The sequence below is a fragment of the Cryptomeria japonica genome, chromosome 4 (assembly GCF_030272615.1).
Source record: "Cryptomeria japonica chromosome 4, Sugi_1.0, whole genome shotgun sequence".
In the NCBI taxonomy this organism is placed as follows: domain Eukaryota; kingdom Viridiplantae; phylum Streptophyta; class Pinopsida; order Cupressales; family Cupressaceae; genus Cryptomeria; species Cryptomeria japonica.
Window position 1 is genome coordinate 25701827 of NC_081408.1, and position 72089 is coordinate 25773915.

Below are 72089 nucleotides of genomic sequence, written 5' to 3' on the forward strand. Positions count from 1 at the left end.
TTGTTCCAAAGCTCCTATATTGGCACACGTAGGGAGGATGCTGGCAAATGTTGCATTGAGATAAACATGATTGTATTTCATGAGGATTTGAACTCAAAGCATTGGCACTATCACTTATGGTTATATTAGCTTTTTAAGACACTTTCATAGTGCACTTCACCTGTCCTAACGACTACATGCTTTTCAAAGACCAAGTAGTGTTCTTTTTTCATTGTTCTACTGTGCTTCTCAAGCTGCACCAACATAGTTTTATTTAATGGCTTTGTTTTGATAGTGATTTCTCCATGGCTTCCACTATCTTTTTCTTGGCACATTCAATGCATTGTCATCTATCACTACTATTTATTTTCCTTTTTACCTTTATTGAGGTTGTTCTCATACATGTCATTCACTTTGTCTATGAGTATATCTCAACCAATTCACTATTGCAAGTAGAAATAAAAGATTAGTCTCATCTCTTTTACTATTTTAGACCTTCATAGTAATCTTTGCAATATATCATTTCCTTCCAATTATATGGAATAATGATTTTATTTTTATGGAATGTGATGAAGTCTTGAGTGTGTCTTCTTGAACTCACTTATTATTAGCTCCTCTGCAATTACCTTAGATCTTTGTGGCTAAGAATTGTTCTTGATGAACTTATGCTCTTTATTGATTTCTTTTACTACCATTATATTATCCTGAAAAATGCTTGTTCAATTCTCCCTTAGCATGCATGTGTTCTCTTTGTATTGATCTAGGGCTACTCATTAATGTATCTATGAATTTCCCTTATTCACTATGTTGTGATAGTCATTTGCAGATTTGGGACTATCATCTTTCATAATTTGATGTCTTTAAGATGTGGGTACATTGCTTGACAAGAAAAGCTCAAGCATTTGTGAAGTTCAAAGAGTTTAAACCCCTTGTTGAATGGTCATCCAATTATTCTCTAAATGCAAAATGCTCAAGTAAATGAGAAATTCACTCAAAATGGTTTATCCACAACTAAAAGAAAACAACTAACCACTACATATATGCATCAACAAAATAGTGTTGTATAGAGACCTAATCATGCCTTCATGGATATGTAGATCAAGTTCCTACATTTTGGACAAAAGAAATTCAAACAATAATATATTTGTTGAACACACCCACCACAAAGATTTGGTTATGCAATAATATATTTGTTGTTAACTTTATCATGGAGGATTTGGTTATGCTTGTTACATCACATCAAGTCTAGAATCTGCATGATGTATTGATAAGCACGACCTCATCAACACGTCACATGTACCTAAAACCCATCAATGATTTAAAATTGTTCGATGATCATAGATCAATGGTTGAAGTTTTATTTCGGCCCAAATTTTTGAAGAGAACGTATTTCTCCAGTATGTCCCCAAAATGGAATTGGAAACAATAGACACGTATCAAATCTCATCCTAATTGAGTATCGATATTTATTAATGTCTTTTCACTAACATTCTCTAACTGTGATCCACTCAGCACACATGACTTACAATCTGGTAATTGGTAGTGGTTTATGGTTGTTTCCAATTTCGCACACTCGTGTATTTATGAGAAATATTTACTGAGAGATACAAAAGATTTATAAAAATTTAAAGGAAAAAGGAATTAATATGGTTGGTGAAGGAATTTCTAGTATCAAGAGCTATTTATAGATGATCTCCACTTCTTTCTTCTTTGCTAGATAAATTGTTAAAGCTGACAATAGTTGAGATTTTGCCTCTGGTTTAGGTCTTTAGGTTGTATAATTTGGTATTTAAATTTCTAAAGATGGACACTCCTATCTAGTTGAGAAGCACATCTGAGGAGGATCAGAAGGCCTTTTTGGGATATGTTAAAGACCCAACCTTCCAATTAGTTTGTAAGGAGGTTGGGATTTTCACTAATGAGGTTGTGAGGATTGTGCTAACCTGAGATTTTTTGAGAAATGATAATAGATGGTGTGTTAACATGAACATTACGTCCCGGTTCTTGGCGTCTCTTCTGGACCTTGGAGGAAAAAAGGTGAATATGTTGATGTTGTTAAGGAGAGTGTTCAAAGAAGAATTCCTTGGGGATTATGTTACTATTATAATATTTGCAAAAGTAAGGGTGGGGATCCCTTGGGCAAGTGATTTACCCAAGCTTCTCCTCCCTAACTAAAATGTGTCTAGGCAACCTTTTCTTTTGGACCTGAATGCTGAGCAGTTGACATGACATAAGAAATGGGTACCGATTGGTAAGGATTTCCTTCGGAAATGGTTTCTCTTGGATGAATTTCAAGACTATAGATGACTCAAAGAATTCTCTGAGCTTCTTATCTGTGAATAATTCTACCTAGCCGGAGGGCAAGACCCTTAGGGTTGCCCATGAAGGGTTTCAATTTTTTGTCTTGTTTTATGGATACCATTGGTCCACCATCCACTGCCAATGCCCTAGCCCCTAGTAGTTTTTTTCTTTTAGCTATTTCCACGTAACCTCCCTCATTTTGTCTTTAAATTTTTGGAGGGACAGGGACTATGATAGTTAAAAATCTTAAATTTTCGCAACATATTAATGAAAATTTTGCAAATTCTAGTTCGTTTCAATTTTCCTTTTATGGATTTATAAATGCTTTCTATTTCACTGTATTATTAGTTCCTGCCATAGCAAGATACTTAACATAATCATTATGTTCTCAAATAGCTTAAATAGTTATTAATTTGTATGGATATTAAATTTAATTTTCACCATTAAAAAATATAAAATTTTAAACAAATGTCAAATCTCATTAAATGGAATCTTGAGTAGAGAGAAAGAGAAATTCCATTTTGAACACAAGTTGGAATTAGAAGATTCCATCTATGGGATAGTAATTAAAGGAGGGAAGATAGTGTCAAACATAATAGATCTATTCTAATTTCTTGTCTAAAGTTAAAGAACAAACTCAGTGTCAATGATACTGATTTTTTTTTAACTATAAAGAGTTGGCTGCTACAATTTTGTCATAAATATCATGCTAGATTTGTGTTTATTTTCTTTGCTTCTATTTTGGTAGGCTATTTACCTCTACTATGTAGATAGCAAGCTTATATGTTGAAGTTTGGGGACAAATATTTTTAGTCTTTGAATTGAGGAATTAAAATAAAATTAAAAAGTTAAAGATTATAGAAATTTAATTTACATATTTTAATATAATTTTTATAAATTTTAATATAATTTTTATTAATTTTAATATAAATGTTATACATTAATAAATATCTAGAATTAAATAATACGCTTAAATAAAATAGAATATTTTGTTAAATAAAAGTTAAAATTTTATTAAATGTAAGATTTTAAAGATGAAAATATATTTAATATCTTATACATAAATGAGTTTAAAATATTTATATCATATGATACTTGTAATTTATAATTAAAATTATAATTAATTTAATTACTGATAAATAAATATATATTAATTTATTTTATATTTGTTTTGAAGTATATTGCTTTATTCTAAATCCTTTTAGTCTCTTTTTCTTAATAGATTAATTTCTAGTCACTACTTTGAATATGATTATTATAAATATTGGGAATACTTTTAACTATTTATTGCCATTATAATTTTCAACATATTAACAAATAAAATATAATCAATATAATTTAAAAAATATTTATTAATATTTTAAATACTATTATTCTTCATATATAATTTTAGGCACAGATACCATCATCCATTGGATGAGTATAGATCAATGGCGTAAGGTCTATTTCGGGCCGAATGTGGGAACGATTTTTTTTGCAAACTTCTACCGAAAACACATGTCATTGAACATCGACATGAAGAAAGGCTATGGCCCATGGGACGATGAAGTGTTAAGTGACGTGGAATTTGGGTGGCAAAAATTTTATGTGTAATGGGACCCATGACAACTAGCCATTTATATGCAGTGATATTGTCTTATCATATGCATACCATTGAATGGTTAACATGTATGCGGCTTTAATATCGGCTTGTACGAACAAATTATATAGCTGAACTAGTACATGCAGAGGAATGGCAAAGTTTGTCATTAATGGAAAATGCCAACTGCCACTGATGTTGGATGTTAAAATTGAGTGTGAGGTGTTTAAAGCTTGGGTAGATTAGATGGGTCACGGAGTGTAGTTAGATTGCCATTTTCTCGGTATCATACTATTTGCATTTGCAACATTGTCTTGGGTTTCTTAAGAAGTGTGGAAACCATTTTCTCCTTCCATACTAATAAGAAATTAGTCTCATTTCTCGGACGATTTACGGATAAGAAATAAGAAATGAGTGAATGTATGAGAGTGTGGAAATGTTGTTGGGAGAGGAAATTGTCCATGTAGGTCATCACTAGATAGGACAAACATGGAGTATTCATTGATTACTGTTTGGGGTTTCTAGATTGAGGACAAGATGGACAAGGTAAAAAATATCTTGAGAGTTGTAATTGATTCAAACTACCTATTAAATATGGATAGTGTGTGTGCTCATGTGGTAATGAAGGTGGACATTGTTCCTAAGGTAGGGGTGGTTGGTCTGGTGGTGCCACTACCACTCATTCGATGGGGTGGTGATGATTTGAAGCCAAGATTCAGAGATCTTGCTTGGTGTGGGTTGTAGGCCTTCAAAATGTATGCAAGATTGATGCAGTCTGGTGAGGTTTTAAGGGTCCTTCATGAAGTGGCATGAGAAGAGGTGAGTCGAGAGTTACAACTGAGACCCAAGACCACCCAAGCAATGAAGCACCTCTCATAATTCTATAATGACTATGAGTACAGGCTACTTCTAGGTTAATCTTTCTATGACCAATGATGTTTGGTGTTGTATATTTGTATCTTTTTGTTCCATGTCTATTTTATCCCCAACTTTGTATGTATGAGGAGATGTTTGCTAACAATTTTGGTAGGCTGAATTGGAATTGTGGGGTTTCTATATGTAGTAGGGTTTTTTTTTGTTGGGAATGGTGGTTTTGGGGGGTTTTTTTGTGGTGGCAGAACTCTAGTAGTTTTACTATACCACTTATACTTTTATATTTGTAATATTTTATTTCCAAGTAATAGAATACAAAAATTATCAATAAAAAAAATGAAATATCATGCAAGTTTGAAATTACATATTTAAATTATATATTTAATACATATTTGAATCCTATTGATAATGGGACTGACAACAAGTGACAATAGATACCACCATCTGTTGGATGAGCAGAGATCAACAACTTAAGGTGTATTTTGGGTTGATTGTGAGATGTCTATTATTTTTTGTAAACTTCCATCGGAAACACGTGTCATTGAACAGCAACATGAAAGAAAGGTTATGGCCCATGGGACGATGAAGTGTCAGATGATGTGGCATTTGGGTGGAAAAAATCCTATGTACAATGGGATCCACAAAAACTAACAAAGGATATTGTCATCTATTGGATGATCACAGATCAACGACGTAAGGTGTATTTCAGGCGGAATGTGGGAATGATAATTTTTTTTGCAAACTTCTACTGGAAGACTATAGGAGTTGAGAAATACAACCCCACAGTAGCCTGAAGATCTTCTGCAAGCCGAATAACCTATTACAAGGAGAAGCAATGAAGCAAAATCTGAAGAACAAGAAAAACACAGGAAAAATATTCTCCAAAAAAGAGAGCTCCAATTCATCAGAAAAAATGTATATTGAAAAGATGATACAATGAAAAGAAAAATAACCTCTAATAGGTCAAGAAACCCTAAAAAGGGAAAACCCTAGGTTTGCACATAATAATTAATTAAAATAATTAATTATATGCACCTAATGTTAGCTTAAGTGTAAAAAGATAATTGGAAACTTAAAGAATTAAACAAATAATGTTTAATTAATCAAGTAAAGACCCAATTACTCTAACACCCCCCCTTAAGCTAGACTTAGGGAGAAGCTAAAACCTAGATCAACTACTAAAAGCATGAAAGATGGGTCCTGGCAACAAGGCCTGATCAGGTACCCAAATACAATGAAATCTCTATGAAATGGAGACAAAGGAGAAAACCCAGTGGGAAAAAAACTCCTCTCCAAAAAGAGATAAAAGAACATGCTGAAAGAAGAAGAAGGAAGGAAGGCCTCATAAAGACCCCCCAAGGACAACTTCCTTCACCCTGAGCATAGAGCGCAACTGAAGATAGCATGGCGATGCAAAAGGTTTCGTGAAGATGTCTGCAACCTGCTCAGAAGTGGGAATGTACTCCAAAATGAGAACACCATCCTGAATCAACTGACAGATGAAACGCATGTGAAGCTCAATGTGCTTTGTCCACTGATGCTCTATCAGGTTGCGGGATATATGAATAGCACTCTGATTGTCACACCAAAGAACAGTGGGACTATCAGGAGGAAAACCAAACTCAGTCATCAACTGTCAAAGCCATAGGATCTCCTGACTAGCGAGCACAGTAGAGCGGCACTCAGCCTCTGTAGATGATAATGCATGAGCAGTCTACTTTTTGCAAGACCATGTGATAGGACCAGAGCCAAGACAGAAAACAAAGCCGGAAGTAGACTTCCGATCAATGACATCACCAGCCCAATCTGAGTCAGTGTAGCCAACAATGTGTGGTTCCCCTGATGTATAATGAATGCCATGAGAACTAGTGCCCTGAATGTACCTCAAAATATGTTTGGCAGCTTGCCAATGACTCTCATGAGAATCATGGGAGAAGCGAGAGACAAGACCAACCGCAAAGGAAATATTAGGATGGGTGTGAGTTAGGTACAACAAACTGCCAACCAACTACCTATAAAGTGTAGAATCGACTGAAGGAGTGGGACAAGTTGTGGTCAAAACAACCCCTAACTGAAATGGTGTGGGAGAAAGCTTGCAATCAAGCATGCCGAAGTGCTAAAGCATGTCAAGAGCATACTTCTGCTGGTAGAGAGAGATCCCATCAGAAGACTGAATCACCTGAAGACCAAGGAAATAGTGCAAGAGACCAAGATCTGTCATCTCAAACTGATCCATCAAGGCATGCTGAATATGCTGAATCATAGAGGATGAGCTACCCGTGATGAGAAGATCATCAACATATAGCACAAGAATCAAAATGTCACCCTCAAGAAGCTGAATGTAGATGTTGTGATCAGAATGACTGCGAGGGAACCCAATGGAGAGCAAGAAAGAGTCCATCTTCTCATACCAAGCCCGAGGGGCCTGTTTGAGACCATACAATGAATGTCGAAGTCTGCAAACCAAAGAACTATCCTACACAAATCCCTGAGGTTGTTCCATGTAGATTGCCTCCTGTAGATCCCCATGCAAGAAGGCACTCTTCACATCCATCTGAAAAATAGGCCAACACTGAGAAGCTGCAAGAGAGAGTACAAAGCGAATGGAATTCATCTTGGCTACAGGGGAAAATGTCTCAGAGTAATCAATAACCTCAACCTCTGAAAAACCCTTCGCAACAAGACGTGCCTTGTACTTATCAATGGAAGCATCAGCAACATATTTAGTGCGATACAACCAACGACACCTAACCATCTTTCTGCCCTTAGGAAGACGACAGAGATCCCATGTATGATTCCTCATCAAAGAAGAATACTCCTCCTCCATAGCACAATCCCACTCAGGGTGACCTGTCGCCTCTAAAAACTTCTGAGGATCATCTGAAATAGCATGACTCAAAAGACTAGAACCCACTATGTGAGAATGAGTGCAACGAGTATGTGAAGGATCACCAGCCAGAGGACCTACGACTGCAACAGTAAGGTGAGCCCACTTGGGCATCTGAGGTGGAGCAGGTGGAGGTGGGGATGGTGGGGGTGGGGATGGTGGATCATCAGCACCATCATAAAAATCATCCTCAAAAAGATCCTAAAGTGGTGCAATGGCTAGAGTAGGTAGAGGAGTAGACATCAGAGTCGGGGTAACCACTGTGGGAAGATGCTCATCAAACTGAACATCCCGTCAAAACAGGACCTCTTTGGAATCAGGATCAAACAATGTGTATGCCTTAACATCCTCACAGTAGCCAACAAAAATGAGTAGTCGGCTCTTCCGCTCCATGGCTTTCCTCTGAGCATCAGGAATAAAGGCCCATGCCTCACTACCAAATACCCAAAAAAAGGAAACATCAGGCTTGTCATGAGACCAAGCCTCCTCAGGAGTCATATGTCGAATAGCCTTGTGAGGCATCCGATTCTGAATATAGTTGGCATAATTGATTGCCTCAGCCCAAAAGGACGAATCCATGGACCTAGACTGAATCATACAATTCGCCATCTCCTGTAAAGTTTTGTTCTTGTGTTCAGTGACACCATTCTGCTGAGGGGTGTAGGGAACAGTAAACTGATGTTGCAAACCATGCTCAGTGCAAAAATCTCTGAAAGCCTGATTCACATACTCCCCCCAATTATTTGTATGTATCCGTCGAATAGAACAACCAGACTACTTCTCGACAAATGTTTTGAAGATTCGAAATGAATCAAAGACATCAGACTTGTACTTAAGAAGGTACACCCATGTGCGTCTGGAGAAGTCATCAATAAATGTGAGTACATACTTGGCCCTTGAAAAAGAAGGAGTGGGAAATGACATGGGATCACTATGAATCAACTCCAAGGGTGCCAAAGCATGAGAGGCTCTCCCTTTCAAAAAGGGATCTCTGTGATGCTTGCCAAGAACACAACCATGACAAACACCATCAGTGCAGGAAATCTGTGGGAGCCCAAGAACAAGTGCCTGTGTACTCATCTGCTGAAGATATTTGTAATTGACATGGCCTAATCACTCATGCCAAAGCTTACTCACTGAATCTGCATGTGCTATGAGAGATGAACCTGTACTCGAAGAGGGCTCAAATTCATCAAATCTATAGAGACGAGATGTAGAATCCACACTACCAGAAGCCACAACCAAATCAGGGTCATGGAGGTCCCGAATAACCACATCATGTGGTGAGAACTCAACTGTCTTACCAGAGCCAGAGTGGAAAATCTGATAAATGGATAGGAGGTTCATCAAGATGTCAAGGACAACCAGAACATCCTATAGAGTACCCCCATCCAAAGAGACAGAACCTGAACCCAAGACGGAAAGCTAAACTGAGTCACCCACTGCAATCTGTGAAATACCACAAGAGGCAAGAGAAGTAACCAACTACTGAGTGTGTGTCATATGGTGAGAAGCACCAGAATCTAGAATCCAAGTGGACCCAGAGGTCGAAGCTCTAGCAGTGAGAGCATGACCTTTCCCTATGGAAGGAGAAGACGCTTGAGGTGAGGAAATGTGATGCTGCTGCATGGCTTTCTCTAAAGCCCCTAATCATTTCCAACACCTGGAAACTGGATGTCCATCCTTTGCACAAAAACTGTAAGTGTCTAATGATTTCTTCTTAGTCTTGGAGGAAGACTCACCGAACTATGAAGGTTTCCCTTGTTTGGGAGGAACTGGTTTTGAATCAGACTTAGGAGCAGGCTTGGAGGAATTCTCACTACCTGTAGAAGGCTTTTTCTTCTTTGATTTCTGCTTCTGTTTGTCCTTCTCCCTAGAGGACTGAGCAACCAATGCTTTGTTCTTGGAGCCTGAGAGCATATCCAACTGAGAAAGATGAGATTGCTCATGAGACAAGCACTCACAAAAGACATCAAAGCTAGGCATGGTGAAATTAGTACCCAAACCATCCATGGTAGAGTAGAAAGCAGAGGCAAAAAACTGAAAGGGGCCCCGAATCTTTGAAAGAATCAAATGAATGCACTCTGTATCGGTCTTGTTCTTTCCACATCCCTGAAGAACAGATCTGGTAGTCTTGAATTTGTTCAAAAAATCCTCAATAGTGGGAAAGGTATCAGGTAACAATGAAGTCAACTCTACCTCAATCTGTAATGCCCGAATCTCATTGACCCTCCCGAAGAGAGAATCAAACTTCAACCACATATCTCGAGGAGTAAGCAACTCATCAAGGTGAAACAGAAGACTATCAGAGACATGCAAAGCGATCAAACCCATGGCCTCATCTAGCTTGTTCCGGTACATAAGAACCTCATAAGGACAGTGAAGGTCTGGCTGAACCTCATCCAATGTAGCCCACAACCCTCATGACCTGAGAAGCCTTTTGATGCGGGGCTTCCAGGTGTGATAGTTGTGTGAAGTCAACAACTCAACTGAAGGATCTTCCATGAGAACAAAGAAAAGAACTCTGCACCTGCACCTACTTGTTGGTTGTTTTTTATTATGTGATCTTTCAGAATAGACAGAAGATGCAGAAGGGTTTGTTTGTTTTGAGAGTTTAGGTGTTCCTGATTTTTGATATAAATGACAGAAAGTGAGAAAAAAACACCCCCCCAAAATGGAGAAACCCAAACCCTAGTACATAGTACTGAGAAGGAAGTAGTGCATAAGAAAAAAAAACTTCAAACTGATATCTCATGTACCTGGTGAACATTTTGAGAAAAAGGATCACAAATATGAATAGAGCATGCTGAGATCTTTCCAACGCCTATTCGTTTTCAAAAAATGGAGTCCGTTTCCCCATTCTATGGCCCCAGAAGTGCAAAAAAGAAGCCCGACTTTGACTGGTAAAAAACATAGTCAAACAATAGATCCAAGAAAAAATTCTACCACCATGAGGTCTGGTTTGGAATCACCTTTCCAATGCCTATTCGTTTGCCAAAATCTGACTCCAGATGCATGATCTAGGCCCAAAAAACCAACCCCCTCTCAAAAGGACTAGAGAGGAGGAGCAGGTGGTGCTCCGGGTGGAGGTGGAGCTCGGGGCGGGCAGAGGTGTTGCTGGGGCGGAGCGGCGCAATGGCCGGGTGAAGGTGGGGCGGCCCGGTGGAGTGGCGCAACATGAAAGAAAGGTTATGGCCCATGGGACGATGAAGTGTCAGATGACGTGGCATTTGGGTGGAAAAAATCCTATGTACAATGGGATCCACAGAAACTGACAAAGGATATTGTCATCTATTGGATGATCACAGATCAACGACGTTAGGTGTATTTCGGGCGAAATGTGGGAATGATAATTTTTTTTGCAAACTTCTACTGGAAGACTATATGAGTTGAGAAATACAACCCCACAGTAGCCTGAAGATCTTCTACAAGCCAAATAACCTGTTACAAGGAGAAGCAATGAAGCAAAATTTGAAGAACAAGAAAAACACAGGAAAAATATTCTCCAAAAAAGAGAGCTCCAATTCACCAAAAAAAATGTATATTGAAAAGATGATACAATGAAAAGAAAAATAACCTCTAATAGGTCAAGAAACCCTAAAAAGGGAAAACCCTAGGTTTGCACATAATAATTAATTAAAATAATTAATTATATGCACCTAATGTTAGCTTAAGTGTAAAAAGATAATTGGAAACTTAAAGAATTAAACAAATAATGTTTAATTAATCAAGTAAAGACCCAATTACTCTAACAAAGACTTCCATAAATGATAAACATTTAATTAAGTATAGTTAAATTCTAAATTTGTAAATGTATACTTAATTAAGTGTAATAAGCTCTATTTTGGGCAGAAGTTGTGAAGGATTAAAAAGTCTTCAAAAATGTCCAAGGGGTTGAGCTTAATTGGTTAAAACACTGGGTTCTCACTGTGGAGACCCAAGTTCAATTCCCAATAGGGACATCTGAAGTGGAATTCTAAGTTGTGACTCTTGGCCTTCCATAGGATGGGAAAGGTATTGGGGTTGATCTAATCAAACATAATAATAATAATAATAATTCAAAGATATGTAATAGGGATGGGACTCCCTACTGTGTCCCCACTGGTTCACAGCTCCATTCAAAGGCTATTCAAGCTTTGGCCAATTACCAATAAAAAAAAAAGTATTCAAAAACATTTCGAAAAAGTGACTCATGTGATGTGTCAGACTGTCAGTCCTCAGAATTTAGAAAGAAGCAATGAATTTTTTGCCCTACGACAGTGAATAGTTATTAATAATAATTTATAAAATTACAACACGATTCTAGAAATTTTGCCCTTTAGGTTTGACTTTTGAACTTTTGAGGGTTTTAAAACTAAGGGACTCATAATGGTATTTCGATTCTTAGACAAACCAATAAATCCAGGGAGATTCAAAAATAACTACTAGATTAAGGAATGAAATAGAGTCTTTCTATGCCAGTCTACTCAAATAGAAATTCTGGGTAAAATCTAGAGCACCTACATCCTACGTTTTTAATTTTTGAATCATGGTTTACCATTTAGATTGTAGACCTAGAATTAGGGGTTCAACTTGAGGGTTAGCATTATTTTGAACCATTAATAGTACCAGTGATGGGGAAACCGGATAGTACAACTAAAACCTAGGTGAATAAAAAAATAAACTTAACCGAACTGGTTAAAATAGCAGGTTTCACTGATGAATACCATGATATTTATGACCCTATTATCCATGGTAAAAAGAAAATCATATAAATTAGATATGCATTGTCTAATAAAGTGAGAGATCTAGACAGGAAAAAATATATTGTCTTTAACACAATGTTAAATGCAAGTACAAATAAAATTGCATCATAGTATGCTGGACTTCCCAGCATGGTGTTACCTGAAGTATTCCCTTGCCCATAAATTGTCACGGTCTTTGCCCAAAATTATGATGAAGATACACAAGAAATTGTCAATAAAAATACTCAAGAGTAAATTTTGTCCATCACCAAGGGAGAATTTCCTCATTTGTTGAACCTAGGGTTTTAAGCACAAAACTCAAACATCTGCATTGACCTAGGAAAGTTGGTATAGCAATATGACAGAATCAATGCAAATTATAAAGATTCATTTATCAAAGGTCTAACAATGTGTGGTACTAGATTGGATCATAATCATAAGCCTCCTTATGATTATAATATTTTTGTGCCATGGGTTCAGGATACTATTTCCTTGCTAACATTTTCCTAGGATTGGAAACTGATAGAGAAGTGGGTTCCAACCTTCTTGAAATGATTTTTAATATCCATGGCGTAATAAAACCAGTAAGATTTAATTTGTTTGAGCATGTTGTTAAATCCATGCAAACACTATTACTAATGATTAAAATAGGTTCCTATAAGACATGTAGGTTCACATGCTACTTGTGCTATCTTCTTCTATCAAAGTATCGTGTAATATTCGAGACCAATAAGCTTCACATTGAGGTCAATAATATTGATGAGAAGACTCAGAATAGAAAAAAGTTTCCAATATATGAAAGGACACCTAAGATAAGGATGGATGATAACAGAAATAACTACAACCATTTTGTAGACTTCATTTTGGCACTGATGTATAATGAAATTACAAGCGCTCCAATGCCTAGATTGTCAATGTCTTGTAGAGATTGCATTCAAATCGGAAGTCAAATACAATTGGCTGACTGGTTCTTCATGGAAGATTACACTGCGTTAAGGTTTTACAGATCAGCAATAGACCCCTACAAATTTCCAATACATGTGACAAAGAGGGTTTTTGCATTGGAATATGTATGACAGTTGGAGAGAATAGATGTACTCTTTCATGGTCAGCAAAAGAAGAGCATATTTCCTTCGTTTCCTTTCTCATGTGGAGGGTTCACATTTGACAGAAAAGCATTCGAAGTGGCACATGATTTTTTGACAATTTTAGCTTTGGTGTTGAGGGACATTGGCAATATGATTCACTTAGCATCATTCAAATAAGGATTAAGAAAATTGGGAAATTTGAAAGGTTATGTCAAAATGAAAGTAAATCATTGCTAGAAAAGCTTAGAAACATGGAATCTTGGGATCGGGTCAAAAAGAGATTGAGGAAATTACCGCTGACAATAAAATTTCAACAAAAGAATTGTCATCACAAATTATGGCATTGCACACATAGAAAACAATAAAGCAGGGCATCCAAAATAAAAATAAAAATAGGAGGTCCTGTATTTTCTACCCAAAAATTGCCAATCCATCTAACAACGCTATTCCCAAAAAAATATTACATGAATGTAAAGACAAAAATTGGACTCAAACCAAAGTAGATTTTTGGACTATGAGGAAGAATCTCAGTGAATAAAAGACTATGCTGAAATCGACGAGGATATTGAGTTTAGCGAATTGTGGAATATGGAGCATCTCATAGAAGGATATGATAGAAGTGATGATGAAAATGAGTATGAGGTTGAGGTAAAGGTTACTCCAACAGCTACTATACTCTCTGCAAAATTTAGTGGAGTCGATGCTCCCATGAAAGAAAAATATAGAAAAGGGGCAAACATTGTGGAAAAGATGGGTTTTGAATGTGGTGGTCTAGGTCTGAGAGGAGAAGGCCCTTGGTTACCACTTGAGGTACCACTTCCATCACTTTTAAAATCAAAACATCCTGAGAAACTAGTCATTGGACTTGATTCATCACAAAAAGGTACTACTCATTGCCTTGCGTCTCTATTTCAATTTGTTAGAGCTTCGAAACCACCTTTTGTAGACACATAGATTCAATCACAACCACTACCACAACATGATATTCCTATTGGTGGTGAATCAAGTGCCACTGCCACTAGTGGGGAACCTTGGGATAGTATTTCTATTAGTGTTCAATCAAGTGCCACTGCCACTAGTGGGAATGGAATGGGTACTAATACTAGTTGTCCTGATCAAGTGCAACAACAAGATATCTCTCACAAGAGGACAATAGTAGTAGATACTATACAGAATCCTAGTGATCAAGGCAATGTGAAGAAGCAAAAGTTTATGGCAACAATAGTGAGTACAAAAATATCTTCAGAACGAACCCCTCAAAAGAGTATAAAAACTACAATTGCAAGTGAAGGAGGGACATGATTAGGAATGGCTTTTGGTACTCCTCAAAATGCATTAGTTATAACCACAGGCATGGGTGGAGCCTCATATATCCCTGCAAGTGTTATTTCACCTTTCAAACATTCAATTGCTTCAGAAAAATAGGATTTTCATTACAATAATTTTTTTAATAAATTTGCACAAACAACAAATATGAATAAAGAAAAAAAGAATACATTGAAGAGGGGTTCCCTTATTGCAGCTTTAGAGGAACATCTTGCATCGAACAAGGTATTTCCCACATATGACCCAAAAAAAGATATGACAAAGTTCATGGTTGTTATGCACCCAAATAAAGATAAAAATCCACCACAGAGTCAGATAGATGCCTCTAAATTTCACGTGAGCGCCCTCCAAATGGATTTTTCCAAAGTTCAAAATGTGTACAAAATTAGTGTGTCAAAAAATACAAACAAAGTGATCTACACTTTACTGCTAAAGATGGAGAGGGAGAAAAATAAGGTAGTGAAACAAATGGAAAAGTTACAGGTAGACCTGGAAAATGAAAAAGAAAAGAGAAAAGCAGCAAATAACAAGTGCAATGAATTATAGAAAAGGATAAAAAATTCAGCCTCTACCTTAGCAGCTACAGTGTAGAAATAAATGGGGGCAGAACTGAACGAACTGGGGGAAAAATTGGATGAAAGTATTAAAAAAATTGATGATGAAAGAGTCACTTTAGCAAAATTATATAAAAACCTAGAGTCTTCTATTGCCTTAAATAAAAATTTATAGGAACCAATTGGAGCATGAGACAGAAAAAGAAAAACATTGGGAAGAGAAAGAAAAGTAAGAATGAAAAAAATGTGCACAAATGAAAGAAGAGTTGCAAAATGCAAATAATAAAATTAAAAGTTAAGAAGACAGATTGAAGGACAATATGAAAAATACAGTGAAGTATATAAAAGAAAACATTTGGGGGGAAATAATGCAAGGGAGTGACAAGTTGTGTAAATGGTTGGAATTGAATGAAAGTCTGAGAGTATTTTTTTGGAAGCTCAAAGAGCACATTGAGAAGAACAAAAATGTTAATTCAAAAGAGAATATTGCAAAACAGATTTTGCAAGAAGTCTATAGTAACATTGATAGTTATTTGGCATCCAAGGGAATTAAGAGTTGCATTGATGCCTCAATTAAGGCATCATCTATCATTCAAAAAATGCCAAAACTAAGGGAAGCACAAAATTTTCTGGATAAAGGTGGGAAAATGTTATTGAAGCTGCAACAAAAGACAACCCGTTTGTTAAATCTTGGTTCTCTGAAGAGTGTTGACACATCAAATAAATTCATTTGAAAATAAGCTTTCAGAAAAAAGATGGGCGACACAATGAAGTCTGATTTAGACTTGCTTCCTAAGGACACAACTCCTCACAACTTTCTAGATTTCATCAAACCATTGACAACTTTGAATGCGATATTAGGTGAAACAGTGGAGTCAAGTCACTCTTTCAAATATGGATTGCTGACAAAGTTGTAGTTGACTTACTATACTTTAAAAGAAATTAGACTTCCATTAGATGGAGAGTGGAGAACCCTACAAAAAAAAGCCGAAACATCTCATGAATCATAATATGTATTTTATAGTTTTTTGCTTTGCTCTTAATTTCAATGTTTTTTTTCTTTTGACATCGCTTGAAATAACTTTGTTTTAAGAATAGCAAAAATGCAGCACTCACTATTACTAATCTAGCCTATGATGCACACCTTCAACCTTGTAAATTTGTATTCTTGATTTCTCTAAGATTTTAACTTTTCTGCCTTTCTCTATTTCCGATTTCTAGGTTTTGTGCACTAGTATTCTTTATATTTAATTTGTCATGGCTTGAATTAAGTTTCAATTTTGAACTTTATTTTTTGAATAGGATGAGGAGACATGTAACAAATGCTAAATTTCTAATCCGGCCTATAATGGTCATAGATACCTTCAACCTTGTAAAATTGTACTAAGTTTGTGATACTGATGGGACAATAGATTCAGTGCCTTGGTAATTGATTTTGATGTTGAGTCTTCACATGTTGCAAATAGAATTAAAGCTATTGTTACCTCCTTGTTTCTATAAAAAGGAATTCAGGGTCATTTGCAAAGGGTTCTAAAATTTATATTGGCTTTTGCATAGAGAATCACACAGAGTTGTGTATTGAATGAATTGTATCATATGGCTATATTTTGAAAAAATTAATGAAAATTCAAACATGTCTAAATAAACATCTCTCTATCAATAAACACATCATGCTCTTTTATTCTGCTATTTTCTATCTAAAATTAGGAAGTTGAAAAATGCAATTACAAATCAATATTAAATTTTAATTACAAAAAGATGATAGACACATAAAATATCATCAATTTATCAACCACAATAATAAGTTTTTGTAATATGAATGATGGATTCAGTAATAAGATTAATAAATACCTAGGAACTACTAGTGCTAAATCTCTTAAAGTTGTCATTCCTCCTCAACAAATTCAGAGCTTCCTTGATTCCTGTCTTTGTTTTCTTCAATCTGAGTATGCATACCTCCGTTGAACCGCATCTCAATGCTACCAATAGGTCTAGTACATGAGTCAATTGTCTTACTTCCAATTTGGTTTGAAGTGTTGCCCAAACCTCTTCTTTCACATTTGGACCTCCAAATTTTCAGTTCTGCATCATAACGAAAAACTGTAGACATCATACCTAGATGTATAGAGCCTTAAGAAATTTTCCAAATTCTTATCTAGTTTATTTCTTATCTTTGATTTTAGGAACCCCAAAGCACTAAAAACTCTCTTATCCTCCACCAAACCCAATATCATGGTAAGACATAAATCAGCAAGCTTGAAATATTCTGATATTGAATCACGCATCACTTCACTCCAACCTAGATTTTTCCAAAGCCTTATTATTGATCCCTCTTCATGGGGGTTCTCCATTAAGTCATATTGTTCCCTCATAGTGTATGCAAAATGGGTTGATTTCTCTCTAAGAAGAGTTTCAATTAAAATTCCATTTATAGTTACTTCATTGAATTATTTGGATTTGCAAAATCGATTTATCAAAGTGAGTAGCTTAGTTCAAAAATTAGTTGAATTCTTGAGGTTCCAATATTAAGAAAACACAATAGACATGGCTTCAAGCAATTTCTCAGGAGGGAATCTGCTTCTAATATGTGAGGAAAGATCACAGATAATTTTCTTCACAGAAGTAGTTATAGACTCAACAACCTTGCTAAACTCTTCCCTTGTAACTCTTGCTAGTCACTTCTTGGGCCACTTTACTAGTTCCTCAGTCTCGACCATGGCAAAGTAGTGCATTGGTATCTCATCTCTGCATACACTAGCACATAACTCCATGTTTGCATCAATCTGTAAAAAGTTATCAGAACTATTCAAATCTATGAGTGTCCACCACTTAGCGAATTTTTCATCAAATAATGTTGGTTGAGATCCATAGAGATTATCAAGGTTGAGGCATGTCATCTTACTCAGCTTAGCGTATTCTACAATATACATAGCTCTTTTTTGGGATTTTTTCATAACATTCTTCATTCCCTCTAGCATCGGGAGAAGAGCTGCTAAAGTTAAGATTGTCTCTATATTACTTAGCCTCTGAAGAAAGTCACAATATTTTGGTTGCTCTAGCTCATCGTGATTGTGTGAAATAATCCAATCAAGGGTGCATATTCTGAAAAAAAAATGGATGCATTGGTCCATCCAAAGAGATCCATCTGGCATCATTATCCTTAAGAAGCTTGTTTCCATCGATTATTCTATTAGTAAAGTGTTAAGATTCCATAAATTGTTTAGGACTTCGACATAAGTGTGAGTAGAGACCTCTGATTAAATGTTCATTTTTTTTACTAGAGTATGTTTGCTCAAAATTCCAAAAGCTATATTCCTTCTGTGGGCCACGTAGTGAATGCTAGTAATGTAAGGTGCAAAAGAATTTTAGATCTTTGTGCAAAGATCATTCTAGTGACCTTGCATTACTGAAGCTTTATCCACTCCAACACACACCAACTTTTTGGCAATCATCATGTCATCCATACCTCCATATTCAATTAAACAACTCTTGACTAATTGAAATAATTCTTCGTTGTCACACTATCCTCCATTTTAGCAACAGATAGTAGATGAAGTTGGCAGGCATGATTTTGTATAATATAAACATGCATGCATACCCACAAAGTATTATCTATTATCGTAACTTCATCTAAAGAGAACACAATAAAGTTTGACTCTTTTATTTTTTCCTTTACATCTTATTTTTCAACCTCGGCAAGACAACTTACCCATTCTCATCTACTGTTTACTAACTAGTGACTATCAAGATAGTTAGGAACTTTCAAAAAGTGTAATAGACCACTCATTTATGGGTAGTCTGTCATAGCACACCCTTTGCTCAAAATATAAAAAACAACACTTAACTGAACAATTTTTCCAAGTTGTTCTATTAGCATTTCTTTTCAAAAAATAGTTTCAATAGAACCTTTAAATTCAATAGGCTTTGTCTGTATTTTCTTCTAAAAATAAAATTCTTCGGCATTCCTCACATGCTTACATTCCCCCTTTGTTTTCCATTTTATCACTGATTTTTCAACTCCATCTAGGGGAAAGGACCCAGTAGTTGTGCACCCTAACTTCACGCTTCTCAAAATCCTACTTGGAAATTTCAAATCACTCCGATTTTTTTACAGCAGCTTACTTGGCAAGTCCCCTACTTATAACTAAGGTTTCAAGGCCACATCATCAAATATGATGCCACATCAGCATGCTTTTTGTCAAGGTGTCCAAAACAGCCCCCCAAAAAAGTGAGACCAATAGACGTGCAAAAGAGACCCCAATAGTTGTGCAGCTAACATGGCATCACCTGATTGGTTACTTTTTACAATATTAGTTCATTTCTTAACAACTATTGGTACATTTCCTAACAAATTTTGGTACATTTCCTAACAAAAATTGATATTTTTTGTTTCAAACAATAGGTTTTATTTGTTTAATATTTATTAAAAAAGGTATCAACAACCCTCACAACAATTGGTACATGCTCAACTACTGGGTCCTTTTCTATATTATTTGTTTTTTGTAAACTTTACCAATATGCTTTTCTATGGTGTCAATTTTTAGTTGCAATCTCTTTTCCTTTTTATGTTTCCAAGTGAAAATCTTACACCTGCATTCTATTGGAGGCTCATCTTCAATTGGATTCTCCAGTGGTTCTGTAAATGGATACTTTGATACCCAATTAATTTGAAAATTCCTCACAAACTAACCTAGGTATCTACCAGAAAATCTTCTTCAAGTTCATCGTGATCTGAGATATCAAGTTCGCCAGCTTGTTCAATATGTGGTGTAGGTTGTGAATCTTGAACTTTCCTAATTTTCACCACAATTTTTGCCAACACCAAAGTACGATGACAATGTTTTGCATTTTTTTGGCCTCTCTTGGCCTTCCCCATATGTAGGATTCCTACCCTTCTTCCTGTTTGACATCTCCAACGAAATAAAAGCTACAAAAAAAATATCAACTTGCTAATAAGTAATAATAGACTATAGACTATATGATTCATTGGCCCTACGACCTACAATCTAGATGTCTGAGGTCTCTTGGATGACCATTGACGGGTCCCCATTGAATAAGAATAAAATCAACAGTGCAAATAGATAGAGATGAATTCAAGATAATATTATAACAGTTCAAAAACATGATCACTTACCTTTAGGTCACTAGCAGTCGCCAATGCAGCCAATAGTGATGGTTGTTCCTAGTTTGAAACTTCACTAGTGATCCGAATTGAGAGCTCACAACCGACGAAATTGTGTAGAGATAAAACTGATCTTTGACTATATTTATACCAATCCTTTTTTGGTGAATTCAATAGGATTTTATATGGTATATTTGGCAAATCACACTTAACTATAACACATCTTATGTAATTTTTGAGGTGATTATGGGTCATCCAATTAATTGGCAATTATAATAGAGTTGGCAAAAAATTGGGGTGAATTGAGACACACTTTTGCAAAGTGCTAGGCAAATTGGGTCCTCGTGGCCAATAAATATTTCTATGGCTATTGCCAAATTATGGTCATCTATTAAGACAACCTTAGAAAGTGTGTGAAAATATTAAATTTATCGTTTGAAAAACGTAGATTCTATTGGCGAAATCTTGATAGAGATACAATTATTTACAAAAAATAATCGGCATTTGGTTTGTGCATTTGATGAATATTTATTAACCATTAGCGAATATTTGCCACTAAAGTAAAACCTGCGCTGGATGTGATTTATGGAATAGGTTGCCATCAATGACAGCTCCTAAGCATCTCGCATGCATCAATCTTCACTGGAACAGTGTCTCTTTCCAACAAACCTCTTTCATGCTCACCCTGTAGCAAACATAACATGAGCTTGTTACTAATAAAACTTGATTATCTTCTCAATTCAAAGGTTTCATTTCAATTATGATTGAATCCTTGTAAGTGGATGCACAGTTGATTTTAAGCTATCACCTCTCAATTAAGTCCTTTGCTGCACAAACATCATGACCACAAATTGACCTCATGCACTATAGAAATTTATCCAAAAAATAGACCATTTTTTTCCCAATTGACTTTCCACGCCTATTCAGCATACCCATTGCACACCAAAGTGTAATTGCTAGTTTATATTATTTTATTAAAATAAGAGTTACAATTAATATTACATAAATATAATTATTCTAATATAATTTTAAAATAACAATGATTCAAAATTATAATAATAAAAAATTAAACTAATTTTTTTTTATTAAAATTCAAAATTAGAACAAATGTTTTTATTACAATACTATGATGACAAGTACTCACCACTACGTGACACTTATTTTTTCTTGATGTAACTTTGAAATTTGATGTTACCTCTATCTATCATATAAAAAAAATTATAATTCTTTGATAATTTCAACACTTTTTATTTGATGTTTAAAAAGAAATATTAATTGGTGAAAAATATTTAAAAAGAAATATTAATTGTCGAAAAATATTTAAATTATAAAGCATTTTATTGAAAATATTTTATATTTAAATATTTTTATCAATTTCTCAATCATACATATTAAATATGAAAAAAATCTCAAAGAGAGCAGCTTGCGTGAAGAGGAAGCAAAAAGGTTGGAGGAGGAACTAAAAAGGTTGGAGGAGCAACGAAAACGTTGGTCATTGTCTGCAAAAAGGCCTTCTGATCGAGGAGACGAGAAAGGACGCCTTGAGAAGCAAAGTGAAAGAGAGAAAGACAAGGAATTAGAAACTATTAGAGAACAGGATCCGGGAACAAAGAAGCCTAAGAAACGCTTCATCAAGCCAAGTAAGAAGTTTCGATTTTCATTTGACTGGGATAATACTGAGGATACTTCAAGGGATACGAATTTTCTATACCAAAATCCTCATGAAGCACAGTTGATGTTTGGTCGAGGGTTCCGAGGTGGGATAGATCGCAGGGAACAGAAAAAGCTTGCAGCAAAGAACGAGAAAGAGCTTAGGGCACAAATACGGAGTAAACAGGGGGTAGAGGAGAAACCAGAAGAGGCAGCAGCGCAAAGACAAAAGGAAGAAGCTGCAAATGTTTATGATACCTTTGATATGCGTGTGGATCCCCATTGGTCAGAAAAGAAGCTTGATGAAATGACAGAGAGAGATTGGCGAATTGTCCAAGAAGATTTCGACATTTCATACAAGGGTTTCCGAATCAAGGGTTTCTAAATTCCACGAATTCCACGACCCATGCGCAATTGGGAAGAAGGAAGTTTTCCGTCAGAAGTATTGAAAGCTGTGTATAAAGCTGGTCACAAAAAGCCATCTCCCGTTCAAATGGCTGCCATTCCTCTTGGCCTTGAGCAGAGGGACGTTATTGGTATTGCAGAAACAGGATCGGGAAAGACTGCTGCATTTGTATTGCCCATGTTGACATATATATTAAGGCTCCCTCCTATGATGGAGGAAATTAAAGCTAAGGGGCCTTATGCAGTTGTAATGGCCCCAACAAGAGAACTTGCACAACAAATAGAAGAGGAGACTATTAAATTTGCCCATTATCTGGATATTCGAGTGGTTTCAATTGTTGGAGGCCAATCAATTGAAGAACAAGGTTTCAAGCTGAGTCAGGGATGTGAGATTGTAATAGCAAGCCCTGGACGCTTGCTGGACTACCTGGAATGAAGATATGTTGTTCTTAATCAGTGCAACTATGTTGTTTTGTATGAAGCAGATCGCATGGTTGATATGGGCTTTGAACCTCAGGTTGTTGGAGTTTTGGATGCAATGCCTTCAAGTAATTTGAAGCCTGAGAATGAGGATGAGGTCCTGGACGAGAAGAGGATATATAGGACAACATACATGTTCAGTGCAACAATGCCATCTGCCGTTGAACGCTTAGCTCGGAAATATCTCCGAAATCCCATTGTGGTCACCATAGGTACTGTTGGCAAAGCAACTGAGCTGATAGCTCAACATGTGATAATGTTGAAGGAAACTGAGAAGATGGGGAGACTTCAGAGGTTGTTAAATGACTTGGGAGATAAAACAGCAATTGTATTTATCAACACAAAGAAAACTGCGGATTCTTTATCAAGGCAACTGGATAAATCAGGTTAAAAAGTTACCACACTTCATGGAGGGAAGACACAGGAACAACGTGAGATAAGCTTGGAAGGTTTTTGTAATAAACGCTTCAATGTTCTTGTCGCAACAGATGTGGCTGGTCGCGGCATTGATATTCCAGATGTTGCACATGTGATCAATTTTGACATGCCATCAAACATTGAAATGTACACCCACCGTATTGGGCGTACTGGACGTGCTGGCAAGACAGGGGTGGCAACGACATTCCTGACACACAATGACAGTGATGTGTTCTACGATTTAAAACAGATGCTCATTCAAAGCAACAACCCAGTGCCTCCAGAATTAGCAAGGCACGAGGCCTCAAAATTATAACCAGGTACAATACCCGACTGTTTGAATATTGTTTAGTAATTCTTCATACTTGTATAGTTTTATGTTTTAGTTTTCTATCTTTATTTGAAATGATTATAGAGTAAAAACTGTTTTAGTTTTTTGGTTACATTAAACAGCATATGGGTTATGAACACTTAGTGTACAAGTTGAAAAAAGCCCTTTATGCGTTGAAGCAAGCTCCTCGTGTCTGGTATGTTAGAATTGGCAGTTATTTCATGAAGACAGGATTCAACAGAAGCCACTCAGAGCCTATCTTGTATGTCCAATGTATTGATAATGATATTCTCATCATTTTCCTCTATGTTGATAAGATAATAGCAAAAGTCCCATGAAAAAATTTCTAAGAAAAAATCAAACAAGAATTTGAAATGTCAGAACTGGAACTATGCAATATTTTCTTCTATGTTTATGGCTATTAATGGATTTTGTACCAAATCATTTTTCCACTACCACTGACAGACTGCCCAGAAGGAATGACACAGTCTTCGCACACTGAATACCATACTGGCAAAAATATTTCTTGAATGAATTCATTTATCACCATAATAATGCCTGTTTATACTTAGAGTTGGCGATGACATTGAATATGGAAAATAACTTACCTTTATTTTTGCTATCCTATATTTGATGTGTGGAAATACTTGTAATCAGGCTAAATAAAAAATGTAATTGCATTTTGTAATGCCAATTCAAGCTGGAAAAATAGTTTTAAGTCCATTTGTCTGTTCTAAAGGTCAACGTATATGGCACATTAAAAATCATCATCCCTTATATTATTGTAAAAAATATGATCTCAACCTTGCTACTCTTGTCAAGAAAAAATATATTTTGAACAACTTAATTGTAGAAAATGATTTTTTGAATTATTGTGTTTTTAGATTATTTACTAGACTGAAAATATATATATATATATAGCTTGACAAATTATACATAAAACAAGAACTGCAGTGTGTACCGTAGTTCCTGTCAGCTGCCAAATGCTGGTAAGAGAGTTTGGCATGATGATAGATAGAGTACGAATAACAATTTATCGAACTGCTGCTCTAGCTTTCCTGAGTGCATGAACAATTTTCTTTCAATAGTCAAAGAACTCTGAAAATTGCAAGCCACTCTCGTTTTGCTAATAGCGGCGCTGCAGATCAGAACTTGATGCTTAAAAGAACACTCCTCTGTACATAAATTTCATGCATAAACGATCTTAGCATGCGACATGTACTACCAAATGCAGTTCATACGATCATTAGTTCTATGGTCTGATATGTGTTTGGCTTCTCTTAAAGAGGAACTCTTTTTGTGATGATTATTCCTGAAGTAGCAATGATAATTTTTCTGAACCTATGACCTGTCCTTGAGGAATCTAAAATGCGTTGGGGAGTGCAACTTATTAGGAGCAAGTTGATGGGTAATAAATAAAATCATCAAAATGAATCAACAGATGAAGAATAGATTCATTATGACCTCTAGCAAATTTTCCTTAAAGGCAATGCACACCTATTGTGCAAATTTTTCCTGCAGTGGGCACCTATTGTGAAATGGACATATCAAGGTATAAATTTTAGGGCTAGTCAGAGTAGCCTATAGAAGGCTTTATAGATTTAAGCTTCCAATCATGTGGAATTGCTTTCAGCCTGACAAAAGCTGAAAACTCTACGTTGTGGTGATGAAGAAAGCATGGCCAGAGAATAAACACCTAAAAATGTAGCCAAATAAAAACCATCCAAATTCATTCACGATGGATATTTTAAGAATATTAGTATCAAGAATGATGTACTCAGTTCACTTCCAACTTTGTGCAGGAAAGTATTAATATGTTTATTGCCATTAAAATTAGTTTTATTAGCTTCCACACAAATCCCTCATCTCCATCCTATAAACTTAAGACACAGATCAGTCTAAACATCTTTTTTAAGCCTTAGGGAGGTCAGGATTAAAACCGAAACATTATATCATCTCTTGAACTAGTTGAATCCTCTGCTTTCATGATAAAATTTTACTAATAATACAATTAGATTCTGTAAAAAAAAAATTATCAACCTTTAACATCACACACTATGATCTTTCACCGAAAGATGGTAGAAGTTGAAGGAGATTGTGTAAAATTTTACTATTTTAAATAAATTAAAAGTCATCTTTAACATTCACATTCTAATTCTTTCCAAATTCCATAGGTCATACCATCTCACTATGTTTGACCAGCGCATACATTTTAAGATTCTAGGGTTAAAAAAGCTTTAGCATAATTCGAACCTGAAGCCGCCGGTGCTAAACATCATAGCAGATAGGACATGCAAAAATAACGAGATACATCTATTTTCTAAAACTCAAAAAACTGTTAACACCAGGTGTTTCGATACTCTCCATTACAGGCTTTTCGATACCCTCGATTACAGAGAACCATTTCAACAACACAATTGTTATATTCAAAATACTTTGAATTTTGTTACATTCAGCTTACGAGCCTTTCCACGGAGACAATCCACTCAAGCCTGTAGTAGAAGCATATCAAATTTTAAAAGATTAAAACAAAGCCCATGATTCTAAAAATACAAAGATTTAAAAATTAATTTGTGTATATATGATTTGTAGCAGTAGATCATAGTTTCTGCCTATGACGGTGTCTATAGAATTTTCCTGACCAGCAGAATCTCTAGTGGGCCACCCTTAAACAGCACACACTAAGCGTTGACCGCTTAGTGTGGCAGGTGTGGGCCCATTCCCTTTGCCACCATCCGTTGCCGTTTGTCCCGTTTCCGTTAGCATTCAAATTCTTAAATTTCTCCCGCGCAGTAAGTAAAGTGAATTCAGTACGTGTTTGCTGACAGCCTCTGGGCAATTTTTATTTCCTACCATTCTTCCAGCTTGTAACGAAATGGGAGCTCTGTGGTGAGCTGGCACGGTTGGAAATGCTCTGCAAACGTATGCAAACTGTGGAAGCACAGACAAGGCGTTGAACTTTAAATAATATATTTATTATTGATGGTTTCTTACTTTTTAATATATATATATATATATTATTTTTAAAATAAATAAATAAAAGTGATGTTCTAGAGAACATAATATATCTTTAGATGGTATCATTTTTTGAAATTTTTTAATTATTAAGGAAAAATGTAAATTTTTGAAATATAATTTATTTTTATTTAAAATTTAAATAAAAACATAAAATACATTAAAAATTTATGTCACTTGTATGTGCTTCAAGTTTAAAAGCTAGACCAAAGGCTAGTGCTATTCATTTCTTTTATCATGATGTGTCACGGTATTTGGATTTCACCTAGTTGAATGTCCTTAATTTTAAATTACGTTTTAGTTGATGTAATTCTAGTTCCTTAAAAGATAACAATTAAGATATTATACATTTTTAACATACTAATTCATAAAACATAGCAAATTCCCTTACTCATATAAAGGGTTTGTTGCAATTGAACGCTTGGTTAAACAAATAATTTTATTGATCACATCACATGTCAAATTAAAGATAATAAATCCCTAAGGCATGAGAGTTTATTTTAATTACATTTACAGAGCCTAATCATCCTTAATTATGCACTATATTGAACTATTTAATAAACTAGTATAATGAAGCATAAATTTAAGGATGATAGAAACATAATGTGTGCAACTTTGATTTAATTGGGTTTATGATTGAGGGCATATTTATTATGAAAATATTCCTAGTAAGCTCTATAACCAATTATAGATTGTCTCTAAGTTGATGAAAAATGGCTCTATAAACTTATAAATAATAATAGTGATCAACTATAGTGACTATAACATGTTAATATGTAATGAGTTCTTAAGATATCTATTTAACTATACAAATAATTTCAATATTCCATAAGAAATAGTGAGAAACCACATGTGAGTGAATTGGAGAAACAAATTATGAACCAATTTTGAGGGTTTGGTAAATCATTAGCATAATCACCATGAATTTGATGAAAGATTTTAATTGAGAAATAAAATAGAAATGGTTAGGAAAAATTCCAAGAAAATGTGCACAAAAAGGCAAGAAGAATCTTTCTAATTTGAACAAGTCCAAAGGAAGAAGTACACTTATACAAAAAGAATACATGAATATCATGACTGGCAAAAAGGAAAGAAAAGAATGCCATTTTTTTTAATAATCAATCATATCTCAACAAAATATTTTGTTAATAATGTCCATGAAAATATTTCTTAAAATAGACTAATGAATCTTTCACCTTTCAAGAAAGGAAATCAACGTTAAGAGGACCAAGTGAGGCTAGGGAAAATTAACAATAATTCTATTCCATCAATCAAGATCCTCATCTAATAATTTGTGCCTAGAGAATGAAATTCATCTTTCATTTAGTTTGCTCAAATTATAAATTTTATTGTCTCCTATCCTGGAAAAGGAAAATGAAAAATTAAATTGAAATCAAATATGAGAATCCTATACACTGAGATTCCTCTCAAGAGGATTCTTTCTAGTAGAATTCTCTAATAAAATGGAAATGGATAATGCCCTTAATGGTTGACCAAGGATGTCAAATGGTGTAGGCCCCTTCTTGAAAAATTGTCAATTATTTTGATTTATTAGATCTTAAAATCCAATAAATTCCAATATATTTAGAATTTATAGTCTTCTTCAAGAATAGTGGTAATGCACAATCTTGGAGTAGATTGACATTTCACTTTAAAATATTGAAATCTTAGATGAATTAATTGCGTAGGGAGATTCAAGGATTTATGCAAGGGTATGTATAAGGAGAGATTTGTCCAAATGCTAATCAAATGTATAATTTAATATAGCTAGCTATAATTAGTTTATAGGAAGTTAGGTTAAACCAATCTTTTGTATGCATTATAAATCAAAAATTCATTACAAAAAAAATAATAGATAGAATATCTCACAAAATTTGTAATGAAATGATACAGAAAAGAATTAGGCAATCCTAAGGAATCAAAAATCAACATAACACAAATATTAAAGGAAATGATGAGATTATAAATATCCTAAAAAACTATTTGATTCGTAAAGTAGTGTCATCAAATCAATTAGCATTAAGATTGTTAAAAGTTTCTTTCTTATTCTTCTTTGGATAATAAAGATGAAAATTTCTCTTGTTTCATATATATTGAAGAATGAAATTGTCTTCCTCTTTCTTTATTGGTAGAGAACAAGAGTTATCATAAGAGCCAAGGACTAAGGGGTATCCAAATTCACTCGAGGCATGATCTCGACCTCATCCTATTTCAAGAAGTTGGAACCATGCACTTAGCAAGACTTGATCCTTGATGGGTTCATTAAGAACCATTCGACTTCGCCAAAAGTTCAAGGGCCCATTGACTATAGTTAATAATTTCAATCCTTTTCTTCATAAGAAACGTCTATTTAATGTAATCGAGCCAAAGTTGGAGAGATAGCATCAATTTTCTTCTTAAGTTGATAAAATTGTTTCACTAATAAATTGAAGATTCAAAAGTATAAGTAGTAGTGGCATGAGAAGCATGGGTGTAATATTTTTGTTTACTCAAGATGCATTTAAATTGTTGCTTTTGGAAGCCTTGTAATTTAATTAATTTGTGTTTTTGTTATCATCTCATTCTCCAAGATTTTTAATGGACGATTTGTAAGAAAATTAAATTGAGGTTATGGAAACCCTACAAGGAAAGGTTCAATTTAGTTTCTGAGCAAAATTCAAATTATAATGTTGCTTGATTGTTAGAAAATAGTAATTTAGGTTACCTATAGCTAGGTCCACTGGTAAGAAACAATCCTTATGGTAAGAAAGAGAACTGCATTGTTATTTACAAATGAACAAAATTGTCTTTTAGAACTATTAGGTAGGTCATGATGGAAGAACATGGGAGTGTTTGTTTTGCACAATAAGAAATGGAGCAAGTGGGTATCCATGGTCTCATTTAGAAATGTGGATAATACAATGTTGTTTCAAGGTATCTTTCAAAATTGCAAAGTATTGTAAAACTATTGATAAGCTCAAAAACTATCTGCCCATGGCTTGTCCAATGCAATCTTTTATAGAACTTGGTGGATATAAATGAAATCTTTTGTTAGTATCTCATTCAGGGCATTCCATGAGAAGATATTTCTCTGAGGCATCTTGTCAAACAGTTCAGGTGCTTTCCTATGCTTTTAGACTTTGCATATCCTACAATCATGGCCTTCTGTCAATCAGTTCATGTCCCTTGTCTATGCTTAAACATTTTGCACGGACATTTAAAAGGGCAGTCAAGACAGTTGCAGCTACAAGATCTAAATAAATTCTTGTGATGGATGTCCATCCCCTATTCCAAAGCTCCCATTTTCACTGAGGCTGAGAGGAAGTTGGCAAAGGTTGCGATGTTTGGCTTTACACTTGCCCATCTCATTTGGTTGAAATCGTCTAAATCCTTTTCAAGAAATGGATCTTCTCCATACCCTGCAATCACAGCATTCCGTGAGACCATATTTCTTCAAGGCATTCGGCAAAACCGTTCGCGTACCTTGTCTATGCTTCCATATTTTGATTGAATCTCTACCATAGCGTTTCCAACTATGATATTTCATAATTATCGGGCCGTGTTGTGCTGGGCTGTAAAAATCCTTGACTATTTCATGGCAGAGGTGACATAAATGGGAATCATTAGGCGGGAATAAAGTTTGAATTCAAACATTAACGGTGCTAAATGGGACTAGACGGAATGGGTTTGGGAGAAGGTATGGGCCCACACCAACCACCTAAGCAGTCAAAGCTTAGTGTGTGTTGGTTAAGCCATCCCTCTCTAGTGTAGCATTGTTGCCCTCATCATCACACCCCTGATATATTTAAGTCCACAAATGGATAGCTTGTTCAAATTAATTTATACTTCAGGAAACCTCAAATTCGCCTTAAAAGCACACAATGCCATCAAATAGTACAGAGACGAAAAAAAAACACAACATAGATAAATGCATTAGTTGTAACCTTAACATGGCCAATTATTACCTTATGCCACTACTACATAGAGGGGGTTTTAAGACAATATTTGAGACAATTTTTGAGTAAATTGTCAGACAAAATAAAACTTGTGTATTGTCTTAAATATTGTCTTTAAGCAAGTGTCTTAAAATTATTGTCTTAAAAAATTGTCTTTATAAAGACAATAAAAAACACAAGTATTATTGCATATTGAGAGAATTTTATTTTTGTCTCTATAGAGACTATAGCTATAATAAAAAAAACATATTGTCTCAATAAAGACAAATGTCTTTAATCCCACTTATTGTCTTTCTTAAGACAATAAAAATATTCCCATTAGAGAGAATATCACTTTTGTCTCTCAGAGATGATATAAAATAATGAATTTTAAAAAATAGCTCACTATTCAAATAAATCAATATTGTTAAATATAAACTACACTATCATTGATTAATTCATGTTAGGACACGATGGATTCGAACCACCATCCTCTTGCTTGTAAAGAAGATGCTCTTCCATTGAGCTAGCACCCTTTAAATAATAATTATACCCTTAAGAATCTTGGATCTCACTACAGATTCAAAATGAAATCATAAATTAAGTTGTTGTATAACAATAAATGGTAAATACAACTTAAATTATTTGCACAAGGGAAACATATATATTTTGAATGGTAGAGAAATAAGTCACTCTATCAAGACATACATTCAAACTAAAATCATGAATTAAGGTTTTGTAAAAATGTAAATAGTAGCAATGCTAGCATTTTCCTCCATAGTAACATAAATATTTAGATCTTGTTTATGTAAAAATTTGATGCTTTTGCTAAGTGATCTTTTATCCGTTATATTTAGATCTTGATTTATGTAAAAATTTGATGTTTTTGCTAAGTGATCTTTTATCTGTAATATTTAGATCTTGATTTATGTAAACATTTGATGTTTTTGCTAAGTGATCTTTTATCTTTAAAAATGTATTCCTTGAAATCATCTTATGGATAAAAAGATCGTGGAAACAAAGAAGTTCAACAAAAACTACATTACATACATCAAAACACAAGGCTATTCACCGAGCAGTAATAAAACTGTCACCAAACAATACAAGGTTGTTATTCAATAGCAATAAAACTGTAGAGACAAAACCCAAGTTTGGTAGTAGAAAGAAAGAGTTTTGTGTTCATGACAAATTTTTAGTACAGGTAAACTAATTTGGAAAATATTTTAGTAGCAATGCTAGAGAACCACTTTAAAGGTTGGGGGCAAAATTTTGGGTAACAAATTCTTGCTTGACATATAAGAAGCAATACAAACAACGATATTACGACATTCATCTACTGCCCTTTTATTCAAAACTAATGCATCTTTCTTATTGTGAGACACTCTTCTATTGCTCAACAACAAAAATTTCATGGATGTTGATTGCATATTGCATTCCTTGTTTTAGTATGGCTCTATAGGTTTATAGAAATTTGCACTTGTATAAACAGTGGTTGGCCTCAATTCCTCCTCAATTCATAAAAGTTGCAAAAGAAACAGAGCTCAAGTTAGCTAAATATAGATGCCAAAATGATATGATAAAATACACTTGCTAATCTAACATTTATTAGCTTTTACATATTCAAGTATAAGTACCTGTTTATATTGGCAAGTAGCTCAGATCGACATGGAGCTCCAGTCTTTATTTGGCCCTGAAAACTCAAACATAATAATGACATAGAAAACTAGAAAATTTATCTTAGATTGAGTAGTGTGGGGATTTGAATGCACCATCATAGTAATGTTTACTCAAAAAGGTTTTTTGTTTGTTCATCTTATGACCTAAAAATGGTTATCATATACAAATGAATGTTTAAAAAATTGTTTGCCAAAAGAAATGATCCTCTTGGGCATATAGATTGGTTGCATTGGAAGAGCACTAAGAATGCCTTGAAATCACATTTATAGCCCCAATTTATGCAAGTGCAGACCTCCTTTTAAATATTGTAAACATGGAAACAAATAAAAATGATTGTGTCTAGTCCTAACGTACACAAGATTATATTATAGTATTGAATGCCATTTCCTAATTCAATGAAATTATTTGCCAAAAAATGCATTGACATTAGTGAGGCAAGTTAGATAGCTACCTCCTCCAGTTCAAAACATATGTTTTATCTTACTATAAAACTCAGATGCAACAACATCCATGCTAACGACAACCTACCAATCCCAGTGGCATAGTGTTTTGTTTGACTATATCTAGCTAATGTGACTATATCTCATGCTCAACATTTGGGCTATGAAAAACACATGAATTATTAAAGCCAAACAACATGCTATACCTTCAAATGGTGGAAAATCTTTGAACCTATCTTCATGGCCTCTTTAAATGATGAAGCTCCTACAAGAAATATCATATCATGAACTCCTGCATTACAAATGTAATATGCAATTCAAAAAAAAAACTAAATATTCAATGAATCTTATCTCCATTCAAAGAACAACATGCTATATTTAGAAACAATAAGGTTTATGCCGTATTCATGATGGAAACTGTAGACACCTAAAATTGTCATGTCTAATTAAATAAATATTTTATTTATTTAATTATCTTTAGCCTAATTCTTCTATTAATTAAATAAATCCTTATTTATTTAATTAATTCATTTATCCTCTTCTAGCCTTATTTCTCATTTAAATAAATACATTTATTTATTTAAATTATCCTTTTCCTAAATTAAATAAATATTTTATTTATTTAATTATCCCACTTCTTCTATTAATTAAATAAATATTTATTTATTTAATTAATTCATTAGCCTTTTCTACCCATGACACATGTCATTCATCTCTTAATTCATACACTACCTACCCCTTTCATTATTTTATTATTTCTTTTACCTACCCTTTAATCATAGCCGACCTCCTTTTACACCTCTCAATCTTATCCCTCCATTTCTTATAGTGTCTTCTATATAAGGAGATGCTTCCTTCATTATCATTCTAATCAATCATTCTAATCATTCTATGCACCCTAATAAATCATCTTTTATGCAATTGACTACACTACGATCCTACTTGCAACCACATTCTGTTCTTTGTTGAGCTCTTGTGCACATAAAATCTGAGAGCAAATATATCAAGCAAGATCAATGGAGATAGGAAGAATGGAGATCCAAACCCTATTGGACATGTGATGGTATAATCTTTGTGATTTTGTTTGATTTGCATTATCTTAGGTAATCTTCATATGTTATGGTGGATCTTTGTTGTTGTTAGGCTAGGTTTTTTGTGGTTGAATTCATTTAGTCTTTCAATATTGTTATTATCGTATCCATTTTCACCATAAACAGAAACAATTTCATAAGACATGATATAATGTGAAATTCACAAAAGCTCACAAACATATCAGCAACATGAATTTTAGGAGGAATGCTCGTAATAAATTATTTAATTCAAAAACATACCTTCATTGCAAGTTTGTTGCCTACATGTGAGCCTTCGTTGATGACATTACAGGTAGGTACATGCATCACTAAGTTTTTGTTGCCGACAACATTGGCAATGTGTTGCATATCATGATCACTTGATTTCAAGATACTTACTCCCACTAGACCAACAAAATACTCATGAAATATTATGCCATGTTTTCTTTGTACTTTTCATTTACATGTTTAAAGCAAGGAAATAATCATCAATCAAAACACCCCTCAACCAAGAGGGATTTATTTTCCCTACAAGATCTTAAGAAGGATAATCAGAAAAACCAAACAATTGTATGATATGTCTGAGCAAAAGACTTTCTTCCATTTATATCTCAAAAACATACTGTTCAACCAAAACAAATTGGGCCTTTCACACAAGCCACCATGTAATACAAGTTTCAAAAGGTGACTTTGTTACCATGCCAAAGTTTGAAGATGGTACTTGCAAGCAGAAAACTATTAACAAAAAAGGTACCTGATAAAGAGGAATTTTATTCACATGAGCCCCAACTTCACAAACTGCCAGAGATACAACTAGTATGGAATTTTCTCCAAGCTATTCAAATTCATTTGCAATGTACATCAAAATATGTCATTAATATTTCTTCAAATGTGTTTCTAGTTGAAGGAGAATTTATAAGAAAATCAAATATTTCATTAGATAAAATATCCCTTCTATTTGCACCAGCCCCGTTCATTTTGGGTTCCATCAAGATTCTGTACCATGAAGTTATCAATTCCAATCTGATCTACAAGAACTTGAGAGCAAAATAAATGACACCTATTGAGTATCAATTTAACATTTGGGCACAAAGAATGCATAAACATGAATTTTTTTATTTAATGTTAATTCTTGTAAGTTTATATGTTATTATAACTTCTTACTTTCTTAATGATTATTAATATTATTATAAGGCCTAAAATAAGATTACTTTAAATCATGCATTACATTTGATAATAGTTTTATAAAGGTAAATTTATAAATAAATTACCTCCTTAGACTTAAGCTGAAATTGTTGTTCTAGGGTCAAAATTAGCGAGATTCCAAGGGCGGATATTACACATTTGAAAAAAAAAAATTTAACTTGACATTTATAAGTCTTTTATAATTGACTTCAAACTTTGTTAATAATATAACTAATGCATTTTCGGAAGACTTAGTACAAGTGTAAGTGGCACAGAAAGTCATTATATTACTAAGGTGTGCGTAGAAGATGTTGGGTTCAAGTTTATGTGGATTTCAATAGACCAGACTGTTTGTTACTAAGAAGTTGAGAAGCATAGAGAGTTGACTACATACAAGTACATAAAATTCTTGATAGATGTTATTAGCACTATACAGAACAGATTTGGTATAAGTATACCTGAATATTGACATAAAAGATGGTTTTGTAATGATGGTTTGACTAGAAGAAGCTAGATGCAAATCTACATGGATATTGCTTGATAAGATAGATCATGATTTTACTAGTTATGGTAAAGGTGAGAGAGTTTTATAGGTAACCACCAAGCAAGATAACAATTTGGTATATGAGACCCTCCAAGGAATTGCTTTTTCCCATTCACCGTATATTGTCTTCATGTGTACAACCCTACCCCACTATGGATTTGTCCACATGACTGCATTATGGAGTGCACATACTTTCACCATTAGGCCAACTCAAATTGTGTCAATGGCTATGCACTTGCACATTATGCCAACTCAAATAAGCTAGGTGAAAGTCAAAAGTCTAGGTGAATTTTGACTTAACATATGGATCATTATGTTAGTAAAACCCATCTAGAAAATGTTGCATGCAAGTTCAAGCAAGCATTGATATATTGAATCTCTATATTACTGAGGCCTACATGGAAAATCCTAGTTAAAGTCTAATTAGATTGCTAACAAAATAGATTCTCATGTAACAGAGGCTTATGTGAGAGGCTGTATGGTTTCATGTGGTGAACTATTTGACAAAATGCCTCAAATAATGTGGTTTCATGGAATACCATGATTGCCGGATATACAAAAAATGGAATTGTTGAAAAGGCTTTAGAAACTTTCAAGCAAATACAATTGGCAAGTTTAAAGCCAAATTCCAAAACATTTTCTCGCATCCTCATTACTTATGCCAAATGGGAGTGTTGGAACAGGTTATGATCATCCATCAAAGAATAAACAAAGGGGGAATTTTGTTAGATGTAGTTGTGAATGCACTCATAGACATGTATGCAAAATGTGGATGCATAGATAACATATGTAAATCGTTTGATGAAATGTCTCAATGAAATGTGGTCTCATGGAATGCAAAGATTGCAGGATATGCAAAAAATGGATTTGTTGAAAAGTCTTTAGAAACTTTTAAGCAAACACAATTTGCAGGTGTAAAGCCAATTTCCTCAACCTTTGCCAATCATTCCTTGCCTATGCCAAAATGGGAGCTTTGGATCAGGGTATGGACATTCATCAAAGCATAATGGAAGGGGGTTATTTCTCAAATATTATTGTTGGAAATGCAAGTTCTCCAATTTAACCCTTTGGTCTAAATTGTGTTAAAAGTTTCTATCTTAGTTTTCCGGTCTCTAGGTGAAGCAAGTTTTTCTTTTTATAAAAAATTATCTCTTTGGTCTTAAAGCTTATTTGTTATGTCAAAACCTTGAGGTCTTTTTGAAATGCCAAAATTCCTTCATGATGTTTTATCCTATGAAAAAATAACTGTTTTTTGTTTGAAAACAAAGGAATGGAGAAAACCACGTGATCTTTGAAAAGTTAAGAGTTAAGAGGGAATTTTAGTTCTTTTCTTTGTTGAAATATCTTCATATTTGGCCTAACTTATGGTCAAAGAGGAGTTGACAACTTTGTTGGAAGCAAATGCCCTGATTTCACGCTCATAGCTTCATGGTTGCCAAGGGAACATCAAGTTTTAAATGGAGAACAACAGTTTGTGCATGGTAACAGCAATTAGAAGTACATGGAAGCACTAAAGTTTAGAAGAGAGGTGGTTGCAAGCTTCAGATGCATTCAAGAAAGCTACGAGTTTCAACAAGAAGCAACAATCTTTTACTCAGAGCAGCAAATCTTGAATGGTGGATCAGGCAGATTTGGAGAAATGTAAGCAATCTCCTAAAGGGGCAACTAGAAGATAACAAAGAGCTTTCCAGCATGATTGGAGAGTTGAAAGGCAATCACCATGTTAGGTCAAGTAGGGTCACGATGAGGTAAGGGTTTTCAATGAAACTTACAAACCCTAATGCATGCATTAATAATGTCCTTTGTTATATCGTTCATGGGAATATAGTTTTCACTCTTATAAGTAATTTTTTTACTGTCATATGAGGGGCTTTTTTATTTTTATATCTTTTTGCCCTTTGGAAAGATATTTCATCAATCTATCCATTGTCAAAGATGAGGTATTTACTATCATTGGTAGCCAAGATCTATTCATTGTTTCATAAAAGTAAAAGCATATCTAGTGCCATAGAACTGTAATAATGAATAGGCAGTTATCTTAAACAGTACAGTAGCAGAGTGTTAATTTGCAAGAGGTTTTGTGACTGCATAAAGAGATCCCACACTTTTAAAGCATAAATACAACTATTTCTAGATGAAGTCGCCATGAAAGATGTAATGACTTCATTAAAATGTAGTCACCACACTAAGAATGCTCTCGATGATAGTTACTTTTAAGATCAATGACACTGATTTTTGAGCAGACATTTCAACCCCCTTTTTGTGGGATTTTAAAACTTGGTCGACCCAAGAGGGTGATTTTGAATTTCAAAATGTAGTTGGTGAACCACAACAGCTAAATCCAGATTTTAAGAAAGTTGATTCAGTCAAGCCCCTGATTTGAAAGAGAACTTGGAGACACGTGATATTTCATCACAATATGATTTGAAACATTTATGGGGATAGATATGATAACATGATATTTCATTTAAAAAAAATTGTTATTGATAATATAACATAAGGCTCATGGTTTTAACAAAAAAAGAATTAAAGCCCACAAAAAAAAAACCAGTTAACTATGCCAAGATAAGAAGATATAATGAATACAATTATTTATAGGAAACCATGTTTATTCTTTGTGCATTCATATCATTATCATTTTACAATTAGTTGCATATCATTTTACAATTAGTTGTGCACAGCATATCAATTATCATACATCTCATCTTCAAGATACATCTCACAGCATATCATTATCATACATCTCATTTTCATGATACATCTCACAACATATTATTATCATACATCTCATTTTCAAGATACATCTCATACATCATGTATTATCACATCATATTCATCACATATCAAATCACATGCATCTATCTAAGCTTTGCATCATCATCATCATAGAAGTAACAAAATCATATAGAAAGCATCATCCATAACACATCACATGAGGATAGAAGAAAATGGTGTCAATATATCTCAAAAATGATCAATGTGCAAATGTGTAGGGGAAAAAAGTGAGACTAGGTTAATCATGCCCTAATCCTACCTTTCGACACACATTACGGAATACGAAAGACCCTAGAGATATCGCACAATTGGCTACTTCTTTTGGTGAAAGAGAGAGCCACGGGATATCTATTAGGATTTCTATTCCCTTGTTGAAATTGTAAGATCAAGTAATGCAAGTTCAAACCCTAATCTCAAAATGCAAGTATGAACTAATAACAAGATTGCAGAATTGAGATTAAACAATGAACAGCTGTAAGTGTAAGGATAAAATAAGAATGCAGATATGTACCCGGAGTCGAAATCGGACTGAAAATGTTCGGGATGGGGGCAAGGGCGCCACTGTCCTGAAAACTGCACCGGAAACCACTGTTCTGCACCCTGAAACACTGTCGAAAAGTCGTCGGAAAGCTGTCTGTCCGGAGGACCAGGGCGCCTAGCGCCACTATCCCAGGGACCAGGGCGCCCAGCGCCCCTGTCTTGGTCTTCTGAGCTACAATTTCACATAGGGTTCTGCCTCAGCCTTCTCTCTCCGGATCTGTGTCCCGCGGCGTCGTCCGAATCCCGAAACCTACAATAATATCTGAAAAGGGGGAGGGGCGGCTATATAGGGTTTTGCCTTAGTCAAACCCCCGCTTCGGTGATTTCCACCTCCACGAATAGCCAATTTGTTTTGTAAAATGTATTCTGTGTGCAGACCTAGTGTGTGTGCAAGGTCCAAAATGCAAGAAAGCAAACTAGAGCAAACTAGAAAGTAAACCCTAATTGCTTGTAAATGATAATGTAAATGCTCTAAATCAAGATGCAATGTGATCTAAAGCATGAATAAATTATGTATCAAAGCTTATGCAAAGACATGAAAACAATACGAAATCATACCCAACCCTCGAGGGAGGAGTACGAGCCAATCTTCAGTCGGTAATCTCTTATTGTTCTTCAATGTCTTCCAAGCCCTAAGTGGATGAATGAATTTGATAGATGCTTGATAAAATGATGTTGAGTGTTGTTGAAGTCCTCAAAGATCTGCTCTTTCGCTGCATATGAAGTTCCTGAAAACAAAAATCTGATCCCTTCAAATGAGAAAAGAGAGCTCTTATGTATGAAACCCTAGGTCGTAAATTCGTATTTTGGCCGACCTAGAGATTGAATATCCCGCCAATTTCTTGGGGTTAAGCTTTATTTTATGATTGGATCGTGCTCCCAAAATTTCAGGAAAAATGTCCGGGACCATGTTGCACGGGCGCCATGGTCCCGACAACTTTTCACCAAATTTTCAGGGCCGTCGGATATGATGATTTTAGAGAGAATCCCGAAGTTACAGGTGATTTCGAGATGTTTAGACCCGGAAACCAACCCCCCCAAGTTCGAAATAGGACTTAATTAGGGTTTTTGATTAGTGGTGTATTGGAAGAATAAAATGCAAAGGGCACGCTTTAGTGAAAGGGCCCAACTTTATGATGTAGAAAATGATGAAATAGGGCCTTAGACATAATTAATTTGATTAATTAAGTGCTTAAGGAGAAATGCAATGCAGAATGCAAAATGCACTAAGGCGGGTGCTAAACTAGGTGCGAAATTGTACCACCCTAGCGAGTCTGTATAATTTATGACGCTACATTTAGCCCCCACTTTAGCGGTCATATGAGTACTACGTGCATATGCAAGCTAAAGTACAGAAAAGTAAACATTATTTGAAAAAGGATATATCCATAAGTCGTCGGACGAAGCCCCCAGCGGTATCTGCAGTACACAGTTAGGAACCGCACCCTACAAAACAAACGTTAGATCACAAAATCACCTAATGCTTACTAGGGAAAGTGATGAAATCTGTGAGTAGCTATATGCCCCCCCCTGTTTCGACTTGCTTATTTAGGGAGGTGAAACAGGGTAGCATGTTTACTTGCGACAAATTGTGTAAGAGAGCGTTGATGAGGAGTGTTCACTAAATAGGCTTCATCAGAGCACTTTTGGGAACATCCCGAGAGTAGGAGAAGGAAAGTACGATTCCAATGCAACAAACGGCTCGAAAATTGCATCTCCCAAACTCAAGTTATGATAAAATGAATGATAGAAGAAAAATTAGGGTTTCAAGAAGTAAGAATAAACAAACGAGAGTATATACTTCGAAAGTGACACTTGTATTCATCACTTTGTCGATTTCAGGATACTATTCAGTGCAGTGGAGCCCACCTAGCCATCACCATGCCTTCACGACGATCGGAGCGTCCCACGAGGATCGAGATCCTGCGCCAGGCCGTGATCGACGACGAGCCACTGGACGAGGTGAGTTGACTGAACGTTTGACTTTTGATTTTTCGCATGTTTGACTTTTCCGTGATCGAATGCGGACCTTGAATGCCGACCGAGGCCCACCTAGGGCGCCATGGTCCCTGAGGGGCACCCTGGTCCCCCCAGGGCGCCATGGTCCCTGACAGGGGCGCCATGGTCCCTGCAGGGCACCATGGTCCCTGACAGGGCGCCATGGTCCCCTCAGGGTGCCATGGTCCCTGACAGGGTGCCATGGTCCCCATCAGGGCGCCATGGTCCCCAATCAGGGCCTGGCGAGGGGTTACAAGGCGAGCATACAATGTATGACAGTTTGCATTTGTGATTTCGATGATTGAGTACTGATTATGGTCATGTTTTCGTTTTGCAGGGTCTCCTGTACATGAGAGAGCATACAGCGGGACACATTCTTCGCACTTTGCGAGATCAGATTCCACGGCTGACTCAGTCAGAGAGAGACACCCTATCGATAGTAGGATTGTGGTACGTGATTCTTATGTCGGCCATTCGATTTCATCCTGCGATGCTGATGGCACTGACGGAGAGATGGGATCCTGACACCTCTACCTTTCACCTTCCGATAGGAGAGCTGATGGTCACACTCGAAGATGTGTACCGTATACTGCGTCTTCCTATCAGAGGAGCGACAATCACATACACGACTGATCGGGTAGCGGAGGATCATCAGAGGGAGCAGATGTATTGCATAGGGAGAGTCATGCCGAGCGAGACGAGAGGCCGTATCATGGTCAGCTGGCTCTTACATCCTACAGGGGAGATACCACTTCTGAGATGCCTCATGATAGCCATCATAGCACTAGCTGTCTGCCCTAATGGGCGAGGGACACACATGCATGGGGGCCTCACATGGTGTATCAGAGCGATGGAGAGACACAGGAGAGTGTATGCCTGGGGTCGGAGTATGCTTGCGCATCTCTATCACGACCTGGAGGAGTATGTATTCAGACAGGGTTGTAGTTTGATGACATGCACACTTCTGCAGGTGTGGATCTTAGAGCATGTCACATGCACCAGGCCCGTCGGCTTTCCACTGAGTATAGCGAGCGAGCGACCTAGGGTGTTCGCTTATCCACTGACCAGCGAGTGGAGATTTGGAGATTTGTTATATTGGAGAGTGATTATTGACAGACTGACATCTGAGGTGATAGTGTGGAGACCTTACCTACTGATGCACAGATGGGATGGGATGGAGAGACAGTTAGCATGTCTACAGAGGAACCGCCTACTGCGAGGATGATATGCACACATCATAGTCCCTTTCTACTTTGATCGAGTACGGAGGCAGTTCGGACTAGAGCAGTGTGTTCCAGCCGATGTGCCCATCTATACTCGACACTCACGGGTCCTTCCCAAACCTAGAGCAGTAGCGAGACCGATGGTAGATGATATCGAGACGACAGACTTAGAGGGATCAGATCAGGATGTAGTCACTGACTATTCTGCAGAGCCTGGAGCACAGCGCAGATATGTTTCATGGTTCATGAGATCATATCCAGGTCCTATCTTTCCACCAAATCATCCGACAGGCTATCCAGGCCCATGGAGACATGGAGACCGAGACGAGGACGAGGGATCCAGGTCAGAGGAGTCAGAGGAGGGAGAGGATCATGAGGAGGCGGAAGATCCTGATCCACCTACAGGCGATCAGCCCAGTGACGAGGAGGAGGAGGACGAGGATGCAGATAGAGAGGAGGACGAGGAGGATGCAGGTGATGATGCGGATGAGGATGAGGATGATGAGGACGATGAGGAGGAGGATAGAGATGATGAGGAGGAGTCAGATGCAGCTCCCCACCATTCAGGAGACGATACCATAGCTCTGGATCCACCTCTTATTCCCCAACAGGGGGAACAGGAGGCGATACGGAGACCTGTCACCAGTACCGTCCAGCCTACACCCATCGTGGATAGAGTATATGAGCGAGGGGAGCCTAGCGGTTCTCAGTCACAGATACTACCATATCATGATCCCTACTGGCGCGAGGGAGATCCAGGTATAGTAGGTTTATATTGATTGATTAATGTTTTGATGATAAAGAATGGTACTAACAAAGATCTGTTCTACTGCCATAGCTAATGTGCAGGAATGGCGTTCCTTGATTCAGCAGGCAATGACAGACATTTCCATGATAGCACAGATCCCCAGTTCCTCACAGATTGCCTATAGGCCTCAGGGGAACGCAGGTCGGCATGAGAATTTGTTTTTCCCATTCCGAGTACAGGTAGATATATGGAGGGAGAGAGAGAGAGTCCTATCAGAGGACCTCCAGCAGGCGCGGCAGAGAGAGAGAGTCCTATCAGAGGACCTCCAGCAGGTGCGGTGGGACCTAGTAGCGGCTCAGACCGAAGCTACCACCTATCGTGCGATCCTTATGGATAGGGATCGTAGGAGTTCCTCTCGGAGTCACTCACGATCTGTATCGCGCTATACACCCATGGGTCCACCTCCACGGCCAGATCAGGAGGGAGCATCCAGTCGACACTCTCCAGCCACTAGCCCTAGAGATAGGAGATGATTGTATGATGTAGGAGAGGTCACATTTTGGATATACAGTGACCTATGTTTGTATACGATTCACACATATATATATGTATATATACATGCTTCTCTTTTGTCTCAAATGTGTTATCTCTAATGCTTAAAACAATGTATGTTTTGTTTTGATTAAATCTAATACATTTGGTAAATGTACATGTATGTTCAGAATTTAATTTCTATGTGATTGATTTCTCAATGCTCCATGATTAAATTGATACATGTGTGACTTAATTAAAATATTTAATCAAGTACAACATTGATGATAAGGAAGAAATATGCATTAAGTCTAAGAATCATATAACTAATGTGATTTAATTTTGAACTTAAACACAACATGATACGATTCTACTTAACACACATAAAGACACTGTATAATATGCTAGCATAATGGAAATGTAAATCTTTCACAATTTACATAAATGAATTCAAGACAAACTATAAAGTAAGAAGGCACGCTTGTCAGGAACGAAGCAATATAGATTAAACAATATAGCATTTAATTCTATTTTGCTTTAATTAAGAAACACTAACATATTATCCAATGTTGAAGATAGATAAGAAATGAAGAATTTAAGCATAATATCTACGCAAGTGCATAGCATTGATAGGTTCTTTAAGAGGCGTACTGTCTACATCCGCTATTTTGTAAGCACCTGATCCATAATCCTCAATAACGATATATGGTCCAAGCCAATTAGGACTAAATTTTCCCTTTTCGGCCGACAAGGCATTCACATTGCGCTGATTCTCATAAAGGACTAAATCACCTACTGAGAAGGAACGTTGAATAACCTTATCATTATAGCTTCGCTGTAGAGTTTTGTGATATGCTTGGATATGCTCAAGAGCGTTTATACGTTGTTCATCAAGCATCTCAAGCTGTTGAAGTCGTTGTTCTCTATAAGAGTCATCATCTATTATACCTTTAAGAGAAACCCTAAGTGATGGAATTTCTAACTCTAAGGGCATAATAGCGTCAGCACCATAAACAAGATTATAAGGAGTAGTTCCCATAGCAATTCGTACACTCGTTCGGTAGGCCCAAAGAGCGTAGATTAGCTGGTTACTCCAATCCTTACCATGCTTATTTACGGTTTTACGAAGAATTTGCTCAATTATCTTATTGGATGATTCGGCTTGACCATTTGACTGAGGGTAATACGGTGTAGAAAATCGATGTTTGATATGATACTTCTCGAGGAATTTCTTCACGTCCTTGTTCTTAAACGAAGTTCCATTATCTGAGATAATAGTGGAAGGTATCCCAAATCGAGAAATAATGTTTTCTAGGAGAAATTGACAAATCACTTCAGCAGTAGTAGAGCGGAGAGGAATAGCTTCTACCCACTTCGTAAAGTAATCCGTTGCAGTTATAATGAAGGTGTGTCCTTGAGATGAAGGAGGAGAGATTTTTCCAATAAGATCCAAACCCCATGCGGAGAAGGGCCAAGAAGCTACTTGAGAGCGGAGTTCTTGGGCAGGAGCATGAATCAGGTTATTGTGTTGTTGACATTGATGACATTTTTTAACAAATGAAAAGGAATCCTTCTGCATAGTTTGCCAATAGTATCCCATATGAAGCAGCCTATGAACCAGGGATTTACCCCCAAAGTGCCCCCCATAAGCACCCGAATGTGCCTCTTCAAGGGCAATAGGGATTTCCGACTTGTTAAGACAACGAAGGAGAAGACCATCATAACCCCTTCGATAAAGGACATTAGAAAGGATGATATATCTAGCAGACAACTTGCGGATTCTAGCCCTAGTGTTCCTATTAGCAGAATCAGGGAAGGTACCATCGGTCAAATATCTTACAATATGCGAGAACGATTCATCTGAGTCTACAAAGTCACAACATGTCACCAAGCTAGAATCATCTTCAATAGCTAGAGAAATAAGATTGTGAATAACGAAGTTAAGATCGACCATAGGGTCCTCTAAAGATACTAACGAAGCCACACATGCCATCGCATCCGCATGTCGATTATCTTTTCGAGGAACAGGTTCCATGGTATAAGAATCGAAATTTTGTAATAAAGAGATAGCTAGGTCTTTATATTGTGATAATTTGTCCTGTTTTGCTTGATATATTCCTGTTACTTGTCTTATAATCAATTGCGAATCTCCATAGATATGTATGTGTTTTATATTAAGAGCTAAGGCTGCTTTTATTCCTGCTATAAGAGCCTCATACTCAGCAATGTTATTGGTACACAGGAAATTTAGATGATATGACAAGGGAATAGGTTTCTTTGTAGGAGAAACCAGAACAACACCTGCCCCCGATCCCGTACGACACTTAGAGCCATCAAAGTATAACTCCCAAGTTTTATCTTTCTCTATAGAAAGAATGAAGTCATCAGGAAAGGATTCAGGGTTAGGGAATGAAAAAGGTGAAGGGGCCTCAACTAAGTGATCGGTCAACGCTTGTCCTTTAATTGCTCTTTGTGAAACAAATTTAAGGTCAAATTCAGTTAACATCATAACCCACTTAGCGAGATGTCCTGATAAATCAGTTTTAGAGAAAAGATGCTTCAACGGATCAAACTTAACCATGACATGGACTTCTGAATTTAAAAGATAATGTCTCAATTTCTGAGTCGCAAACACCATGGCCAAGCATTGTCTTTCTATCGCAGAATATCGGGTCTCATAATCGAGTAAAGTATGACTTATGTAATACACCGGATACTCCTTACCATCTTTATCATGTTGTGCTAACAATGCTGCGAGAGCATGAGAAGAAGCAGCTGTATACAGGATAAAGGGTTTAGAAGGTTCAGCAGGTTGAAGAATAGGAGGACTAGCCAAATACACTTTTAAATCTTCAAATGCTTGCTGACAATCCTCATTCCACTGAAAAGTGATATCCTTTTTAAGAAGTTGAGTAAAAGGAAAGGTACGATCCGCAAGCTGAGACACAAACCTACGAATAGCTTGAATCTTTCCTTGTAAGCTTTTAAGTTGAGATACATTTCGAGGAGGTGGCATGTTAACAATAGCATCTATTTTCTTAGTATCCACCTCAATCCCACGATGCGAAACTATAAATCCTAATAGTTTTCCACTATCCACACCAAAAACACATTTTCGGGGATTCAAGCGCATGTGATATTTACGAATTCTTTCAAAAATTTGTCGAAGAATTTTAACATGATCCATGCGAAGAAAAGATTTGGCCAGAATATCATCAACATAATCCTCTAAAATCTTATGCATATAATCATGAAAGATAAGGGTCATCGCTCGCTGATAAGTTGCACCGGCGTTTTTAAGTCCAAAAGGCATCATTATCCAACAAAACGTACCCCAAGGAGTGGTAAAAGCAGTTTTGAATTGATCTTGAGGGTTAATGAAAATTTGATTGTAGCCTGAAAAACCATCCATGAAGGATAAGAGGGCATGTCCTGCCGTAGAATCAACTATCATGTCAATGTTTGGAAGAGGGAAATCATCTTTTAAAGAAGCCTTATTTAGATCCTGAAAGTCGGTACACATTCTTATTTTGTTATCTGGTTTAGCCACAGCGACAATGTTTGAAATCCATGGGGAATAGTCAATAGGGCGGATAAATCCAGCCTCCAATAATTTTTCAATCTCAGCTTTAACAAGCAGAGCTATCTTAGGATTCATTTTTCGAATCTTTTGTTTCACGAGCTTAGCATCAGGAACTAAGACAATATTATGAGTAACGATCTTAGGATCTATACCACGCATGTCAGAATATGCCCAAGCAAAGATCTCAAGGAATTCATGCAATAGTTCTTCATATTGTTTCTGTTCCTCTTCATCCAAACATTTTCCAATTTTAATGACTTTCTCTTTATTGCAAGGATCCATCTTAATATCAGTGGTGTCACTTATGAGGAGATTACTTTGTTGAGGAGTATCCTTTAACTGAGGGAATTCTTTCACAATCTCGTCATTATCAATCTCTTTTCCAAAATAGGCTTCAGTGTTCAAACAATAAGGGAGTCCCCTATTGTGATGACAATGAGGAAGAGTGTCATAGGCTCCCAAGAACTCAGCTAAAGCATCGTCGGTAGGGAAGATATCTAGAGCACAATCACCCAAAGAATCCTCATCAATATACTCAGGGTGTTGTATTGATAAAGATGTAGAGATAGCATTAACACTAATGCATGGTCTTTTAGAGGCTTTAGTACATCTGCAGGGATTATAACCAAGTCCAAAGGCATAATGTTGAAAATTAGTCTCTAGAGGAACTCTTATCCCTTGTTCATTAGCACCACAACCTTTTCCATGATACCCATGCTTAGCGAAAATGCGAAAACCACGACCATAACGATCAGCCATTTCAGGAAGAGAAGGTGATTTTTCATAAGACAAAGAATCAAACTCTTCATAATTATAGATGTGAGGAGAAGAAGTTTGAGAAGCGGCCACAAAATTATTACTCATAGCTTCAGGTAAGGTTGATTGACTTTTAGCTTCTTCTTTCTTTTCAACTTTATGATTTTTAGCTTCTTCCTTCTTTCCAACTTTAATTTCTCTAGAAGGAACCTTATATTCACCTACAAAGGTAGGGTTAAAATCAAGAGATCCCCAATCATCTTCTGCGAGATCCTTCTCAGGATCAAAATCCTTTTTATGTGTAGTTTCAAGTCGAGAAGGATTTTCTTCAGGAGTTCCAGATTCATCCAAAGGATTTTGATCATCGGAAAGAGAAGACTCATCGATAGGTTTCTTGTTTAAAGAGTCATCACTAGATGAGGATGGCTTAGAAGAATCTCCTTTGGAATTAGATGTTTGTAGACAAGCTTGAAAATTAGTATCTCCCATCAAAGTATATGTCTTATTGTTATAAATGAATTTAACTTGTCTATGCAATGTAGAGGGGACAGCTTGCATGCTGTGAATCCAAGGCCTCCCTAATAGCAAGTTATATGTTAAATTTCCCGGCATAACATGGATAGGAGTAGGCAAAGTAACAGGTCCTACTGTGAGAGGTAAGGTGATGATACCCAATGAAGTCTTAGCCACATTATCAAAGCCACAAATGGAATGAGAGTCAGGCTCCATAAGAGAAGTATCCACATTCATCTTATGCAATAGATTGATGCTACACACATTAAGGCCAGAGCCATTATCTACTAGTGTTCGTCTTATAGCAGTGTCTTTCATGACAACCACAATCATCAAGGGATCATATTGTTGTTGGACTTCACCAGTAGGCAACTCATCTTGTGTAAACACAATTTGAGGTTTAGGATTCATCACGGAGTTAACAAAAGATGCTATATTACTAGATGTATTCGGTGGAGGAACATTCAAATCTTTCAAGGCATCTTGTAACATTCCATGATAAGCGGAAGAAGTTTGAATCAAATCCCAAAGGGATATCTTAGCAGGGGTAGCTTTGAGTTGTTCTATGAGATCATATTCCTTACCCATAACTTGCGAAATATGGGGAGCTTGAGGAAGAATTGGTTGAGGATTAGGAAGAGAGACTGGAATAACAGGAGGAGGATTAGGTTGCCTATTATTTCTGGTATGATAGGTATGGGCAACCGCATGATAACTCTCTCTAGTTATTTGCTTAGCATAATTGTAAGGACTTATAGGTTTTCTTCCTTGTACGGTGATGATTGGTTTATTCAGAGTACAAAAGGAATCATGATCATACCTTCCTTGGACAGTAAGGAGAGGATTTTTAGGAATTTGAAAGGTGGGGGAAGGATAAGCACCTTGGACTTCAAAGAGAGGCTTGTTATATTCATTCAAATTTATCATGTTAACCAATTTAGAAGTCTTGTTTTTGTTTAAAGGTTTCGACAAAGCCACAAAGTCATCAAGAGCATCATCCAACAAAGCATGATCATATCGATTAAAAGGTTTGTCTTTTGATTCAAAAGGAGACATCTCCTCATAGAGGGGATTATTGAAAACAACCATGTTACTAGATTCAGGGGAAGAGTGGATAGGAATGTATCCTTGAGAGGAATCATTCGACTTATCTTTCTCATCACACCTAAATGGCATAGTAACAAGGTTTATGAGTTTTTGGTAAAATGAAGGTTTGGCATCCTTAGGGTTTAAAAACTCATCTAAGGCTTCATCTAATTCATCTTGGCTATACTCATAATAATCATCAAATGCATGAACATTTTGCAAATAGAAATCTGACATTTTGAAAAGATTGCATACAATTTAAACACACAATGCAAAGAAACACAAGTTTTCTCTCTTTTTTTTCTTTTTTCTCTTTTAATGAAATGAAATGAAAACACACTAAATCTAGATCTAGATCTAATAAATGCAATGCAAGAGGAAGCAATGATAGATTCACGTCGGGTTCACCAAAATGTGTAGGGCAAAAAAGCGAGACTAGGTTAATCATGCCCTAATCCTACCTTTCGACACACATTACGGAATACGAAAGAGCCTAGAGATATCGCACAATTGGCTACTTCTTTTGGTGAAAGAGAGAGCCACGGGATATCTATTAGGATTTCTATTCCCTTGTTGAAATTGTAAGATCAAGTAATGCAAGTTCAAACCCTAATCTCAAAATGCAAGTATGAACTAATAACAAGATTGCAGAATTGAGATTAAACAATGAACAGCTGTAAGTGTAAGGATAAAATAAGAATGCAGATATGTACCCGGAGTCGAAATCGGACTGAAAATGTTCGGGATGGGGGCGCGGGCGCCACTGTCCTGAAAACTGCATCGGAAACCACTGTTCTGCACCCTGAAACACTGTCAGAAAGTTGTCGGAAAGCTGTCTGTCCGAAGGACCAGGGTGCCCAGCGCCTCTGTCCCAGGGACCAGGGCGCCCAGCGCCCCTGTCCTGGCAGGACCAGGGCGCCCAGCGCCCCTGTCCTGGCAGGACCAGGGCGCCCAGCGCCCTTGTCCTGGTCTTCTAAGCTGCAATTTCACACAGGGTTTTGCCTCAGCCTTCTCTCTCCGGATCTGTGTCCCGCGGCGTCGTCCGAATCCCGAAACCTACAATAATATCTGAAAAGGGGGAGGGGCGGCTATATAGGGTTTTGCCTTAGTCAAACCCCCGCTTCGGTGATTTCCACCTCCACGAATAGCCAAGTTGTTTTGTAAAATGTATTATGTGTGCAGACCTAGTGTGTGTGCAAGGTCCAAAATGCAAGAAAGCAAACTAGAGCAACCTAGAAAGTAAACCCTAATTGCTTGTAAATGATAATGTAAATGCTCTAAATCAAGATGCAATGTGATCTAAAGCATGAATAAATGATGTATCAAAGCTTATGCAAAGACATGAAAACAATACGAAATCATACCCAACCCTCGAGGGAGGAGTACGAGCCAATCTTCAGTCGGTAATCTCTTATTGTTCTTCAATGTCTTCCAAGCCCTAAGTGGATGAATGAATTTGATAGATGCTTGATAAAATGATGTTGAGTGTTGTTGAAGTCCTCAAAGATCTGCTCTTTCGCTGCATATGAAGTTCCTGAAAACAAAAATCCGATCCCTTCAAATGAGAAAAGAGAGCTCTTATGTATGAAACCCTAGGTCGTAAATTCGTATTTTGGCCGACCTAGAGATTGAATATCCCGCCAATTTCTTGGGGTTAAGCTTTATTTTATGATTGGATCATGCTCCCAAAATTTCGGGAAAAATGTCTGGGACCATGTTGCACGGGCGCCATGGTCCCGACAACTTTTCACCAAATTTTCAGGGCCGTCGGATATGATGATTTTAGAGAGAATCCCGAAGTTATAGGTGATTTCAAGATGTTTAGACCCTGAAACCAACCCCCCCAAGTTCGAAATAGGACTTAATTAGGGTTTTTGATTAAGTGGTGTATTGGAAGAATAAAATGCGAAGGGCACGCTTTAGTGAAAGGGCCCAACTTTATGATGTAGAAAATGATGAAATAGGGCCTTAGACCTAATTAATTTGATTAATTAAGTGCTTAAAGAGAAATGCAATGCAGAATGCAAAATGCACTAAGGCGGGTGCTAAACTAGGTGCGAAATTGTACCACCCTAGCGAGTGCGTATAATTTACGACGCTACAGCAAAATATGTCATGTTTGTGCCAAATACAACAAAATGATCAAAATACAATAGAGACTATGTCTCTCAAGTATGACTATCTCCCGAGGGTGATGGTCTCGTAGCAGATGTCCCAACACCAGGATCCCCAGGTGGATCCTAACAAACATGCCCTATCACACCTCTACTCTCTATCCTCAACCCGGTCTCCCTAGATCGACTTGATCTCAAAGCTATGAAACTTGGAACTCGACACTCCCTAGGAACCACATCCTCATAATGCCTCTGGTAGTACTCCGCCTCCTTGGCTCTCAAAGCCATCTCTCTCAGGGTATCTCTCATTGAGCCACCTGCTGCCGCTCTCTCCAAAGCCTCTGCTTGAGCCTCAGATCGACCCAACTGCTCCAAAACTATTGTGTAATTTATCGATGATGCGCCAGTAACTGTGTCTATAGGTGATGCACTAATAACTGTAAGGACCTAATCTAAGCGTCCTCTCGGTGGGTCAGAATCTGAATCTAGAGGGGTACCTGCGAAGTGGTACCCCCTATCCCTCTACCTGTCCTCGGCGCTGGTGGGGATAGACCATCTGACCTCCTCCTCTATGCCAACTGTTTAAACTCATCAGTCCCTCCCATAGCCGCTATCACCTCTCCTATCCTCTCCTCACCCCGTGTAAAATGATAATGATATGAATGCACAGCATATGTTTATTCTTTGTGTAAAAAAAATAAACCAGTTAGTTATGCCATTGTTGTTGATCGCCTAATTGCCTACCCATAAAAAAGACTAGATTTAGCCACCGAAAAAGAGATCAATTTTCTAATGTGCAAAACAAATTGCAGATTTCAATTGTAGAATCTGTACAATACTACTATTATATTTATTTATCATCAATGTTTATATAGTCTATTTTCTCTTACAATCAAAATGGAGGGAAATTCACTCCCATCTAGTACCTTATAGACCGTACCTTAAAACAAACATAAAGGAAACATATACATAACATACAACCACCATCAAAAAATAGCATACTCATATTTCCACCTGTAGCACCCAAGGAAAACAATAAGCCAATATGACTATACCCCAAATCCCCAAACTACTAACTACAACAAGAAATATACAAATTCTAGCTTTTCCAGGCCAACCATTTCCAAAAGAAAACTATCAACAGTATTTAATTTCAACAACTCAACAACCTTCTTACCTTGTGTTTTTACATCTCAACTTGCTACACTTGGCATTCGAGACACTGTTCAATCCAATTCCTTTGGAGAATTAGTAAGAAAAGGCAAAAAAAATCCCCTTATTTCTATTCCATGATTGGAGATCCCATGAACAGGATGAGTTTTTTGTTTTTATTATTTTTCTTTATATTTTCAAACAAAATCACCTCAATTATCAATAGATAAAAGGATTGCCACGCTTCAACCCTATCTCCATGGAATCTCATTGATGGGAATTGATCAATTCCAATGTTAGTAAGGAGATAAATACAATGGTTGCACTAGCTATAGCACTAGCTATAGCAATGTTAAAATTTCAAACTTATTTCTCTAGTATTTCTTAGGATACTCTCTATTTTCTAGCCCGGGCTGTTTCTCCTCATTGTTTCAATCATAAATTGAAAACTTGACGTGTTTTCTTGCCCCCAAAATATTTGCAGCAGAAAAATTTCTTGTAAATCGCACAGAGTATTTTAAAAAACTTGGCGAGTCAATGTTAAGAAATTGTCATTGTAAGGAAACACAACAGATGCTGAAAAAACACTGTATACAAGAAAAAAAAAAAATGATTTTTTTGTCTTTAAAACCCCCATTTGCACTTGTTCCACAAACACAACATGAAGGAAGCATTGTAGACCAAATTAGTACATTTTTTTAGGTGATTTGAATAAGAATTTTTTGGAATTTCAGATTGCATCAGGTTATAGAACAGAGACAGTGGGGTACAAAACTATCTCAAACTAAACTCATCTCAAATTAATTCAAAGATATTTTGATGCAAGCATTAATATCGATGAAATCTTGAACAAGGGTAAAAGTACCTGCATCCAGATATGCGCCTTGTGAAGGAGGGAGAAATGTGTGGCTCGCTTCTCAAAAAGCCACAAGAGATGCCAAAATCAGATCTAGATACGTATGCCCCAATTTAGATTCAAACCTCCGCACTTCCTCTGCATCCACGGTACTAAAAAATTATATAGAAATCCTCACTATTAATAATGTCAACAACCACGATCCAGCTCAAAATCAAAGTGAGATCAAAACCCTGATAAATTGACACACTGAATACATCTTTATCCAGCAACACGTCACAATTGGCATGTTTCTGTTTCACCAACAAACCCATCCAGACAAATTTCAGGAACACATGGTGATGGCCAGATGCGAACAATAGAACCAAGGGGAGAAGGATCGCCAAACCTAAAAGGGTTTTCCCATGCAAAGGGGGGAGGCGACAGGACAACATTCGAGGAAAGGGTAGAGCTCACAGCACCACAATCCGGGGAGTGTCACGGGCAATGAGTAGGCTGATCTTCTTTCTCGGGTTCTTCTCCATGCCAGGGGAAATGCCAATATCAGTAAAGTTGCTATTGCATATAGAGACTCCACCTTCATTCTATTGCATTCACGAGAAACCTAAACTGGATTGTCTAACAACAAGCAACTTATCTCATTCGAAAAGGGTTTACTCAGCTACATGTTGATTGTCCAATAGACAAGCAACCAGTCGATGAGCAGAAAAATGAGCATTTAATTGCCTACTTAAGTATAGAACCCCGTAGGCGAGAGGGTTGGGCAGGCCAGGGGGCAGATCCCCTTCTTCATTTGACCCGAAACCATCCCTATCTTCGACAGATCGATCACCTGTGTCTCCTTAGTAATTTAATAAGTTTTAGGGTTCAATTAGTTTGAGGATTAGGATTACAATTCAGTTTTATTTAATATTATGGTTCAATTTAAATTTATTAATTTTTTCATATACATCAAGAAGATGATAATGATACTATCTAAAAATTTATCAAACATGGTATATATTTTTAAATTTTTATTGAAGTAGTGTTAAGGTTCATAGTATAATATGATGAATTTATTTTATTATTATTATTATCATTATTATACTTTTTAAATTTAGTATTTTAGTAGTGTGAAAGTTTATAATATTATAGGATTAATTTATTATTGTAGTCACATAAATCTGTCCACTTATTTAAATGAATATTTAGTATTTATTTGATTATTTAACCATCAATCAATAATTAGTTAAATTAATATTTAATTAATTCATCTTAACCCTCTTCTTCTATTAATTAAATAAATTATTCAATTTATTTGATTTAATTCACTTAACCAAATTCAGACCATTAATTAAATAAATAATTCATATTTGTTTAATCTAATCTTCTCTCACATTTAAATAAATTGATATTTATTTATTTAAATCCCCCAAAATACCATCTCTCACATTTAAATAAATTAACATTTATTTAAATCACCTTTATCTTCCACCCACTTGTATTTTCCTACAAATGCAAGTTGTACAACTATTTTAAATAAAAAAATTATTTATTTAAAATCTTATTTATCCTCACCCACTTGAAACCTTTAATGGTTTCCCTTAAAGTCTTCAAACTCAATGGCTTCCTTCTAGAGTCTTCTCAAGCCTTTGATGGTTTCTCTTGATGTCTTCAAACTTAATGGCTTCCTTCTAGAGTCTTCTAAAACTTTTAATGGTTTCCCTTAAAGTCTTCAAACTCAATGGCTTCCTTCTAAAGTCTTCTTAAGCCTTTAATGGTTTCCCTTAAAGTCTTCAAACTCAATGGCTTCCTTCTAAAGTCTTTGTAGTCACATAAATCTGTCCATTTTATTTAAATGAACATTTCGTATTTATTTGATTAAAAATCCACTATCCATCAATTAATTAAATTAATATTTAATTAATTCATCTTCAAACATTCTCCTATTAATTAAATAAATTATTCAATTTATTTTAATTGATTCATTAAACCAAATTCACACTCAATTAAATGAATAAATACTATTTATTCAATTTAATCCTCTTTCCTCTTTTAAATAAATTAAATAAAATATTTATTTAAATCATTATTCCCCCCCACTTGCATTTTCCTACAAATGCAAGTTGCAACCACAAGTTGAAATAAATTAATTTTATTTTAATTAATATCCTATCTTCCCTCACCCACCAAATCCACTTGCACTCCTAAAACCCCCTTTTAGATTCTTCTAACCCCTTCCTAATTAGCCTAAATCCATCCCCTAATTATTGTCACATTCCTAAGAAACTTGGAGTCACTTCTCAAAGACTTCAAAGTCTTTGAAAAACATTAAATGCTTGGTGTATTCAACAATTTACCCTCTAAAGTCTTCTAAACCACTTATGGCTCTTACATGACCATTTATGGTTAACCCTTAACTCAACCCTCATGTGACCCATGTGTCTCCTCAAGCATTTATTGCTTTGACCATGGTTATCTCTTTAACCTTTGCACAAGAGTTTGTTCATTGGATAAAAGCTTTATTCTTTGAATAAAGAATTTATTCACTCAACCCAACCTTGACCTTAACTCCCAAATTAACCTTCAAGTCATGTAAAAAATTTAATGCTTATTCCCTCTCCTCTCAACCTATCTCACATTGACACTTGTCATCCTGGGATTGGGTTAAAAGCCCTCACATGGATTGAATATCATTCAATCCTGACCCTTGTTGAGATTAATCAATCTCAACCATCCATTGCTCCATTTTTCTTATAAATAGAGCCCATTTCTTCATAATCCAGATCCTAAAAACTTGTATGCATTTAATCTATAGTGAATTTTAGAGAGCATTTAGCATGAATCACATATATTGTCATTTTGGACTAAAATAAATCTTAGTTCATTTTCATACCATGTCTAATTAGTTTGTTTTACACTTGCATAGCATAGTTAAAACATTTCAATCTTAAACCTCCATAAGCATCCATAGTGCAAAAAGCTACTGAGAGCTACACTAATTTGGAACTTGGAGAGGAGAGGAACAAAGGAGAAGGAGCTAAGAGCATTTTAAAAGGCATTTGGAGATGCCTTGTGATATTTGTTTCCCTGGTTAAATACTTTAGCATGTTTTTAGTGTCTCTTTTGATATGCCTACTTAGATTAGTTTTTGGTTGAATAACACTAACCTCTGATCCTTGTCTCTTGGTGTTCTTTGTGTGTTATATGACCACAGGCTTTAGTCTAACCATTGTGTATTTTTACAAAGCATCATTTGGTGAACCCGACGTGAATCCAACAAACACATTTTTTTTAACAAACTAACTTTTTGACTGTTTAGCTTGACACACAGGTTGCGCTTTTTCCCGCGCTTTAGCGATATTGCAATTTGACATTTTAGCGCTATTGTTCTTACAATGGTGCTATTGTCTCAAATTTGGTGCTATTGCCCATATTATAGTGCTTTTGCTTATTAACTAGCGCTTCTATCCATGTTGTAGTGCACTTGTTATTGTTCTTTAAAATTTTAGTTTAGCGCATTTGTCTATACTTTAGCGCATTTGTGTTAAGTAGCGCTTCTATTTTTACACAGAGTAGCACTATTGTAATAGAACGTTGTAAAAAATGCCTTGTATTTGAGAAAATAAATTTTCTTAGGCTTGTAGAAGCCCACCATATGTTTGGATTTTCCTAACTGTTTGCTTCGTGTGCAGATTTAAACTAACTCCTTTTGTTGTTTCAAGTTAATAAAAAAAATATCATTTGGTGCTCTAAAATTCACAACACAAATTTCATTTCTTGCAAGTTAGAATCCATTTCATTTGGTGCTCTAAAATTCACAAATTTCATTTCTTGCAAGTTAAGATCCATTTCCTTTGGTGCTCTAAAATTCACAAATTTCATTTCTTGCAAGTTAGGATCCATTTCATTTGGTGCTCTAAAACTTACAATCAAATTTGTTTCCATTGCAAGTTAGGGATACACTCTATTTTTGGTGCTTAAAACAAAACAAATCTCCTTTCTTGCATAAAATTTAAGAAAACTCACAAATACACACTTCAATTTTTGGGCAAGTAAAAAGAACAATCAATTTGTGTCATTCTTTGTTACAAAGAGATTTTACTTCATGCAAACGTGTTTTTCATTAAGTTGACCAGGATTTCAAATTCTAGTTTACTCAAACATATTTCCTTTGAAGTTAAAAACAACATCATGATTGTTGGAGCAACATCTCCAATTAGATAGAACATCATTGCAATGACAAGTTAAAAAGAACAAGTGTATTTTGTGATTGGCACACTTATGCAAAAGAGTTGGTCAAGTGGTCCTACTTCTAACACACACTATCCTCTCCCTTGGCTTTTGTGGTCCTAGGTGCAAGAGAAAAGTGTTAGTAACACTCAAGTTTTATTTTTTTAAGAGAGACCTACCAAGAGACACGTCACTCTTGGGAATGACCTCGCGTGGTAAATCCTTCGAGCCGCTAGACAAATCAAGAGAGAGAGAAAGTTGTAGCCTTAGGTATAGTTGTTCCTACAGTATAACTTGCCGAAAGGACAAATGGGCCCCACCACAAGTTACAAGGCTCTTAAGTGAGTCACTACAGATTGAACTTATGTCCAAAGACATCGAAAATTACTAAACACTTTTAAGTAGTAGCCCACTCTATTGATTGAGGATATTTGTGATAAATTCAGTGCAAGAGCATAGATAGTTTTGCTCCCAAGATACTCACCATATGTATATTTCCTTGAGTAGAAACATAGCTTTTTGAAAGGTTACTTGTAGCCTGATAAAAGTGGTGACTCCCCCATCATAGGGATCATCTATTTGTTATACTCGCGCAAGATTTAGTATATCACATCCTTACCTGCCACAACAAGATTCATAAGGTATGTAGTACCAAAGTCGAAGAAATATCAAGATGTGGACTGAAATTATCGCAACTGGCCATTTGACCTTAGGGATAAAAAGTGCTTGAAGTGTTTTCGTTGTGAGTCAAGACTAGTGCAAATTGAGCTGACTTCAGGCTTTGGAAAACACCTAAAATACATTTGAAGGAAAGGGTCATAAAAATTTCAAAAGATTGGGTTGATCTAGACCCATACTTGTGCCTTTTGAGGTAACATTCTTGTGTTTGTGTGCTTGTTTGTTTTCTTGTTAAAGAAACATCATAAATCCAAAATCCAAAACAAGTATTCATCCAACACAAACATTTTCAAAAAGATCTAACACAAAGAGCAACAACAAAAAGTATCAAACTATATGACCATTCTTCACATCTTGAGAAAGAAGAATTTTCGTCAACACATCAACTTGAAGAAAAGACCATTAAGCTCAAAGGCTTTTATCAAAAGGAGGAAATTCTTCTATCTTAATAGACAAATCTTTGTCTCTCATAGAACCTTCTTACGTCACATGCGTCTTTACCTTCAAGGGAAATCAAACGAATTTGATCTAGAATCATTAAACTGGAGAGCTTTTATGCAATATCACGCTTTGAGTTATCACAAGAACAAAGGAGGCAAGATCAATCTTGACTTCTTTCCAGATATTTGCATCACATATAATGTAGCTCGAGAAGAACCACCAACTCCCGAAAGAGAAGAAGAATAATTTGTCCCATATGTGACACAAAACTTTTATTGAAGTTAACATTTCATCCATTACCACATTCACATCATTACTCCATTCCAACTCTCAAAACATTAAGATGTTCTTGTCCTAAGTTCTATTTTTATATTGCTTGAATCAAACACAAACATCTATGAGTGCATCCTCTCATTACTAGGTAGTTGAGTCTGTAAAACATCTTAGATCTCTCTAAACCTTATCACATCAAACTTTGTCAATCAAACACAAGAAGCAATTCAAGAAAGAACTTTGGTAGCATCTACCTTTAGTGCTAGGGATCCGTATGCAAAACATTTCACCAATCCAAGCACTCCTACTCCTGCAACAATAGAAAGGGCACAACACAGCCCTCTCTTTAATAGACTGTTTGATGAAATACTCAGGAGCAATGCTGATGCTCACTTTTTAAGACTTGCTCAGGAAGGAGCCAAACTACCCTCTGACTTTGATATTTCACAACTAAGGCAAGCATCAGAACAACAAAGTCGCAATGAGGAGGAAAGAGGTCAAGATCCCATCAGATACAACCTTCATCAAGGTAATCCACCACCTCCTCCTCCAAATGAAATAGAAATGTTGTGGCAATAAGTTGAAAATCTCGCCCAACAACTTCATAGTGGTGTGAAAATTAATCAATTTTCACTCAATGACATTTGTCCCTATCCCTTTGATAGGAACCTTCATGTGCCACCTTTTCCACGAGGGTTCGAAACACCCAAGTTTGAAAAATATAGAGGAAAAGGAGATCCTCGTGATCATGTTCGAGAATTCCATTCAGCTTGCCTCAAAGTGGCATGCGAGGATACGTACCTAATGCACCTTTTTCCCCAAAGCTTGGGAGGAACAACCACATCATGGTTTTCCCAATTACCAGGTGGCATTAGGACATTTGAAGAACTCATCCAGAAGTTCCTAGCACATTACTCACACAACATTGAACGTGATATCACCATGGTTGATCTATGTAACACTAAACAAAAATCAGGTGAACTATTTTCAGTCTTTCTGCAATGATGGTGTCAAATGTCTAGCAGATGTTCTCTTCAGTTACCTGAACAAGAACCAGTGGAAATATTTATTTCCAACTTAAACGAAGAAATGGAATTTCACATATATGTGAAAGACATAGATTCTTTCAATGACATGATCACAAAAGGCTTGAAATGTGAGCGGGATCTCATCAAGAAAGGACTTATCAAAATCTACAATGAACCAAAGGATGGCCCTCATCCATGCTTCAATAGTGACAAGCCTAACTTTTGGAACAAAAACAAAAATATCATCAACGACAGGGTTGTGGATGCAAGAACTATCAAAAGTGCACAACCTGTGGTTCGATTTGCAGGATAGAATCCCCTACCCAATAATAACATAGTTTCTCCTCCAAATCAAAGCCGCACCACATCTCAAGACGAACCCAGATAGCGTCAACAAAATTTTAAACCAAAATGAACATACACTCCGTTAGGGGAACCCATCGAAACAGTGTTACGTCAGTTGGTTTCTCAAAATCTGGTTACCTTACCCAAAACATCAAATTATGAACCTCATGTCAAACCTTCATGGTGGAGGGATACCGAACGTTGTGATTTCCATCAAGGGAAAGGGCATAAGACAAGAAATTGTCACAGATTGAAAGATCTTATTCAGGATCTTATTGACCAAGGTGAAATCAAAATCAAAGGACATGACCCAAAGACAACAAACAATGATCATCTCATTTTTAAAAATCCACTTCCATCACAAGATCAAAGGGGTCCTTCCACTTCAGGGTGAAACACAGATTCCACCAATTATACACAAGCTGCATATAATTACACTGTGAATCACCTATATGATGCCAATGAACAAATTGCAACTATTACCATCAAAAATCCTAGCTCCACAAGGCACCCTATCTATCCCAAAGCAGTATAACCTTGTAGACTAATTAGACAAAACACCCACACTAATATATATCTTAGAGCTATTGCGCCTATCTCCATCCCATAAAACAATCTTGGATCAATCTCTCCAAGAGGCGTCAGTCCCTGCAAACCTAAATACAAATTAGTTCCAAGCCATTGGAAATCTAAGGTCATCACCTTGTCTCACTTTCTCTGAAGGTGACAACTCATCCTTCCAGCAACCTCACAACGCCTCACTCCACATTGAAGGGTTTATCAACCAACATAGGATCAAGTGAGTCTTGATCGATAATGGAGTAGGCCTGAATATATATACACTACAATTAGTCACAACTTTGGGATATGCAATTGAATCAGTGGATCCCTGCAAGAAGATCACAATCAAAGCCTATGATGATGTAGAGCATTCATCCAAAGGAGTTGTTGTGCTACCAATCCGAGTGGGCCCTATGGTGAAACACATCATTTGTCAAGTTCTGGACCTTCCTCTACCATACAATTTGTTGTTAGAAAGACCTTAGATACATGTCATGCAAGCCATCTCATCCACCTACCATCAATGTATCAAGTTCCCACATAATGGTGTAGAAATCACAATCCTGGGTGATGCAAACCCCTTTGCATATTGTCATAATATTAGTCATCAACCAGAGATTACCATTCCCAACAATAGAGAAGCCATCTCCTCCACATCATACGTAAGTCCAACCTCTCTTTCCAGTTCAAACACCACTATACCCAAGCAAGAGAAGCTTAAGATGAAAATAGCAGAGGAAGGTCCTGGGGAATACAATTTGAGTCAACTCTTTTGTGTGGGACAAATGCCTACTTCTCCTAGAACTCACGGTAAACCTCAACGGTTACTTCAACAACCACTGATCGAGCCAACATGTACTTTGATGCCTTTCATCCTTGGAAAGAGTCAAGAAGATGAAACCAAAGATGAGGAATTAGCAAAATGGATCTATAAACATCCCATCACCACCGATATTATGCAAGCTAAGCTTCCCACAGATCAGTATGGCAAAGGTCTTCTTATAATACAAAGAAAGGGTTATGATGGTCAGAGTGCTCTAGGACCTTGCAAACAAGGACAACATGAACTGCTGCAGCCAGAATTGAAACCCAAAGATAACATTAGCCTAGGCTTTCAAAAGGAGATCCTTCCTAACCTTAGATTCAAAGGGAAACCCAACAAACCACTATATCAGCCTATTAAAAAAATGTCACCTTTGATTATAAAAGCAACACTAAACACCATAGCAATTGCCCCATCGAGGATAAGAATCCCAGCAAAACCATCCACAACACCAATCATCCCACCAATTAAACCAGCACCTCCATCAATAACAACGGGAGTAGAAATAACATCAATAGCACCATTAGCAGCAACAACTATATCAGAACCCCCAGCAGTATCGACAACACTAGCAATTCTAGCAGAAGCAGCAGAATCAACACTACCGATACTCCCCATATCAAATTCGTTGATCCCTATAATCCTTCCTGCAGCACCAATCATTTCATCTACAAAGGTACATCAACCGATCACACCTGCAGTGTTTAACTCAAAGGATATCCCAGTATGGTATAGTAATCGGTTACTGGAAAGCAACGCAGAGACCGACTCACATGAGTGGGAATTTGATTCAGTGAAGCTTAATACTTCAGATGAGGAAGACACATCACTACCCCCACCCCACAAAGACATCCTTGTTTATGGAGAAGCACAAATAAAGACCTCTTGGGTTCCTGAACTGGAAACTTCTTCCATAGACCCTACGTCACATCCTACGCCTCATTCTGACAGGGAGAGTACCATCAATGACCTTCACCACAACATCTTAACCCTCACTGATACATCTAACAAACTTAACCTAATCGATGAAGTAATGCCCATTATCCATCCTGAACTCATCGAATGGAACCAACCTAATCCCCCATGCCTTGACCACTTCCAAAATGATGAGGTGATCATTGACTTTTTCGAACTATGGGATAACATACCAAGCGAGGATCATAAAGATGGATTTTCCATTGAACTTAATAGTGCAGCATACTTTGGGGCGGATGCCAAACCTTTTAGATGCAAAAATATAACAATAAAACATGGATCTTCTAGTGAAAACCACACTATGGCACTGTTCGATCCCACAAAAGTAAAAAGAAAGAGCGTATCCAATGGTGAAAACCTTTTTGACGTGCCTGAGGATGAAAGGTTTGACATCCTCCCTTCTAGTATATAGCAAGAACGATCAACAATTCTCATTGAAGAAACAAAAGAATACAACGTGGGGACTCCTGAAACTCCTCACCACATACATTTGGCATCTCTTTTAACTTCGGAGGAACAACCTAAGTTTGTAGAGTTCTTCCGGAAGCACCAGATCAACTTCGCATGGTCATATGTAGACATGCCTGGTCTTGATCTAGATTTAGTCATGCATCACCTCACCGTCGCAGAAGGAGCCAAACCTATCAAATAGAAACTTCGCAAGATGCATCCTCAGATTGCAGTACTAGTCAAAGTAGAACTTAAGAAACTCCTAGATGTTGGTTTTATTAGACCAATTGATTATGTAGATTGGATATCCAATATTGTGCCTATCAGAAAACCAAATGGGGGCATCCGTATCTATACTAACTTCAGAGATCTGAACAAAGCATGTCCTAAAGATGGCTTCCCCCTACCAAACATCGACATAATAGTGGACCTAACAGCAGGACATGCCACGCTTTCACTCATGGATGGATTTTTAGGATAAAATCAAATAACGATCATACCAGAGGGTCAACATAAGATGGCCTTCACATGTCCATGGGGAACATACTGTTGGAATGTAATGCCTTTTGGTCTAAAGAATGCAAGAGTGACCTATCAACGAGCAATTAACACCATCTTCCATGACATGATGCATACCATAATGGAAGATTATGTTGATGACTTACTCACAAAATCACTCACAAGAGAAGGTCATCTGGAAATATTAGAGAAAATCTTTGACAGACTGGAACAATATCATGTGCGACTCAACCCAAAGAAATGTGTCTTTGGAGTAACCTCAGGGAAACTTCTAGGATACATTGTCTCAAGCAAAGGTATTGAGGTCGACCCAGCAAAAGTCAAGGCAATCATGGACATGTGACCTCCAAGGAACATCAGTCAGCTAAGGACACAACAAGTGCGACTTCAATCCATCTAAAGATTCATTGCACAACTGGCAGATAAGTGTCACCCCTTTACACACCTGTTACACAAGAACATCCACTTTCAATGGGATAGCAGATGCCATCGAACATTCCAGATGCTTAAAGACTATCTCATGAATACACCATTATTGATCCCACTAGATCTAAGTAGACCTCTATTACTCTATATTTCAGAAACAAGTACAACATTGAGTATACTACTAGCACAACATAATGTAGAAGGGAAAGAGTGTGTTGTTTACTACATCTCTCGCACACTGGTTGGATATGAACTCAATTACAAATCTATTGAGCGAGCTTGCCTAGCAGTAATCTTGGCAGCCACTAAGCTGAGATACTATCTGTTGACACATAAAGTACAGCTCATTGCAAAGATTGATCCACTCAAATATTTACTCAGCAAAGCAGCATTGACAGGCCGCTTGGCCAAATGGGTGATGATCCTCATTGAATTTAACATCGAGTATGTGGACCGTAAAGCTATTAAAGATGCATCATTGTAGATCAATTGGCCGCTGCACCACTCATAGGTGATCATCCTCTCATTTCCAATTTTCCAAATGAAGAGATATCTATGATCATAGCAGCACGACCATGGAAATTATACTTTGATGGTTCATACACTAGACATAGCTCGGGGGTAGGCATTCTGTTTATTACACCTCAAGGTGACAGCATCTCAAAGTCTTACAGGCTCACATTTCCTTGCACAAACAACATAGCAGAGTATGAGGCCTTGATCATAGGACTCAGGCTAGCCATACAATAGAAGTTACAAGAACTGCAAGTATATGGAGACTCCCAACTGGTCATTTGATAAGCAACTGACGAATATCAGACTAAATATGACAAACTCATGCCGTATAAACAAATGGTGGACAAGCTAAAGGAATCATTTACTACTATCACCTTTGAGCAGATACCAAGAGATCAGAATTGAGTTGCTGATGCTATGGCTACTATTGCATCTCTTCTAGATCTTATGCAGAATTCAACATGCTACGAATTCTTGGTCGAACAACTTTGGATTCCTACTTATGATATCCCTGAATCTGAGATGATATGTCACCTTATCGGTTTTGAATCCCCATGGTATAGTGAGTTTTACACCATCCTCCACAATCACACACTTCCTCCTAACTAATTGAATAACCAACATAAAACCTTCATTCGCCAAACCGCTCGATATACCATTATTGTTGAAACCCTAATATACTGATGCAGTCTTGATGGTACTCTCCTTCGATGTCTGGAACAGGATGAGATAACAAGGGCCTTGGAAGAGGTACATGAAGGAATTTGTGGAACTCATGCAAGCGGTCTGTCACTAGCCAAGAAACTCCTATGCACTGGATACTATTGGCCATCCATGGAAAAAGACTCCTACTACTTTGTCAAAAAGTGCACGAAATGCCAAGTTTATGGAGACCTGATACATGCACCAGCACAGGAATTGCAACCAATCACAACACCATGGCCTATTTGTCAATGGGGACTAGACCTTGTGGATAAAATCCATCCATCTTCATCCAACGACCATAAATTCATTATTACCACCACCGAATACTTCACAAAGTGGATCAAGGCTATTCCACTTACCCAAGTCACTGACAAGCAGATTGCCTCATTCATCCTCAATTACATCATTTGTTGGTATGGTGTAGCCATGTCCATCATCATAGATAACAGTCTTCCTTTCAAAAATCAAGATGTCCGTGAACTCTGTGAGAAATTTCACATCCAACACTGCTTTTCCACTCTCTATTACCCACAAGGCAATGGTCAGGCTGAAGCATCAATCAACAACATATAGAGAATCCTCAAAAAGACAGTCAATAATGTCGGCGGTGATTGGCATGTTCAATTGAATCCAACACTATGGGCGTATCGAACTAGCATTCAAACCCCTACAGGTGCAACTCCCTACTCATTGGTCTATGGTGCAAAAGCTATCTTACCTATTGAGGTTGAGATACCATCACTACAGGTTTACTTGCATAATCTCATAGATGATGAAGCATACAGGGTCTCACATCTTTAGAACTTAGAGCTACTTGATGAGAAATGACAAGCTGCATACAATCACCTCAAATCCTATTAGCAGCGTATGAGCAGAAGCTACAATCACCAAGTTAGACCTCTTACATTTGAGGTAGGTGATCTTGTTCTTCGAGAAAATCCTCGTAACCAGCCCAACCAAGAATATTAGGGAAATTTTGAGTCAAACTGACTGGGTCCATATGTTATTGTTGTATTTGGGTCTGCGGCATATTAGTTGGCTACGTTCGAAGGAGAACCACTAGCAGATCTGATCAACAACATGCACCTCAAACGTTTTTATACATAAGCTGCATAGAGCATTAGGCTCCCATTCATACCAGAAAAACACCAAAAACATTTAGAAAAATGTCCTGAAGAAAATACAAAAACATCAAAATAGTAAAGAAAAATCATGCATCCAAATGGTGAACAACCACTCCGGTGGCACCTTGGGTAAGTACGATGGTGAAAACCTGGTAAACAAGCGCCACTCGTAAAGGCTATGGCTCCATTTTTTTTTAGACTTGTTGTGATCACTTTCATTGCATCCACTCATCCATCTATCCAAACCATGGCTGGTTATTGATCTGCAATCCAGGATAGTACTTCGTACATCTGGCATCCCACTTTTTCATAGTCATATCTAAACTGGGGGCAATACCCTTAATCTAGTTTGATGGAAGTGGATACTACATTGTTGTGTAATTCACTGAGTTCTTCATTTGAAAACTATCTCACAAAATCCAAAAACATTCAAAAATAATCATCACAATACCAAAAACATTGGAAAAATTATCTCAAAATACCAAAAACATTCAAAACTATCTTACAAAATCCAAAAACATCAGAAAATATCAAAAATCAATCAAAAACATGGCAACGCCCTGTACATACTTTCTTTCTTTTTTCTTGTTTTTTTCAAAACAGATACCAAACAAACATTGTGAAATACTCGAACGATGACCACTTATCCGATCAACCAAACAATCAACTTCAAACACACAAACTGTCTTAACAAGGATACATCCTTCCTTACCAAGAAACAAAGACAAGATGACATTTTTCTTTGACAAGAAAATTTTGTTTAAGCTATCAAATACTTGGTTGATTTGTGGGTTATTTATTCATATCAGGCTCCTACAACATTGTTTGTGTATCTTCTGTGAATTATTCTGATGAAGTACTGGGGCATGTCCTAATGGTGTCTACATGGGAAGTTCACTAAGGTACGTGATCTTATGCAAAATACAGTCATAGATCACTATGACTTGCTAAATACAGTGTATACCTTGACCATATGAGCATGAACCATTATCAAGGATCCATATTCTTTTATTCTTTATATATGCTATTTGCTTGTAGATACGATGCTCCATCCTTGGTTCCTACTACCTCATCCAAACTTGATAGTGGTTTATCTCTAACTACAGTATGAACTTGTCTCAAGATATGATTGGAAAAATGTCAAGGAGGACGTTCCAGGTCATGCATGAAAGGAGATAATCCTTATCTTTTCCGCAAGCAATACTCAGGTCAACTTGATCCATTATATTAAGTTGCTTGTATTAACTTGCTATATCAAAATCCATGTAAAGCATACTCAGGTCATCTTGAATCATTATGTCAAGTTGCTTGTATTTTTTTTGCAACATTTTAAAAGCTCAATGATGAAAATAAAGCACTGTGGATTGTCATTCCATCTCATCTATTTATATTGCATTCCGTTTCATATCGCCCATCCATTTACTCATTCATTATTCATATGCATGGTTTTGTATGCAAGTGTGAACAAAGTTAATGTGAGCAGTTATGTGAAAATTGAGTTGGTCTTGGATACAATCATGACAGAGTACTCTAATACATCATCAGTGCATCATGCAAAGTCTAAACAACCTTGCATTCATCTATCATGATCATATCATCATCATTACATTTAATTGCATTTAGTACATTTCATATCATTTAGTTGCATAAAACTACATATTGTTAATTATCATTTGTTGACATTAGTCTTATTAGATCATTTCATCATCGCATAAATGACATTTAGATGCATTCATATGATACAAAGATCCTTGATCATATTAGCAATTATTATGCATTCATTTAGTGTCAGTTACCAATCATCATTTATCATCATTTATCATTGCATACATTTATTTATCTACCCATTAGTTGAGTGCATTCATTATATTCATTTAGTATATACTTATACTCATTCATTTCATTTCATTCATTCTACTTTTTAAATTACATTAAGTTGCAGTTACCCATGAGTTGCATTATCATTATCACTTCATCATATTTTTCACCATTTAGACTCATAAACAAAACCATTTGTTTCCACATACGTTCATACATTATCCATACAAGTTCATTTAGAAATCATCATTTTAACATTTATACTTTACATTTGTTACATTCATCTAACCAACATCTAGATGCATTTACATATATCAATCATTCATTTACCGCATAAAATCCTAACATCATTGCATATCATTATCTCATTGTCTCATCAAACATAAAAATCCAAAAAACCATCATAATCATCATTTTATTATGCATACATAATCATCATGGCAATACATACATAAGGCATTACATCACCAACACATCATGCACACATATATAAACCTGCATATACATCATTAGCATCACATTCATAAAACATGCATATAGACATCATGTAGGCTTAAATCATCATACAAACATGCGTATAGGACTCATCTCATAAAAACATACATATAGCCAATACAACTATCCATCTAAGCATAAAATCATAAAATCATCATCAACATGCATATCATCACAAAAATAGGATCTCCTCATATATCATATCATATCGCCAAAAATATGCATGTATCAGAGTATAATGAAGTCCAAAAAATTGGCTACCAAGAGCCATCCAAGATATAGTCCAAATGATAAAATAAATGCATACAAAATGCTCTCTCAGATACCACTCTGACCAGATGCTGCACCCCCATCTCTACTTGCTCCCCCACTAGCCCCTGCACCTGATCTATCTCTCCAGGGAGGACCCATCACACCACCACTTCTCTGCATCCTCTAAGACTGCTCTAATCTCGCCTGTCGCATCTAGGAATAGCTCAGTGCTCGCTGACTAGCTGGCACCACCTGCTCGTATAACCCTCGCCAATACTCTATCTCTGCCTGTGCCCGGTGAATCTCCCTCATCACCTCCCCAGTAGGACCCTATGCTCCTACTCCAACCCAGACTCTCTCTTTTAGCTCTACTAATCTCTCCACTACATCATCTCTCTCCCTCAACACCATAGTAAGCTCTGAATCTCACGCAAATAGCTGCACATCTCTAGCTGCCACCTTTACCTCCAAATCCTCTACATGAGTCTGCAAATATCCTATCATATGATCCCGCAGATCTCCACCTATAGCTCCCTCCCCCATATCTATAGGTGCCTCCCCAATGGCTCCCTCTCTTGTTGCTCCCTCCTCTATATTCATAGATTCCTGTCCCTCACCTCCATCCCTGCCACCTAACCTCATGCCTCTCTGCATCAAAGGTCCCTGAGATATCCGCAATGGCTGCCCACCTCTCCCTCTCCGCTGTAATCACCCACCACCTCCACCCCCACCTCCGAATCCACCACCTCCTCCAAACCCAACACCCCCTCCTCCTCCTCTTCCATCCCCACCACCACCATCCACTCTCCCCCATCCACCTACTACTTCGTGACCTCCTCTCCTCCTCCGTCTTCATCCCCTATCCTCCTCAAATCTAGGATCGGCTTTGCCAGATCTAATATCTGAGGAATCGGATGTGTCATGATGTACTGCATTCTTGAACTAGAAACATCTTCCACAGACCCTACGTCACATCCTATGCTTGATTTTGGCAAGGAGAGTACCATCAATGACCTTCACCGCAATGTCTTGACCCTCACTAACACCTCTTATGAACTTAACCTGATCGATGAAGTAATGCCTATTAAACATCCTGAACTCATCTAATGGAACCAATATAAACTCCCATGCCTTGACCAATTCCAAAATGAAGAGGCGATCGTTGACTTTTTGGAACTAAGGGATAACATACCAAGTGGGGATCACAAAGCTAGATTCACCATTGAACTTAATAACGCAACATACTTTGGGGCAGATGCCAAACCTTTCAGCTACAAAAATATAACAATAAAACATAGATCTTCCAATGAAAACCACACTGTGGCACTGTTTGATCCCACAAAAGTAAAAAGAAAGAGTGTATCCAATGGTGAAAACCTCTCTGAGGCACCTAAGGATGAAAGGTTTAACATCCTCCCCTCTAGTACACAGTAAGAACGATCAACAATCCTTATTGAAGAGACAAAAGAATACAACATGGGAACTCCTGAAACTCCTCACCACATACATCTGACATCTCTTTTAACTCCAGAGGAACAACCTAATTTTATCAAATTCTTCCAAAAGCATCAAATCAAATTTGCATGGTCATATGCAGACATGCCTGGTCTGATCTTGATTTATTCATGTATCACCTCATTGTAGCAGAAGGAGCTAATCCTATCAAACAGAAGCTTTGCAAGATGCACCCTCAGATTGCAGTACTCGTCAAAGTAGAACTTAAGAAACTCTTGGATGTTGGTTTTATTAGACCAATTGATTATGCAGATTGGATATCCAATATTGTACCTGATGGTAAACCAAATGGGGGCATCCGTATTTGTACTGACTTCAAAGATTTGAACAAGGCATGTCCTAAAGATGACTTCCCCCTACCAAACATCGACATAGTAGTGGACCTAACAGCAGGACATGCCATGCTTTCACTCATGGATGGCTTTTCAGGGTACAACCAAATAAAGATCACACCAGAAGATCAACATAAGATAGCCTTCACATGTCCATGGGGAGCATACTGCTAGAATGTAATGCCTTTTGGTCTAAAGAATGTAGGAGTGACCTATCAACGAGCAATGACCACCATCTTCCATGACATGATACATACTATAATGGAAAATTATGTTGATGACTTATTGGCAAAATCGCTCACAAGAGGTCATCTAGAAATATTAGATAAAATCTTTGATAGACTAGAACAATATCATGTTCGACTCAACCCAAAGAAATGTGTCTTTGGAGTGACCTCGGGGAAACTTCTAGGATACATTGTCTCAAGCAAAGGCATTGAGGTCAACCCAGCAAAGGTCAAAGAAATCGTGGACATGCCACCTCCATAGAACATTAGTCAGCTAAGGACATTACAAGGGCGGCTACAATCCATCCGAAGATTCATTGCACAACTAGCAGATAAGTGTCATCCTTTTACACACCAGTTACACAAGAACATTCGCTTCAATGGGATACCAGATGCCAGCAAGCATTCTAGATGCTTAAAGACTATCTCATGAATACACCACTATTGATCCCACTAGATCTGAGTAAACCTCTATTACTTTATATTTCAGCAACAAATACAGCATTGGGTGTACTACTAGCATAACATAATGCAGAAGGGAAAGAGTGTGTTGTTTACTACATCTCTTGCACACTGGTTGGCTATGAACTCAATTACACACCTATTGAGCAAGCTTTCCTAGCAGTAATCTTGGTAGCCACTAAACTGAGGCACTATCTATTAACACATAAAGTACAACTCATTGCCAAAATCGGTCCACTAAAATACTTACCCAGCAAAGCAGCCTTGACAAGCTGCTTAGCCAAATGGGTGATGATTCTCAGTGAATTTTGCATCGAGTATGTAGACCGTAAGGCTATCAAGGGTCAAGTTATTGTAGATCAGTTGGCCAATGCACCCCTCATAGGCAATCATCCTCTTATTTCCAACTTTCCAGATGAAGAGATATTCATGATCACAGCAGCACAACCATGGAAACTATACTTTGATGGTTCATA

General features: G+C 36.7%; 1 long non-coding RNA gene and 1 pseudogene across 4 annotated transcripts; one reads left to right on the forward strand and one right to left on the reverse strand.

The window, feature by feature from the left end:
• The first annotated feature begins 14019 nt into the window (after positions 1-14019).
• Positions 14020-24064, forward strand: LOC131042128 (DEAD-box ATP-dependent RNA helicase 21-like; annotated as a pseudogene).
• Positions 24065-26008: 1944 nt separating this feature from the next.
• On the reverse strand, positions 26009-54276 carry LOC131041113 (uncharacterized). Of its 4 annotated transcripts, none has more exons than XR_009372179.1 (4): positions 53446-54276; positions 32969-33027; positions 32280-32335; positions 26009-26647 (listed from the first exon to the last, which is right to left on the reverse strand). It is a non-coding gene; the product is annotated as an uncharacterized LOC131041113 (long non-coding RNA). The 4 variants fall into 4 exon arrangements; XR_009372176.1 differs by lacking the exon at positions 26009-26647 and adding an exon at positions 31719-32150; XR_009372178.1 differs by lacking the exon at positions 26009-26647 and adding an exon at positions 31719-32153.
• Between the last annotated feature and the right edge of the window lie 17813 nt (positions 54277-72089).